At 47.3% G+C, this 69,111-nt stretch overlaps 6 protein-coding genes across 8 annotated transcripts; 3 read left to right on the forward strand and 3 right to left on the reverse strand.

The window, feature by feature from the left end:
* The first annotated feature begins 3,855 nt into the window (after nucleotides 1–3,855).
* On the forward strand, nucleotides 3,856–8,888 carry LOC119195390 (homeobox protein OTX2-like). Of its 2 annotated transcripts, none has more exons than XM_037450293.2 (4): nucleotides 3,856–3,976; nucleotides 6,138–6,371; nucleotides 6,585–6,736; nucleotides 7,061–8,888. In XM_037450293.2, exons 2-4 carry the CDS (start codon nucleotides 6,275–6,277, stop codon nucleotides 7,688–7,690), a joined length of 879 nt encoding a protein of 292 aa, XP_037306190.2. In that variant the 5' UTR covers nucleotides 3,856–3,976; nucleotides 6,138–6,274; the 3' UTR covers nucleotides 7,691–8,888. The 2 variants fall into 2 exon arrangements, with proteins under 2 accessions (XP_037306190.2, XP_037306191.2); XM_037450294.2 differs by lacking the exon at nucleotides 3,856–3,976 and adding an exon at nucleotides 5,936–6,049.
* A 17,363-nt stretch (nucleotides 8,889–26,251) lies between these two features.
* On the reverse strand, nucleotides 26,252–36,141 carry LOC119195194 (E3 ubiquitin-protein ligase pellino homolog 2). The gene is made up of 7 exons (XM_037449937.2): nucleotides 35,493–36,141; nucleotides 31,860–31,989; nucleotides 31,499–31,600; nucleotides 30,885–31,082; nucleotides 30,629–30,814; nucleotides 30,338–30,543; nucleotides 26,252–30,229 (listed from the first exon to the last, which is right to left on the reverse strand). The coding sequence occupies exons 1-7, from the start codon at nucleotides 35,570–35,572 to the stop codon at nucleotides 29,845–29,847; spliced, it is 1,287 nt and encodes a 428-aa protein (XP_037305834.1). The 5' UTR covers nucleotides 35,573–36,141; the 3' UTR covers nucleotides 26,252–29,844.
* A 6,936-nt stretch (nucleotides 36,142–43,077) lies between these two features.
* Nucleotides 43,078–44,915, reverse strand: arf6a (ADP-ribosylation factor 6a). The gene is made up of 2 exons (XM_037448994.2): nucleotides 44,759–44,915; nucleotides 43,078–44,587 (listed from the first exon to the last, which is right to left on the reverse strand). The coding sequence occupies exon 2, from the start codon at nucleotides 43,993–43,995 to the stop codon at nucleotides 43,468–43,470; it is 528 nt and encodes a 175-aa protein (XP_037304891.1). The 5' UTR covers nucleotides 43,996–44,587; nucleotides 44,759–44,915; the 3' UTR covers nucleotides 43,078–43,467.
* A 1,312-nt stretch (nucleotides 44,916–46,227) lies between these two features.
* prpf39 (PRP39 pre-mRNA processing factor 39 homolog (yeast)) lies at nucleotides 46,228–53,156 on the forward strand. Of its 2 annotated transcripts, none has more exons than XM_037448992.2 (15): nucleotides 46,228–46,371; nucleotides 47,195–47,638; nucleotides 47,946–48,127; nucleotides 48,239–48,364; nucleotides 48,480–48,598; nucleotides 48,713–48,880; nucleotides 49,149–49,329; nucleotides 49,761–49,868; nucleotides 49,961–50,125; nucleotides 50,558–50,684; nucleotides 50,821–51,089; nucleotides 51,406–51,590; nucleotides 51,678–51,761; nucleotides 52,252–52,363; nucleotides 52,517–53,156. In XM_037448992.2, the coding sequence occupies exons 1-15, from the start codon at nucleotides 46,359–46,361 to the stop codon at nucleotides 52,604–52,606; spliced, it is 2,373 nt and encodes a 790-aa protein (XP_037304889.2). In that variant the 5' UTR covers nucleotides 46,228–46,358; the 3' UTR covers nucleotides 52,607–53,156. The 2 variants fall into 2 exon arrangements, with proteins under 2 accessions (XP_037304889.2, XP_037304890.2); XM_037448993.2 differs by having other exon boundaries at nucleotides 52,520–53,156.
* A 307-nt stretch (nucleotides 53,157–53,463) lies between these two features.
* Nucleotides 53,464–55,116, forward strand: faua (FAU ubiquitin like and ribosomal protein S30 fusion a). Its single transcript, XM_037450238.2, has 5 exons — nucleotides 53,464–53,609; nucleotides 54,068–54,149; nucleotides 54,524–54,668; nucleotides 54,756–54,811; nucleotides 54,897–55,116. Exons 2-5 carry the CDS (start codon nucleotides 54,075–54,077, stop codon nucleotides 55,020–55,022), a joined length of 402 nt encoding a protein of 133 aa, XP_037306135.1. The 5' UTR covers nucleotides 53,464–53,609; nucleotides 54,068–54,074; the 3' UTR covers nucleotides 55,023–55,116.
* A 206-nt stretch (nucleotides 55,117–55,322) lies between these two features.
* Nucleotides 55,323–57,181, reverse strand: fkbp3 (FKBP prolyl isomerase 3). The gene is made up of 7 exons (XM_037449408.2): nucleotides 57,026–57,181; nucleotides 56,568–56,669; nucleotides 56,352–56,453; nucleotides 56,122–56,257; nucleotides 55,952–56,019; nucleotides 55,770–55,867; nucleotides 55,323–55,661 (listed from the first exon to the last, which is right to left on the reverse strand). The coding sequence occupies exons 1-7, from the start codon at nucleotides 57,128–57,130 to the stop codon at nucleotides 55,607–55,609; spliced, it is 666 nt and encodes a 221-aa protein (XP_037305305.1). The 5' UTR covers nucleotides 57,131–57,181; the 3' UTR covers nucleotides 55,323–55,606.
* Nucleotides 57,182–69,111: the final 11,930 nt, after the last annotated feature.

A 69,111-nucleotide genomic window follows, 5' to 3' on the forward strand; every position in this document is an offset into this window, starting at 1 on the left:
GTGAGAAAACAGACGAAAAACACCTCGTGCACCAAAGAGAAATGAGTGTTTCACGACAAAGTTAAAGTTATAAAATCATAAAAAGGCCCAAAAAACAAAATAAGTTTAAAGAGGCACTGATTTGGCGTCTCTGACACTTAGCAGGTGCAGCCTTTTCTTCTATGACTCTTTCTGTCAAAGTCCCTCCTTTGTTACCTTTTAGCCCCCCCCCCCCCCCTACACACACACTTCAGATGTTAGCAGGTTATTTTAGTAACTTTTCTCCTTTCAGAGTCACCTGCCGTTTGACCTCGGCCTGGTCCCGGGACCAGACCAAAGCTTCTTGAGAACCATGGCGGACATTGGAATGCTCTTTCAGACACTTTCTCTTTGCAGTGGTCCCCCGAGCGCTTTGTCCAAAAGGTTGGAAGAGACGGAGGAGAAGGGAGAGAGAGCCTGATGGGAGATGTGGAGTGTTCGGGCAGCGCAGCGATTGGGGTGGGGGGGGGGGGGAGGGGGGGCGTGAGGGGGGTCCAGGTCGGCTCTTCAAAGGCTGGCTTTTTGCATTGTTGGTCAGTCGGGGATTAAGGTCCTCTGTGCAGCAGAATAGCCCCTCTAATTAAAAAGGATAAGAAGGCAGAAAAATAGCGAGAGGCACGGGAGGAAGCAAAGGGAGAGGGGAGAGGGGAGAGCAAATTTGCAGAGAAAAGAAAGAAAAGAAAAACTGTTTTCAGTGTCACTCCTGCAGCCGGGCCCACGGATTCAGGCCGGATTAACTTTACACTCCTCCTCCCTCATTCTCTCCGTCTCTCTCCCCCAATCTCCGTCCTCCATTCTTTCTAAAGTGCAATTCCCAAACTTTGTGCTCCACAGGCTCCTTGTTAACTCGAAAGTACAGTTGAACAATATATTCAAAGCATTCGCGCGGGTCCCAAAAAGCTACATGCACCAATGTATGTTGTCTCCGGTGATCTCTTCACAGAAGACTTCAGGATTCGCCAAAGTCGGTTTGCAAGAAGTGAATTAGTGCGCTGTATGAAAATGCAGGCCACCCTTTCCCCCACGTGTGTGTCTGCGTGTGTTCCTCACTATTTGCCGGCATCACAATGTGAATAGAGCGGCTGTGTGCTGTGCCCCAGATGCCGGCTGACGGTAGGTGGGCTGTTTGCTGTGGGGGAGCCAGGTTGTGTTTTTGTTTGGCCCTCCACTGTCCCCGCCTGCCTCCCTCCCCTCGCCCGGCGGGGAGGGGGGGGGGGTTCCAGGGCTCCCCGGGGGGGGGAGGGCTGGTCCCCACTGACCAATACCCAGGTATGAGGCCCCTCGGTTTGGCTAACACTTGCCGCAGGCCGTGGGAGGTTAACGAGGTACCAGCAGGGACAAGACATTCAACCCTCCCCTGGGCAAACCACAAGTGGTGGATGCATCTCACGCAATGAAGGGCGTGAGATGACGTATAGGCCATGATGCAGAAGTGGGTGAAGACGTGGGGTTAGAAACAAACAAATTCTGCAGAAATCGTACGCCTTTTAAATAAAAAGATGCAGCGTGCTAGCGTGTTCCCAGTTAGCGCGTTAGCTCACCATGTAGCAAGTCGTCTAGACGCAATGATTAATTTCCAACAGCGTCCATGAGCAAAAATCATCAATACGTGTATCGCTTCCTCCGCCAAGCCTATCAATAAATCTATTGATGAGTTCATCCGTGAGTTCTACAGTGCAGATGGTAAAAGATTTTAAAAAAGCAAGCAGTTATGAAGTCCAATATAGTTTACTGTGTTTGTCAGTAACAGATGGGGTTGGTTTGTCGTTGATTTGACCTTGAGACGGACCAACCAAAAAGGTTGTGGATCCATGAGATTATAGTTCCTGATGTAAAATGTGTGTCCCACAAGTAACTAAACTTAAATCACTGGAATAGTATATCTTAAATGAGATTGTATAGCAATAAACGAGAGCATTCAGAGCAGCACACACTGAAAAAATGAGACCAATATAACAAATATGACTTTAGAAGACGATTTAAGGGATAAAAACGCCACAGAAAGGATTCCCCTGCCTCGCGTCGTGTAACCATATGAAACCACCGTCCCCGTCCCCCCGTCCCCCCGTCCCCGTCCCCGTCCCCCCCCCCTACAAGCAAACAAAGAGCCGCTGGAGGAGAGAGGAGGCAGCGCGCTCTCCTCCGCATTATCCGGCGCACCGAGAGCGCGGCATCTCAGTCCCACGATTCTTAGCCTTCGATTCGTCTCCCTGACAGCAGGAGGAACCGTGACTCCTCCAATTGGCCCGCAGACAGGGGGAGGGCGCATTGCCACAGACATTAACAAGCGACTTCACCTTTTTTTTTTTTTTTTTTTTTTTACAACCACGGCCCCGTTTAGCTGAAACGCTCCCCAGGGCTATTAGATATTTTCCGATGAATTATATATCAGAGCTGAAGATGAAAGGGCTGTGCGTGGAGTGAGCCAAGAACACCGCCGTGGGACAACAAGGGGGGGGGGGGGACCAGATATAGAGGCCGCTTGTTTTATCGCTGGGGGGGCAATGGGGAAAACTCCACTTAAGAGAAGCCCAAAACGATTTCAGTCCACTAATGACCAGACATAATAATAATAATAACACGCGACTTTATCTTTCGTTTGAATCCGTATCGATGACACTGCCTTTGTGTAATTGTTATAAAACAATAGGCTACGGCCAGTGGGTCGCTAAACAATAGAGACCATATAAGTCTTAAAAGGGTCGTATTGATTTCGGTGTGGTCTAGAAAAAAGTCATCTGCCTCACAGTCATCTGCTATGAAGACTCCTAATTAGTTCTGTGACCTGCTGCTTGTTCGGGAGCGTCCGTCAGAACCGTCGGTCGGAGCCAACGAAACGAAACCAGTAAATAGTAATAAATAAAGGAGGGAAAAAAAATCTATTTTCAAAACCCAACGAGTCCCTGTGGACACACATTTAAGGGGTGTAATTGGGGAGGAGTGGTTTGAATAAGCATCGCATGAGGTCGCCTGAAGGCAACGACATTGATTTCCATGCGTCGGTCAAGTTTGAGATTTTAGGCTATTTTTGCATTTATGACATTACACTTTTCTAAAAATACCGGTAGGCTTTCTCATTTTCTCAAGTTAGCATTAAATAATGCCTGCTCTAAAAAAAATGGCATATATGTTTTTAATGACTCGCAAGGAGAAATATCATAATACCCCACATACCTGCATGTTTACGATTGTTGAGCATGTATTTATCAGAAAACTATGAATAAAAATTGCAATAAAATGCAATCAACTTGGGACCTTCAGTGGTTAATATCTTGGCCAAAGGGTGGTGGTGTACATTTTCTCCCCCTTAAATCTCCTTTACAGGGTTACACGGAATCAAACCGTGACCGATCCTCGAGGAGTTTTCACCTCTTGCTGCAAAAAAAGAAGAAAAAAAAAACAGTGTTTCCGTTTTGCTGGATCAGCTTATTTTGACAATCAAACTGCAGCTGAACTCTTGATTCCCCCCGTGCACGCGGGTTATACGGGCCGTGCACTATTTGTTGGTCACCGAGCCCCACGCAGGTGCTCGGCTCTCATTGGCTGCTCTTGATCAACGCGCCTATATCGTCCAGGTTGTAAATACGTGGGTCTCCCGTTGAAAATTAAAGTGTAGCGTGCTGAGCAAGGTGAGTGTGGTATTCTTTGTAAATGATAAAAGAAACGGGAGGAGGGCCACCGGTGCTTTTTGGAGCTGATGTTGCCACCACTTTACTCCAAACTGCCGCATCCTTTCACACCTGCCATCACATTTCCTCTCATTTTCATTGGCTGCCAAAAAAAAATAAATCCTAGCAGTCTCTCTCTCTCTCTCTCTCTCTCTCTCTCTCAATAAATGGTGAGAATCTCTTCGTTTTATCCGCATCCAACACGCTTAGTCGGGAGGGAATAATCAGAGAGGCTTGATGTGCACTCTGCTCTGCCGAAGGAGGCGTTTAAAAAAAGACAACAACAACACGTGAGTGACGTATTTACCTTTCCGCCGGTAGAGCAGGTTTGCTGTGTTTTGTATTTTTTTTTTTTTTGAATGTATTTAAAAGTGAGAAGTTGTTGTGTGGGTTAATGGGCGAAAGCCTACAGGGACATAATTGGATAGGCGTGTTTTCAAAGGGAACTTTTCGGCCTCTTCGGGGCTGCGGGCTCGGAGCAAAGAGGCCATTCAACCGAGTAATGGCGACTCCGGATAATGGACTCCAACGTGACCGGCGGTTTGACTGGGGACTCCGGGTGTATTCAGGCATGCAGCATGGATGGAGGGGTGCACACAGAAATAAATACATTAAATATTACATCGTATACTGTCCTAAATTAATTGTGAATGGTTTTGCTGATTAAAAATATTAATATTGACATTCAATAAATAAATAAAATAGTGGATTTGAAGGTCCAAATGAACGTGCATGTGTCCGTTTGGGAAAGTGAGTTGTAGGGTTGGTTGTGCTGGGGTTGGCGGCGGGGGGGGGCAAAGGGGAGTGGGGGGGGGGTTGCGGGGGTCGGTTGTCTGGCAGTCAGCTGGTCTGATAAATACAATGCCAGTCTTTGTTCTATTTTCGTGACGCAGAAAATTAAGGAGGCCTGAATGCGGAGTCGTGGCTGGCGTCCTGTAATCAGGCCAGCGCGTGCCGTTCGGATTATCTCGTTAATTTCTTACAGAAAGAAAAATCTCTCGGAGCCAATAATAATTAATGGCCGGGCGGGGTATTTATTATTGAACGGGTGTGGAGCAAGTGACAGATTGAGCATATACGAGTGGCCGTTATTGGCTCTATGAAGCGAGGGGTCCGGCTAGCAAGGAGAGGCCCCCCCGGGGTCCCTGGGAACTTTATTCTACAGGTAGGAATTCATGGAAACTCTACGGCAGCCATTCGGAATTTATTAATAGAGCAATTAGCTAAACTAAAAAAAATATATATAGTCTATTTTTGCTGTTTTATTTATTTAAATAGCCTATAATGTATTTAATAGAGTTGTATAATTCAAAAGTATTATCTGTAATATCTCATACACGTTTTCGTTATAGATATTTAATCACACATTGTTCATCTACTAAACCGTGAATTTGTCTCGCAAATTATTAATTGGTGAGCCAACTATAGTACACATTTGAATCATTGGTGAAAATCCTCACCAATATTATTTTAAAAATGTATAATAATTTCAAAGAATTGTTCTCTGGTATTTAATTTGGTGTTGATGTACCTTTTGTATTTCCAATAATACAAAATCGTTCTGAACGTTTTTACTGTAAGACGGTTTTTATTTTTTATGCTCGATACCTGGAGACAAATTTAGTGCGCGACCTCCTTGTGTTTTTTTTAGATTAAGTGGTCCTCTCTAATCAACACTTGAAGATAGTGTCACCTTCCAAATCTAATTACCGGGAGCGATTCATTAGGAAAGGGGTCGAATGGCCGCCAGGAGTGTCAATAATATGTCAGAATTCACTTCGGGGAATTCCTCCATGTTTCTGATTATTTGCGAAAGTTTAACATTTTACATTTTAATGTCGTTGTATTTGAATGTACAAAGGCTTTTAGTGCGAACCTGTGTGTAGAAACGAAGATACTCGGTTGTATTTGAATGAGCGCTCAGTTTGCAGTATTGGCCCCTTTGTTTGCGCCCTTAAAGTCTTTTGTTATCAGCATTACTTATCGGTCAACAGCGGGCTTTGTTTCTGCAAATGGCCCCCCAATCAGCTGTCTATTTAGCTTCGCCTAACCTGTGGGTATATGCTAATTGAGAGCCTGGTTGGGGCCCTGAGAGTGTGCGCATTTTAACGACAATGTTTTGTTTTGGTGGTTATAGGAGAAGGAGGAGAGGAGTGTGTTTGGGGGAGGGGGGCGGGGTTATAGTAGCAGTTATGTGTGTGTGGTGGTTGGGAAGGGAGAGGGTGGGAGGGGTGGGGGGTTGTGGCGTAAACGCCTGTCAGCCAGACAGAGCATCCTCAGTCCAGCAGGGACAGCTGGGGGTCTCCACTCGCCTTTAAGAGCCCTGCGACTTCGAGGACGCCCACTTCTGTAAAGCCTCCGCGGTGCGTAAAGGGCTGCGCGTAAAAACTCCTCCGCGGACCTTCCAACGAAAATCAACAACCTCCAAACCCATCCTGTGTCCTGCTCCAGGTTGATCTTCTGGACGAGCTGAACGGCGAAAAGGAGACAAGAGAGGATTAAAAAACAGCAACAGCAACAACAACAACAACAACATCCAAACACTTTTCTGTCCGATTTGTTCCTCGTTTCTTCGTCCGGCCGCCAGCATGATGTCGTATCTGAAGCAGCCGCCGTACACGGTGAACGGACTGAGCTTATCTAACTCGGGAGTGGACCTGCTGCATCCCTCCGTGGGCTACCACGGTAATATACACCAGGCTGCCACCGCTTGATGAAAAAAATACGTTTCATAAAAATACCATCCAAATTGCGTGATTCGCACACATTGACAATGATCATCAGCTATATTATTTACCTTGATAACTGGCTGATGAACGACTGTTTCTAATTCAAAGTCGTGTTTATAATTGAAATTCAAGTAATGAAAGCGTTTTTTTTTTTATTATTTTCCTTCAGGAACCCCTCGCAAACAGAGGAGAGAGAGGACGACCTTCACCCGGGCCCAGCTCGACCTGCTGGAGAGTCTGTTCAACAAGACGCGGTACCCGGACATCTTCATGAGAGAGGAGATGGCCCTGAAGATCAACCTGCCTGAATCCAGAGTCCAGGTGAGACCTATACGGCGCAAACCAATCGGTCCCCGAGAAGCGCAACCAGGAGAAATGAAACCAGGCTCTCCCCGAGGCGATGCTTTGTACTTGGCTGTGCTTTAATCGTATTAGTCGGAGATGAGTTCGACACTCACTTTATGAATATCGTATAAAGCCATAAAATATTAATATAATATAACGGATAAAATTGAGCAATTATGTAATTACGCGATAGATTTTACTTGTAGATATGTGGCTTTTTTTAAAGTATCTCTACAGCAGGAAACAGTAATGGGGCAGAACATGAATTTAAACGCATATATATATATGTTTTTCCACCAGGTGTGGTTCAAGAACCGACGGGCCAAACACCGCCAGCAGGCCCAGCAAACCCAAAGCGGCGCGCAGAACAAGGCGGTCAGCAAGCCGGTGAAAAAGAAGAGCTCTCCGGCCAGAGAGGTCAGCTCGGAGAGCGGAGCCAGCGGGCAGTTCACGCCGCCCCCGAGCACCGCGCTCCCGGCGGCCGCGAGCAGCAGCGCGGCACCGGTGTCCATCTGGAGCCCGGCCTCCATCTCCCCGCTCTCCGACCCGCTGTCTACCTCCTCCTCCTGCATGCAGCGCTCTTATCCCATGACCTACAGCCAGGCGTCGGGCTACAACCAGGGCTACACGGGCTCCTCGTCCTACTTCACCGGGATGGACTGCGGCTCCTACCTTTCGCCTATGCACCACCAGCTCTCCGCCGCGGGCTCCGCCATGAGCCCCATGGGGGGCAACGGGGTCTCCGGCCACCTGAGCAACGCGTCGTCCCTCTCCTCCTCGTCGGCGTACGGCGCGGCGGGGCTGGGCTTCAGCAGCGCCGCGGAGTGCCTGGACTACAAGGACCAAACGGCCTCCTCGTGGAAGCTCAATTTCAACGCGGACTGTTTGGATTACAAAGACCAGGCGGCGTGGAAGTTCCAAGTGTTGTGAGGGGAGAGAAATGGAAATTGGAAACAACAACAAAAATAAATAAAAAATAATGGACAACCTACCTACCCCCCCTCCACCACCACCCCCCCCCCCTCTCCGTCCCCCCAAGCTGCGGGCAAATAAATAAAAAAAACACAAGTTTGGGGAGCAGCAAGTGCGGCGTTTTCTCCCTCCTCCCCCCCCCGCCTCCTCCGCCTCCCCTTCCCTCCCCCAACACTTCGGGCCCCATCTTCTACCTCGGGCAGAGCGGAGCAGGACTGCCAGCCGGTTGTCTCACTTGTTGGGTTTAACTTATTGAACATTCAGACTGACTTCTTCCCAACTTTGATCAAGGACACGGAACAAATGTGTTGACCAAAAGGAGGGGAAAAAAGGATCAAAAGAGCGAACGATCCATTAAGCCTAACTTGGTTGAGTGTGAGGAATAGGTCAGGGTTTTTTTTTTTTCTAAGCTCCTTAAAGACTCCCTACTCTTGTCTTTTTATTTTGTTGGCACGCTGAAGGGCCCCTTTGATCAAAGTGTTGCGCATGAGTGTGTGTGTGTGTGTGTGTGTGTGTGTGAGAGAGAGAGAGAGAGAGAGTGAGAGAGAGAGAGCAGCTCTGACATGAACCTGGATGCACTATTAATTTATGATAAATGTTTAAAACTAGTTATAAGAGACAATCAGTCTGTCGGCGTGTGAGCATAAAAGGTCACTTGAGTGTTTTTTTTAATTATTCCCCCCCCCCCATGTGTTAGATATGTTTTTTTTTTTTTTAAAGTGTGATTCTTTGTACCACATGTATGCAATTCTTTGCTTCTTCGCACCACAAACCCGAGGATTTGGATAGATCTATTTTCCTGTTCTCGAGTGCTGAAACTGATAACTTATTATGAGGACATGTTAGTTGAATGAAAGAAGGCAGAGTGAATCAAGCCAGCGGCGAGCGAGGCCCACTTGAGCTGTAAAGGCCCCAAACACACTAAATAACAATAAAGATCACATGACCTGACCCGACACTGTGGCTGCATGTGTAAATCCATCTAAATCTCCTGTTTTTCTTCATGTGTTCACCCCTTGTTTCTGCACCACACACACGGAAACGAGGAAGGATGGGATCCATCCACACGTTTACCAAGTTCTACTCTTCTTTATTTGCCATAAATCTTAAACGTTTAGAGTATTGTTAAATTGAATCCCAATGATCACCAACGTGAATGCCAATTAAAAAATGTCAACTCAGTACGGGAAGGAATGTGAATTATGTGAGACATGTTAATCCCACCTCAGAAAGAGGATAATCCCACATTTTTATTGACGGTTCACACGGAGGGACGTGGAATGTGAGTCCAGAGCAAACTGAAACGTAAAGTCACACAGCAAAAAGAGCAACTGCACAAATACTTGAAACGAAGGTTATTTTAGACCAAGTTGCACCATTGATCATCACATATAAATGACTATGATCCGAATGTTAAAGCGTTGCTCCGCATGCTTTGGTCAAAATGAGCTCGGTCAAAACCAACGTCAACCCGCAAACCAGACATCTGTTGGAGGGATTTTGATTAGTCCCGCACAGCACACGTGCGTGATTTGAGTGGACGTAAAGCCAAGCGGCCTCTTCGGGGTTTTTTTAGGGTGCAGCATGTGAGCCCGAGCAGGTCCGTGGGCTCGTGAGCGTGGATTAAGGGAGGAGGAGGAGGAGAAGAAAGGCTCGTGCTATCGGTCTAATTAGGACGTGACAGGAGACGTCAGAGAGGCTTCTAATAACTCTGGCGTGACTTTTTTTTGCTGCCGTTGAAGTGCTTTGTTGTCCATTTGACCCCCAATTAGCACCAAATGACACCAGCAATTACAGAGCGACGGTCTGTGGAATATCACTGTCAATTTAACCTGATTGGTTTCATGTATTCTATATTGAAAATATATTTTTTAATCAAGGATATGGTGCTGGCACTATAGCTTTAAATTACGGAAACGTAATAAAGACGAGATGAATTAACTAGTAAATTAAAATAAACACAAAAATGAAACAGCTGCAAATATGAGGAATAACACAATTATATTAAAATATATAATCGGGTCAAATGCATAAAGATTAGTGATCTTCATCAGTCATATATGTACACACACACGACCACAACGATGAATGCTCTTCATAATAGTCATATTTCTATGTGTGCATACAAATAATATATAAACAAATATATATATATATATATATATATGTTGATCACAGTCACGTGTAAAGCTTCAACAGGTTGAATAAATGTCAGCAGAGAGCAGTAAGTCAGTCTTACAGGAGGAGGACCAGGGGCCCCCGAGGATCCATTCGGTTTTAATTAAGCACAATCGGCCCTGAAGGGACATATGGGTCCGGCAGACGCGCTCCATTAATCCTCTCATCGCATTTGAGGATGTTAAACAATAAAAAAAGAGACCCTCGGAAGCCTCTTCTTGGCTCAAGCGACCGCACATTTCGCCCCCCCCCCCCCCCCACCAAGGCCGGACTTTGGACTTCGCCCCCCCGTGCCACCGCTTCACCGGGGATCTCCAGGGTCCCCCCGGCCGCCGGAGGGCCTCGATACTGCTCCGGTTCCACGGTGACGGAAATGCAGCCCGGGCGGGTAAATATTGAGAAAACAGAGGATTTGAAGAAAAAGTTTAAAAAAAAAGAAGAAGAAAAAGAATATACGCACTACTGAGAAGTAATTTAGGATGGGAGGTAAAAATCAGTTAAAGCGTAGAGCTGTAGGCCCAAATAGCCATACAGTGTGTTTTACCCTTTTTTTAAAATCTCATTGTAAAATATTCAAATATCTTTATTACATTGCATTGGAGCCTCTTTGAGACACAGGGGCTTTAATGGCAGCCGAACATTGACTGATCATTACTATTCTGTGGAAATACGCTATTAGTTCAGTCTTTTGACATATTCAATGATTTATATTAAGCTATGTATTATTTTCCATAATACCGATTGAACAGTGGCATAAAGAAGGAACATGATTTCAAAAATGTACTTTGTAAAGGAGAAATATATGCAATATAGACATACAGGCTATTAACTCATTGCAATGATAATAGCTAAATGATCATTATTGTCTGGCACATTTCGTGATTTGGTTCCTATCATTTCAAAGGCAGTACGAGTTTTAACAAAGCAATACTGCACATTTTCCTTATAGCCTCGTTGTTTCAACAGAGAACGCTCTTATAACACTTATATCACGACATGTCTGAATCCAAGTAAATCAAAGCCTGATTTTCACTTGAAAAGATGCTTTATGGAAGCACACGACGCGTCCTGAAGCTCTTTGTAGTCACTTCATGGACGGATTGTTTTTTTGTTGTTGAGTGAGGCCGATATAACGAGCCGATTGAGAAGAAATCAACACGCCAATTAGTGTCTGGAGAGAGGGCATTTATGATGATTTATGATATAAAGAAGCCTTTCAGAGTTCATTTAAATAGACTCCGCGAATTGTCACTGACAGCCATATGACTTTGTCTTTTCTCCCCCCCCCCCTCCCCCTCCCCACGAAGAAAGAATCAGTGAAAGTGCCGCGGCAACGATCCGCCACATTTGAATACAGTAACCGCCCTTCGGTGACGGACCCGCTTTCAGCAGCTGCGTAAAACAAGCGGAACGTCGTCTGAACGCCGTGTCTCTCACGAGGGGGAAAAACGGCGCGGGAGACAAACGGACAGTTTGTTGGGTGAGAGAGTACAGCCAAAGACTATTGTTATGCATAAGTATGTGTCCTACATTCCCCGAGAGACGAGTCGATTATTACATATCAACACATACATAATTCATCCGCGACACCGTCCCGTTTGAATGGGCGGAGACAATAGTGTGTTCCTGTGTGCGCGCGCGCGCGCCCGAGTGGCGGTTGAGGAATATGGTAAAATGGTCAAAAGTGCTAAACTCTCCACGACCAGCTCCGTCTGTGTTGCGCACACGCGACGTGATTTCCTCTCGTGGATGACACAATTTGACGCGATTCAAACCCGAGTCTCTTGCTTATCAGATGCGCGCGCGCCGCCGTGACGTCGCCCCGTGTGACGTTTTAACGGGACTCAAAGTGGCGCGTAATGTTCGTTTAATTGGGAGTCGGGAATGCCGCGGGTGGGGGGGGGGGGGGGGGTCGCCTCGAATGTGAGAACAAGCGGTTTCTCATTCAAGTAAATTGTTTCTTGAGAAAAATGGAGGAGCGGAGTTGACAAAGTGAAGCTTGCAGGGGGAAGCGTTTGTTTTAAACGTTGCTGTGGCCCGATGGAGCTCAGCAGGGGGGGGGGGGAGATCCCGTGGTTCTGTTAAATCACGATGCAACAACGCTGAATTAGTTCCTGCGGTCATCATTCTTGCTTAAGTTTCACCAGAGTGAAGTGCATTAAAAAAAAGTAAAGCAGGTGGAAGCACATGTTCTGCTGCAGTGACACGAGTCCAGATCTGGGCCGGGTCTAGGCAGGGGCAAGAGGGGGCCTGGCCCCCTCAAATAAATGTTGTGCCCCCTCAAACTAAAGAGTTTGGTAAAAGGTGCTGGAGCACAATGCCCTCTCAAGATTTGTGGCTGCCCCCTCAAACATGCTGGTCTAGACCCGGCCCTGATCCAGATTGGTGTCATAATGTGACAACATGTCGTTAACGTGTCGAACCAAAATCTCGTTCTATAGTCTCGCGTCGCAGCCACATCCTCGTTATGGGGATGAATATTTTAGATGAAACTTTAAGATGATTTCTGTACTCCGACCCGATGAAAAACTACAAAACTTTATTCTGACCTTTCTGCTGCAGTGCCATGTGACATGGGGTCAGTTTTTATAAATTATAACCTGGAAAAAAAACCTGTAAATTGAACTCTCAGATACAGTACTGGAGTAAGATGGCTGAAATATACACTATGAATGTACTTAATACCACTGAGAGACAATGTTGTACTTTGATTATGTGACGTATGTGTACATGACACGACTACTATTGACTGTCTGCTGTTGTGAATAAAAAAAGAGGACGTTTCTTAGGCTCTTTTCCAACTAACATTTTTGGAAGTTGCAGCAGAAAATGCTCTGAACCGCTTCTCCGATAAGAAGTAGTCGCTCGAGCCTTCTGCTGCTGCTGCTTTCGTTTTGCGGGCATGGCGGGCCGCGTGCATGCGCCTCCTCTTTTCATGCAGGGAGAGGGACCCTCTGGCAAAAGCAGCAGCATTTGTTGACGAGATGAAATGATGGCGAATTAAGACGCTTTTGGCCTCATGCAGAAAATGCCTGCAATCCTAATTTTCTTAAGTCCTTTTAAATTCAATTAAGGGTTGCTTAGATTCTCTGATCTTGACAACAACAAAAAAAGAAGGAAATTGCCAATTTTTTATTAGATTGAACGATGAGCAGGATCCTGCTCTAAAAACACTTTATCTCATTTGTAACATAATCTGTACATTAATCTCACCAAATAAGAACTGACTTCGTGTAGAATTAGACTTGAGCCTGTTACGAATGGAAACGAACCTCTTACAAAGGAAACATTAGGGAAATGTTAAACTGAATGACTTTGGAGCTGGGCGTCCCCACCATATGGGCTGGAGTTTAACACATGAGCCAAAATATAAATAACGCCGAGACTCATTTGAGGAAAGAAAGCACACGCTGTAAAAAAAAACCACACGCATGCAGTATGTTTCACACTAACACACACTCACACACACACGCAGGCATAAAGCTGAAAGCTGATTACAGGTTTAGAGAAAATCCCAGCATATGTAAAAAAAAAATGATTCCCATCATAGAATTAATGCTTCACATAAAGTTAATGCCTAGTTAATGTTCCCGTCTCTTTATTTTTGACCCAAAGAATCCTTTTAGCTTTCAGGACCTTATGACCCTGGATTATGGGGACAGACGACCTCCAGCCAACAAAGCACTCCTGCCCTCAGTAGAACAGACCATTAGCAGGAGAGGGAGGGAAAAAATCATAAATCTCCTTATAAGAGCAAAAGGGAGATGTTATAATAACAGATTACATGAATTTGCTGTAATGGACAAATGTAAGCTAAAAAGGCTAAAAGCATTTGACGCAAACAGATCGAGTAAAGCTTGCTTCCGCAGGCTATAGGACAGTGAGAAGAGGGGGGGGGGGGGGGGGGACAGGAAAAGGGCCGCTAACAAGTGATGAAAATCCAAAACACACCTGGCTGAGGCCGCTTTGTTGTCTGCTACTGTCACGTTAACAGGAACTAACGTACTTAGCCCTATTTTGGTTTTAAAAGAAATTAAGATTACGTTTCAGGATTGGATTAAGATGTTTTTCATGGGTATTTTCAAACTTGTTCACTTTTAACTGAAAGGATTTAGACGACCCGAGGTGGCTGTTCTCTATGAAACTAGCAACTTCTACAGAATTGAAAGATTATCCCAAGTATTTAAAGAGGAACTCAGCAAACGATAACCTGTAATTGAGCAGAAAATACTTTAAGTCCTGTCCGATTACCAGCTGTTTTTCAGATGTGATAATAGCCGCCGCTATGAGCTGCTATGCACCGCTATGCACTGCACCGCTATGCACTGCACCGCTATGCGCCGTTATGCACTGCACCGCTATGCACTGCACCGCTATGCACTGCTATGCACTGCACCGCTATGCACCCCTCTCACATGGTTACTCTACAGCTGACAAAGCTCCCTCCATACGGTTCCCTCTCAGGAAAGCAATGTCAACTTAGCACCATTAGCATTGTTAGCATCGCTATCAACATTAGCCACCGTGCTTAAATATTCCCAACATTTAACAACTGTAAATAATGTCAATTCATTTTCACTATTGTTCACCCCCCCAAAAATTGAAACAGCATCACAGAAAGAAATTGAGTATATTTCTCTATATATTGAAATGTACAGTATGTCATGAATACATTTGTAAAAAATATAATAGAATTCCTCAAAATAAAGCAAAAAAATCAGGGCCTACGGTAAACTCAACGCCACCTCAACTGCCTCTCCTCTCTTAACTGCCGTTACAATACAGAGCTCAAGGGGCCTCCCGATGAAAATCTCACCAAACAGCAATCAGCTCCATTCATGTCCATCTTTCCAGCAAGTTACAGGCGAGTGGAACCCGGATTTCTGACAGATAAATCTAGCAAACAACCGTGAGCCACACGGCGATTGCGGCCTTGTCATTTGACTGTTTACCGCGCTGAGTGCCTCCGGACGGAGAGGGGGTGCGGATGCAGAGGCAGATGCCTCTCCGTCCTCCGCCAACCTGTTAAGAGGGGGGCAGTGAGCCCCCCCTGCCCCGCGTGAGGAGGTGATCCCCCTGCGGCGACCTTCTTCCACTTACAAGTCTTGCGACGGGGTTTACAGGTTTGTGGATCAATCGTATGTGTGTGTGATTGCGTTGGTGCGAGCGTGTTGAGGAGGGCAGGAGGAGCGTGCCCTCTTTGCCCCCCCCCACCCCCCACGGCCGCCACACGCCCGGCCACCTGCTCCGGGATTATAGAGCATGCGGATTACACGCGTCACAATGGAGATACACAAACACAAATATGCCCTCGGCCAACAAAGGACACACACACACACCGGGCAGCATCTTCGCTAATCGCTTTTAGCATCTTCAATATTTTGATAGTTTGTGAAACAATGACTCGGGACGCCGGGCAGATTAGTATTTATGTTCATGTGGACTAAGAGGCCTTCAGATGCAGGAGGGGAGAAGTTGAACTGTGGACCTTTATTATTGTACGTGTTCATTGAGGATTATCGTTGCTTATCGCACCATTCTGTGGGCTTGTTGTGTCAGTGGGAGTTTTATCATGTGAGTCTTTTTTCGTGTGTGTGTGTGTGTGTGTGTGTTTGACCCACAACAGATCTGCTGTCCTACTTTTCAACCGTAAAAACAAGAAAGGTCCTCAAAACACAACGTAACGGTAACAACAACAACAGCATGGACAATGCAAAACACAAACAATAATTGTTATTCACAACTAGGGCTCCTAACAATACCGATTACTGGCTTGGTTCCTTGATTATAGTAATATTAATAATCGGTTAGTATTGGTTGTATTCAAAACAATAAAAAGTAAATAACTGACATTTGTTCATTTATTGACACAAATAAACTTTCTTGAGAAGCAACACAAGAACTTCCAAGGCTAAACAATTAGCTTAGCGATTAGCTTTCATTTAGCCGCCTCTTCTGATCAAACTCTGTGACGCATCGCTAACGCCAGCAGCCGTGGGGTCGGATCGCTTTCATTCCGATCAACCGAAATGCACAACAGAAGAGTCCCAGGGAGAACGTGGGCAGCCTGTAAAACGCCTCCACAGCATCTACTCTGGCTTTCAGGAACTCAACCGCTGGGCAGCACGAGGGCCGAGCTCCTTCATAGATCCGTCTCAGGAGCTTCATGAGATCAATGAAAACAAAATCCACACAAACAGCACCGTGGAAATAAAGTAAGAACATACATGTAACATGCTCATTTTAATGTTAAACCACAGACCTTTGAAAGAAAAGAAAACATTCGAATGGCTAATTAATCCTATGAAACTATGAAATATGTCTGTAATTTACGCCTTCAGTGTCGTCTAAAATGTATGTATTGAATGATGTATTGTAAATGTATGTATTGAATGATGTATTGAAGGATATATTGAATGATGTATTGTAAATGTATGTATTGATTGAGGGACGGAAACCCGATGACCGGCACATGGCCCACCAACCACGGACCTTCAAACTAACATTCAACCGCTCACACTTGTTGTGGAAGAGGCCTTTGGGCCTCCGCATGAGTGTTTGGTGGGATGTCGGGGGAGGGGAAGGGAGGAGGGAGGAAGGGGGGGGGGACTCCTGCCACCGTCTTCCCCCTCTTCTTCACCCTGCTTTTGCCCCACGGGGTCGGCGGGTTTGTTTTGCTAATGACCCCATCCCGTTATGACCTCATTGAGATTGCGCTCAGTAATTGGTGGCACACTGACACACTGCAGTGTTGGGGGGGGGGGGGCTCACACGCCCAGGGGTGGCGATCCCATTGTCAACATTCCTCCCTGACAAATAAGGTATTGTTATTGATGATTAACGGCAACGAGGGGTCCCCCCCGTGTGTGTGTGTGTGTGTGTGTGTTTGTGCTCGGGAGGGAAATGGATAATGAGGAGGAGGATGATGACAAGTGAGGTGTTACCGATTAGCCTGGAGGGGAGTGGCAGTGATGAAGATAACCGATGCTGACAGTGAACTATTTGTCAGTGTTCACGGTGACACCCTCCACATCTTCAGCCGCTGAAGTGCCACTGTGCACAGGCACCGGCTGCTTTAGGGGGGGCGGGGGCTCCCTTGTGATTGGCAGGTAGCTGCCACAGTGTTAAAACACTGTGTTTTAAGTCATCGACATGAACCATTTTAAAGTCATACCTGACTCCTCCAGTTTCTCGTACCTGCCGGGCCGCCAAAATCCAAGATGGCAACGGGCGAAAAAGCCAAACCCGAGGCTTTAAAACAGCTGACCAGGAATGCGTGGAATGGTCGTGACGGAGGAGAGGAGGCCGCCGTGGCGCCCTTTAAGGGAATGTTTGATGTGGGGTTGCCGTTGGGAGCTTTGTGGTGGGAGACATTTGTGTTTGTGAGGCTCAGTGGGCATAGACATACAAGAGTATCGTAGCGTCCAATAAACATAAAAGGACACAAATGAAATTTGTGCGCTTCTACTTCAGAGAAATTTGTGATTTAACATTTCTGCGTGACAAATTTGTAACATATAACGACACCAGCACTGCAGAACGGGCAAATCTAAATGTGGCGCAGTGACACGGTGGAGTTATTATCCGTGACGGGGAGTGGATTCATTCCTCTCTGATCTTTCACCCCTTTCCCCAAAACTTTAATTTGACTAACGGATGGGAGCCTCTCTTGCATTGAAGTGGGGTTAACTAATAGACTCGTAATATGGCAAAAAATTATATCTTCAAGGTCTGTGTGTGTGTGTGTGTGTTTAGGCGTTAAGTGGTTGCATATCTTCTGCGAGGAATGCCTGAGGTCATTTCTGGGTTTTTCTAATGCGTCTGTCTACATTATTAAATGAATTTGAGAGGAAGTGTGTAATCACAGTGTGTGTGTGTGTGTGTGTGTGCACTAATACATTCCTCAGAGGAAACGCACCATCGATTGTAAATCAAAAAAAGTCACAGGATAGCCATCTGTGTTAATAATCATCTACGATGTGTAATTACACAGACATTACTACCGTTAATTACAGAGCGTCCATAAACGAATTAGCATGTATTAAGCCTCCCTTTGGTGTGTCTCTTTTTTGCGTGAGCTCTCTCCCGCGACGGATTTGGCAGGTGAACAAAATGTTCTGCTGCTGTGTCGTGCAGGTGAGCGCGGCAGGGAACCCGCCAAACCCAACAACAGAGAACAACGAAACCCGGGATGAAAAAAAGCTCCCGCTTGTGTCTGGTTCATACGAGGAGAGAGAAACAAACAAAACCAAACAAAAACACGCGCCCACAAAACGCACACAGGCTCTATCTTGCTTTTTATTCGCTTCTTTTTACTTTTAGCGGGTGGCTGCAAAAGTCAGCCCTGCAAGCCCATCCCCCCCCCCCCCCCCCCCCCCCTCCTCATCCCACTATCACATCGGACAGGGTCTACTTATAGTACCACGCCAGGGAGCGGAGAATGGGGAGAGAAAGGGTATTATGACAGCGAGGGGAGAGAAGAGAGGGAGCGAGAGAAAAGAAGGGCAGACAGGGTATTATGAGAGAGAGAGAGGGAGAGAGGGAGAGAGGGAGAGAGGGAGAGGGGGATGAGAGCAGTGAAGGCATTTGGAGTCTTTATTCGCCTTCCTAAGCCACGGGCTGCGCTCCCAATCCGATTGGTCGATACGGCCAGCCATGTAAATGAAATGCAAAGCAGAGAGACCCTGACTTCCCTTTGCCAATTTGTGGGGCCCTTTCTCTCTTCCTCCTGTGATGGCTTCCTTCTTTTATCAGTCTGTCTTCCTCTCAACGTGACGTCCTTTTCTTCCCCGGGAATCACATCCCGCCGCCTTCAACCCCCTCGATTCTCCCTCTCCGGAAGATAATGATTTGCCTCTTCTTCTTTTTCTTTTCTTCCCCTCCTATAAGAGCTGAACTCTGCACTTCTCTAATGTTCAGCCTCGAAGGATTTAATCCACGCTCTTGCCTGGGAAACTCCAGTGGTGATTAAGCACATGCTCTCTTGCATTTGTGCTCCCCCCGTTTGTGCAGAAGCATTTCAAAACGTGTCCTTTGAGGCCGTTCGGGAGGTTGTTTGCTCTCTTCCCTTAAACAGCCTTCCTCGGCTTCTTCGCCTGACCCCGACGGGAACATCTGCACGTCACTCGCTAATGTGCTCCCCCTGTACTTTACACATTTAATTTAACGTCCAGGGTGGAGACCGTCCTCCACTGTTGACACTAAACTCGTCCCCAGGGGGTCAGAGGACCCAGTAATGGGGGCTCTGGCCGCGTTAAAGCCCCGGCTCGGAGATTTAGGTTACCGATTTTTATTTATTTATTTTAAAGAGTCTAATCAGCTCCAGCAGTGTTTCGTGTTTCTCCTAACGGGATGGCACGGGGGGGGGGGGGGGGGGGGGGGTGGGTGTGCATTAAAGGGGCGGGGGTGAAGGGGGGTGACGGAGCGATAGATGGGGGGCAGGACTGGTGGCAGCTTTAAATGCAGAAAATGCCACAGTCTGTCCCAGATTAAAAATGGCCCACTACTGCTGTAATCCCTGTCGCGCTGCCAAATTGGTATTTCCTTCCTGTCCCTGAGCTGAGCAGCACCGAGTGAGCGGAGAGCGGGACGGGAGGAGAGCGAGCGTCCAGCAAAACTCCTCGGCCCAGTGGTTGGTTGCTTGCAGCGGACCGGGTTCCTCTTGAAATGTCTTCCCCGCAGAAGCTTTAGAGTTTATTCCGACAATTGTTACCAGGAATCAGTCTCAGCAGCGTCTCAGCGCTCAAGTTTGAGATCTGCAGAGGAAATGATGTGCAGAGAGAGAGAGAGAGAGAGAGAGAGAGACTGGAAATGATTGTAAGAAGTCAATAAATGACATGATGATAGAGAGGTGCAATACAGTGAAGGGACAGAGCGGCTCTTCTCTGAAGAGGGTTTATAATGCAAACACTGCCACCTGCAGGCTGCTCGTGTGAAAAGGGCTTCATAACAAAAACAGATCACACACAAATCCTGAGAGAAAATTCTGTTTGTCTGCATAAGAGTCTGTATATATAAATACTGTATATATATATATATATATATATATATATATATATATAGTAATAGTTATTTCAAATGCATCAATAGCCTCCAAACTAACGCAATAACGGTTGATAATTGAAACAGCATATAATGTAGAATGCACAGCATGAGGCATACAATGTGACCCATTGATACATTTTGTCGTAATGTTGCATCGGAATTTCAGGGGGGGAGGAATTATTGCTATGAAAATGTAAATTAACATAAAAATGTAATAACAAAGCACAAAAACAATATAATCCACACGTAATCCACGCTGAAGCTTGTGATTACTCCGCTAGAGGTTCTGTTCCAACCCGGAAGATGAAAACAGGACAGAGGGAGTCACTAAATTCCCACCTATTGTGTCACTAGAGGTGAGAAACGGTCCCGATGGAGACATGAGCATCAGCCTTCTCGTGATGTTTTGGCAGCAATGTAAATGGATGAGAATAAGAATAAAAGAAATGCTACTCCATTTCAACTCTAAAATGTTCCTTTCAAGCCTAATGGATCTGTTAATATTTAAGAAAAAGAAAAAACACAATTGAATATTGTTAGTGGAATTCAAAACATATTTCCAGCAACATTATAATTCTGTAAGTTGATTCTTAAATGGAACTAGTGTTTATATCTCACAACAAGGACATCTCAAACAAAAACTGCATTTCTACTAAGAAATAAATGAGAAAATACATAATCTTTGGGGGGAGGCGGAGACTGGCCCTTTAACTAATGGCAAGTGAGCCTGTACTGTACACACACCCAGGAGAGTGTGTGTGTGTGTGTGTCTGAGTGCACGCGCAGGTTTGCACCGTGATGGACGGCGTGTGAGGAGCTCCTCCACGACTTCCTGACAAGAGGGAGGAGGTCTCCCATCTCACACGTCAAGACACACACAAAAACACACACACTTGCACCCCTTCCTCCTCCTCCTCCTCCTCCTCATCAGCCTCTCATTCCTCGTCCTACCATCAGACCTCCCTCAGCACCCCCCCCCCCCCCCCTTCACACTCCCTCCCGAAACAGTCCTGCCAAGCTGACAGCTCCAAGCTCCGTGGAAAATGAGTCTCGCTCGCATTACAATCGCGCGGGACAGATTCCATTAGCGCTATCTGAAATTGAGCGCGGGGAGCAGAGAGCGGCGCGTGGCCTTATCAGAGGGAGAGGGGGAGAGTTCCGCTGACGTCACTAATCCACCGGGCGGGATGGAGCGCACGAGAGGCGACTCGGGGAGAAAGAAGAAGCGGAATGCGCGCGCGCGCGCACGCACACACACACACACACACACACACGCGCACACACACGCTCTTATATGCCTTAAGACCACGGGGACGGACAGAAAGTGAAATGAAAGGCTCGAAAAACAAACACACAACGCTCCCGTTCTACAAATGTGGTAGATTTGCATTCAGCTAAAAGACTAAATGATGAAACTGGTGGCAAACCGGCAACAGCTCAACTGTCACACAACCTCACACAGTGAGTGAGTGTGTGTGTGTGTGTGTGTGCGCGTGCGTGCCGAGCTGGCAGGTCTGTTCAGTGCGGCTGCGGGCGGGATTTGTAACACGTCAGTCCGTCGGTGTGAGATGAAACTGAGCGCCTCTCCCTGGCTGTGTGATCTCCCCCCCCCCCTGCATGTGGGCTCTCGGGGCCTCTCTGCCTTCACGGGGGATTTTCGACTGCGATTTTCCTCCATGTTTTGGCCTCTCGTTCACAGCAACCGTTACATCATTCGAAGTGCTACTTTTTTTTTTTTTAAATGGCTACTTTGCATCTGATACATTGTATCGTTTTGGGACACAGACTTGGGACCCCCAGGGACTCCCCCAGGGGCCCCGAGAAGTCCAACTACTTCCTACGGCTACGTGTTCCTTGGGCTTTCATCGTGACGCTAAGTCCGCGCAGACGAGTAAACGTCACATTCAAACAGTCCGACGCGTAGAAATGATGAGATCAGAATCCTTCCGTCGTTGACGCAGCATTTATCGCCCCCTACTGGCCCAGCGAGCGCCCGCTCTCCTTTTTTTGGACACTAAAATGTAAAATGGAGGCCCGGGAGTTCGTGCATTCATTTATATGCATTCTGCAGGATGCCCCCCCCAAAAAACTGTCCTCATCCTCATAGTTATTAACCCCTGACACATAAATCCAAGGGTGTGTGTGTGTGATATTAGCCGTGTGTGAGTGGGAGGGAGGACGGGGTTAATCTTTATGTAGTGGGGATCTTTCACAGAAGATCACTCAATTTAAATAGAGCGTGAACGCTTTGATGTCCTCGGCCCCTCCCTCCTTTTTTTTCCGCCCTCCGTCTCTCATTCACTCCTCTAATTTGCTTCATGTCGCCCCCCCTCTGTGCCCCAGTGATAAGGTGTAATGAGAAATGTTTTTTAAAATGGCTCTCACCTACCATGCGGTGCTAATTGGGCGGGTGCCTGATACGGGGAGTGCTCATCCTCGAGTGTCGGGAGGTGCTGAGGAGAGAGTGGGGAGAAGAGGAGAAGAGGAGAACTCGCTTTTCCACGAGTGGATGGCAGAAAATAAAATAAACACCACCCCCCCTGCCCCCCCTCCCCGCTCTCTCAAAGACACAAAGTAATGAGGGGAAATAGCATCTTCATTAGTTGTCGTTTACGGGGAATTACGGCGCTGCCTCCTCGGGGCTGTTATTGGTCACGCTCAGAGCGAGAAGGAAGGGAAGTTTTTCGGGGAGACGTGTGAACAAGAGGAGGGTTTGGCCTACATTCCATTACAGAGCAGCGCGACCATTTTAGGTTCAGCTGTCAACGCGTTTATTTAAAAAATGAACTCGCAGGTAACTAAACGCGCTCGGTATATTACAGTGTTTTTAACAAGAAAGCTGTGTGTCACGCAGGGGGCTGAATGGGGAACATAAAAGACGAATTAAAGGCAAAATAAATCAAACAGGAACAGAAACTGAAAGACAAATGAGCGAGTGTTTTGGACATTATTCATAAAACAGACTGAAGGTGAAATCAGAGGTGCAGACTGAGGGAAACACAAAGGTGAGTCAGGTCGTGCGGAAACCTAAAAAGGCCCCATTTCTCAGCTCCAAACCCCAGAAGCATCAGACTAAAAGCCTCATGAGCGCCGACGCCAACACGGGAAGCACATAAGACGTGTTCTGCCCACAGAGGCAAAGAGTCACGGAGATATTCTCCACACTGAGCGCTAAGCTAAGCATCGAGTAGCTAACATACGAGGTCACTCGCTGCAGAGGCAACGCCAGCTCAAGTGTCTGGAGAGGAGAGATATACGAAGTTATATCTAAATATTACAGAACTACGCTCACGTGTTTATCTGAAAAAGCAACAAAAAAAACCCCACTGGTTTCATAGCTAGGAACTTACCTCACTTTATTAAACAGTCGGGATTTTCGGTCAGTCATACGTCATTACGGTCATTGCGTCCATTTTGTGAACTCTCCGAGGGGGGCGGGGCTTCCCGCTGGCGTTTGACCGCGCGCGTTTTCACCAGCGTTGCTATGACAACTACCACCGGCATGCGTGACCGTCTCCAAGGGCATTTAAAAAATCTATTATACTATTATGCTGTAGGAGGTTTAACACATTTTAAAGAGCTTCATCTGATGTAAAGCGTAATTCTGGGACGCAGTTTACGACATTTAAATGGACTTTTAATACTATGTTACATATTTTGCATTTATTTGTGATATAACGTAGGCCTTTTTTTTAAAATCGCAGATCTTATAACGCCCCATCGTAGTTTCTTTTTCAATGTTGGATTATATATATATATATATATATATACTTTGCTTTAATCCTGTAAGTGAAATTTGAACCAAAATGGAACAATGCAAGCTGTATAAAAGTGTGTGGATGACACTGGAGTAGGTGGAGGTGGAAAGTACCGCATCCTGAGCTCTGGGACGGGGAGCCCGGTCCGTGGCATGTGGCAATCAGCCCCCCCCCCCGGCGGCAGGGTGGGCGACCACTTGATGAGACACACTCTGGATTACCGACCCGCCGCCACAACATCGCCTCCCTAACAGGATAACGCAGCATAATACACTCCATAAAATAATCAAACTTATTACAACTCTTAACCCCGGTTTAATGCATTCTGCTCAGCTTACGTGTGCCGGCATTCACTGCCAGTCGAGGCACAAAAGAGAATAGTGCTATAAGTCTGGAGAACACAGGACAGCAGCTTGTGATGCCTTAATATTGGCTTTAATTGGATTTGTAAATGATGTGGCTAAATTAACACTTTCTTTGGCTCACTGACTTAGTGAAATGTGTAGAAGGGAAGAAAAAGAAGTGAAAGTCTTAAAGTTAATTAATCGTCTGTGGCCCCTAGCTTAATTAAAGTTTCCCAGTGTTTGTAGTTAATGGGTGGATTGATGAAACAATGGAACAAACGCCGCCGTTACCTCCAGAGTGAGTCCTAAGAGAGGAAGATATCCGAGTGGTTGATTATTAATCACACACACGACTCAGATGCCTTCACAAGCTCTTTTTCACTGTGTCTGTATGCATGCGCGCACACACACACACACACACACACACACACACACACATTCCCCTTCAGACTTCCCAGCCACTGATACCTCCCCTTTGAGGGTTTCACATTAATTAGCTGGGATCAAAACCTACAAATCCCTCCGCGGAGAATTGAACTGCATTGCTAAACCCGGCCTCCATCATCTATGCTAGGTCCCATGACACACACACACACACACACACACACACAGCACGATTTGCAAGGGAGCCTCTGGGTAGGTAAAAGCTGCTGGGCCTCCATTAACCCCGGATCCCTCTCTTCTCTGTGCAGCATTTACTAATATGATTAAAACCAAATTAATTTAGCAGCATATTGCGTTTAAAACAAATACACAATTTCAATACAAAGTTTTTATTTATTTATTTGGACTGTTGCCTCCTCAAGAGAAGGATTCAAGTAAAAAAAAACACTGAAAACAAACTGCTGTTTGGGCCTGAAAGCTGAAACGCTGTAAGGAGTCATTCTTTCTAATGGCCACCAGGGGGCGGCTTTCCAAATAAGTTACAGCTTTAAATCTGTGTGTGAATGTTTTGGTTTGCTCACAATTGTGTTATTTTACACCCACTTGAGTCACTTCTGTGACAGGGAAAAATCACTGAGAAAAGGTCCTCTTCCTCACACAATAAAGATTGTTTGGCGAGTTAATGACATGTAAATGTAAATGTAATGAGTAGGATATTTTTTAACCTTTGGGCGTTTCCCTGTTTGCCTTCATTAAAAAACATTGTAATTCATATCAAAGCATTTCAGCCACTTTTGTAACAATCATCACGTTAGTTTACTAACAAGTAATGACGTGTGTCCCTTTTTACATGAAAATCACGTACTATCAGAATAGAATTGACTTCTGTTCAAACGTTCAACAGATTTAGATTTTCTCCCACCTGTGTTTGGAATAAATGAGCCGAACTGTAACAACGACACAAGCGTGAAAAGGGTTTTGTAATCTTTGAAGGAAAAGGAGAAAAGGCCTTTTTCCCATGGTTCATCAGGTGAATCATTTCGGAAGAAACCTCAGAGTAACGCCTCTCCGAGCGGGTCTCCGGGAGCCTTTCTGTAAAACCCTGAATACTTTTTCAAAGAAAACAAACTTAAATCTTTTCATATGCTGCTTCGAATCAGCCGCTGTGTGATTCTGAAGCGTCTCATCACATTTGCGTGACTGCCAAAACTGCTCATTTAAACGCTTGATTATTTTAAAGAGGTGATGCAATTCAAAGCAACTTTATCATCCCCTGTGTGTGTGTGTGTGTGTGTGTGTGTGTGTGTGTGTGTGTGTGTGGGCCCCTGCTGTCGCATTCAGTGCTTGTGGAGGTCGCCCTCTGCTGGCCGCGGCACACACGACATCCACTCCTTTATTCGGTCACCTCGTGAATGCAAATCGACACATGAGGACGGACAGAAGGACAGAGACAGTCCTGCTTTTTAACAGGTTTATTGACATGTGTATAGCGATTGTCTGTGCACCGGGCGATTACAGAATATGATATAAAATAATACAAAATGGCTGTACATGACGTAGATGTATTAAAAAAGGAATGCATTATCCACTGTGAGGCTTTGCGCTGTATACGTGTCAGCTACTCACTCACCTATAGAAGGATGAGTTAACTAGTTGAGGAGGTTGAGGTTTTTCCATCTGAAGTGAAGCTCAAATGAAACATTTAAGGAAAAAAAAAAAAAAAAGTTAGAAAGACTGCTAACAGTGTTACTAGTGGTTTTAAAAACAACCCAAAATACTGTATCTGAAGAATTCACCAATATTTAAATAAAAAAAAAAAAAAACCCGAGTGAAACTTGCATAAAGACACCTGTAACCCAAAGAGGGTTGGAACAAGAATAAAATAAAGGAAAAGGGAAGGAGAATAAATATGTCCGCCTGTAAACTAGAAGCCACTGAGGGTGCCACATGCCAAACGGTGTTACGGTAACTGATGCACGCGTTGGACTGGATTTGGCGTGCAGCTGATCCAGATGTTTTGCTTGTGCCCTGCGTGTGGCTGACCGGAGGCCACACACCCAACCGCGCTCCTCTCACATTGGGCATTCACATCGGGACGAGGCTCTCGCACAGAGTTGTGTGTCCAAAGCGCTTCACAAGCGCTTTGGACACACAACTCTGTGCGAGAGCCCCCGGGAGCCTGTAGCTGTGAACTCAACATCTGTAAATCCTGAGCCACAGCAATTCCCAAACACTACAGACTGTGGGATACACACACACACACACACACACACACACCTAAAGGATTATTAGGAAGACCTGTTCAATTTCTCATTAATGCAACCCATCACATGGCAGTTGCTTCAATGCATTTAGGGGTGTGGTCCTGGTGAAGACAATCTCCTGAACTCCAAACTGAATGTCACAATGGGAAAGAAAGGCGATTTAAGCAATTTGGAGCGTGGCCTGGTTGTTGGCGTCTGAGTATTTCACCATCTGCTCAGTTACTGGGATTTTCACGCTCGCAACCGTTTCTAGGGTTTACAAGGAACGGTGTGAAAAGGGAAAAACATCCAGTCCTGCTGCAGTCGTGTGGGCGAAAACGCCTTGTTGATGCTAGAGGTCAGAGGAGAACGGGCCGACTGATTCAAGCTGATAGAAGAGCAACTTTGACTGAAATAACCACTCGTTACAACCGAGGTGAGCAGCAAAGCGTTTGTGAAGCCACAACACGCAAAACCTTGAGGCAGAAGACCCCACCGGTACCGGTACCACTCATCTCCACTACAAATAGGAAAAAGAGGCTACAATTTGCAAGAGGTCACCAAAATTGGACAGTTGAAGACTGGAAAAATGTTGCCTGGTCTGATGAGTCTGGATTTGTGTTGAGACGTTCAGATGGTAGTCAGAATGAGAACATGGATCCCTCACGCCTTGTCACCACTGTGCAGGCTGCTGGTGGTGGTGTCATGGTGTGGGGGATGTTTTCTTGGCCCACTTTAGGCCCCTTAGTGCCAATTGGGCATCGTTTAAATGCCACAGCCTACCTGAGCAGTGTTTCTGACCATGTTCATCCCTTTATGGCCACCATATACCCATCTTCTGATGGCTACTTCCAGCAGGATAAAGCGCCAGGTCACAAAGCTCCAATCATTTCTAATTGGTTTCTTGAACATGACAATGAGTTCGCTGTACTAAAATGGCCCCCACAGTCCCCAGATCTCCACCCAATAGAGCGGATTTGGGATGTGGTGGAACGGGAGCTTCGTGCCCTGGATGTGCATCCCACAGATCTCCATCAACTGCAGGATGCTGTCCATCAATATGGGCCAACATTTCTACAGAATGCTTTCAGCACCTTGTTGAATCAATGCCACATAGAATTAAGGCAGTTCTGAAGGCGAAAGGGGGTCAAACACAGTATTAGTGTGGTGTTCCTAATAATCCTTTAGGTGAGTGAATGTATATACGTATATATTGTATATATATGTTTCTTTTAGCGAGGTCTTCTAAAACTAAAAACGAAACTGAAATGCTGCCGTTTCACCGGCCGAGGGCTGGGAAGACGTCTCGGCCTGCGGCGGACGCCCTCGGCGCAGGCAGCAGGTCGGCGATGGGCCGTGCAAAGTCTTTGAGTGAGTGTACGGAGAGGTGGACATGCCGGACGTGTACGTTCAGCACATGCAAGCTACACGCTATTTCCATGCGAGGGTGCGATACCAATTATACGTCTTCCACACTCCAGGCTACTATTGAAAGTGATCAGACTCTCTCTTTTTTTTTTTTTCTTCCTTCCCCCCCAAGCAAGTTCACCAAGCAACACCATGATATTCAGTTACAAAAATAGTATCACAATATAGACCATTCAATATGAGCACCAGGGAGGCTAAATATAGCCTGAGTATTTGGCTACATTCATTGTCTGGGCAATGTTTTCACGGTAGCAGTGTGTCAAGTGTGTGTTTGTCGTACACAGTGTTGGCGACGTTTTGTCACTCACACGCCCTCCGAAGATCTACCACGCCAGAACAAACATACGGAACCTGCTTACACAGAGTCAAACTTATCAGTTAGAAAAATAGTTTTTTTTTTTTTTTTTTATAACACTGAACATCTAAAAGAATTCCTCCCCGTTTCCTAACAAAATAGTTTTCTTTGAAACAACAACAACAACAAAAAAGGTTATCTTTTGAGGTTATTCTAACACGGACCCTGTTTAGCATAATTCAGCAACCAGAAGTGTGTCCAAAGTAGCAGAAGCGACGTGATTGGTTCGTCTGACGTGTTCTTCTGCGTGTTGAGGCTATAAATGCGTCTGAAGCGAGCATTTAAATAAATGTCGGGGGTTTCAGTTGCTCGTCTTTAAATTCTAGTGTGCTTTGGTTAAATGTCTCTCTCACGCACACGCACACACACACACACACACCACCACATCTGGAAATAAAACAAATGGTGACATTGAACACGCCTCTGGTCGAGCCCTTTACCTGGAAACCATTTGGGCAGATCTACACAACGTCGAGCTTATCTATGGGACTGCTATTATTGCTGCAGAGTTATGAAGTGCATTTCACCCGGTTTTCATCCTCCGCCGGCTTCACGATCCGGGTAAGAATGGGCCGTGGGGTTTGGGGGGGGGCGGCTCCCTCTAGCGATCAACTAAGAGTCTGCTGGTTTTTTATTCCAACCTTCATACGGCACGAGGAGCCTCAGCGTTTGTGTGTGGTAATGTGCGAACGCAGAGTGGTGGTGACCACACAGCTCTGCGGATGCACCAGCCGGGTCGGTCGGGAAGGTCTTCAGAGAGAGAGAGAGACCACGTGTGAAAGGTGTTTTGTGTTTTTGTTGCATAATCTGGAGGCCAGATGGGTAAATACTGTTGGATGAGCGGCTCGCTGTAAGATGCGGTCGGACGTCGGGCCGAGAAGTGCAAGAGGCGGCGTTTCACCGGGTTAAGGACACGCGGGCGCTGCGGGCCAGTGAGGCGTCGCAGATGAACCGAGTAAAAAGGCCATTCCTTTCTTTTTGTGCAAACAGCTACTTGTCATTTCAGACATGGCTTCCGAGACGGAGAAATTAAAGTAAAATTAGCTTGATGGGGTGAAAATAATTGTTTTTCGTTTTAAGCTTCTGTGTGTAAATTGGTTTTACCTGTGAGGCCCCTTTCCCGTTAAGCCCACCTTAAGTTGGAATAAAAAAACAGCGGAATCTTCCAGTTACACTAAATACAGTCGTGACAGTAAGTGACAGCTGAGCTTGTCTTTTTTTTATACCAGCCAACAAGCACTGAGGGACGAACGGGGGGCGGGGACTAAGCGGCGGGCTACATCCAGGAACGGCGATGGACGCTGTTTGACGAACAACGTGACAGCGCTGCGAGGTGGACGCGGCCCCGGGCATCCTGCCGTCGCCTGGGGACGGCGGGCTAGTCGATGGGGCCCTGGAAGATGAGCCGCGTCCAGCCGGGGCTGCTGAGGGCGGCGGAGCAGAAGGGGCAGACGGCCCTGAAGGCGTGCGTCCCGTGCGGGAGCGGCGTCTCCGCCCAGTACCTGGCTGTCCTCTCCGAGCAGACGTGGCCGCACGGCACAAAGGCGTGAGTGGGAGCCCCGGCGTCCACGTACACGGCCGGCTCGCAGCCCAGCCACAGGGGCACGTAGGGCCCCACGCTGCGGCACAGGGGGCATTCTCGGCGGGCGGTCGAGCCCTCGCCCTCTCGCGGCTGCGCCACGCCCTCCGACCTCTGGCCCCAGTCGTGGCGCCCGTGGACATGGCCGCAGGTGAGGTAGACCCAGGGCTGGCGCTCCTCGAGGCTGAGGGGACACATCGACAGCGGGCGTTGCAGGAAGCGTCTTCTCCAGCGGCGCCGTTTGTTGTTGTAAGTGAACAAAAGAAAAGAAGGCGGTACATTCGGAACTGACCTGTGGCTGCGGGGCAGGCTGGGGAAGGCCAGCGTGCTCAGGCCCACCGGACACTGGGGCCGGGACGCGTTGAGCTCCTGGCGGAGTGCTTCCAGGTGACGCAGGGTGGGGGAGCGCATGAGGCCCTCGCCCGTGCGCCACAGCAGGGTGGCGCCGCACAGGTCCACCAGGGAACCGTCGCGCAGCGCGCTGCTCTCCCCCTCCGCCTGTCACGGCGCCGACACACACGGATAAACGTTACGCTGCAAACTGGCGGCCTCGGTCGGGCTCGGGCGGACGGCGGCGACTCACCAGTGTTCCCCGGGTGGGGCCGGAGCGCGTCTCGCGCAGGGCGTAGACGTCGCCGCAGACGGAGATCTCCCTCCACAGACCCTGCTTGGGGTCCTCTGGGAACCCCTCCGGGTGCATCACCAGCACGCCGTTGGTGGTCAGCCCGTCCATGTGCCCGTCGGGGTTCTTCCATTTGGTTGCTTTCTCCTGAGACACGAGGTTTTTATGATGAGCGTCACGGATCGGGCGGATTCACGCAACTCATCGCTCCACTCACCCCTAGGAAGATGTTTTTGGAGGAGTCAAAGCCAGCGGCGTAGATCCGCGCGGTGTAAGGCGGGCTGCGTTCGCACACCACCCGGCAGGCAAAACGCGAGATGGTGCTCGGAGCGATGGAGGGGTCCTCCCCCTCCTTCCCCCCCCCGGAGGTGTCCGTCACCACAAAGTCAATGGGGCTCTCTGTGGAGCGTCCGATCTGCAGGGAGCGGCACAGACAGGGGTGTTTCATCAGAACAAATGTCCTTCACAATGATTTGTGTTGGTATAAGTACACCCTTAATCATAGTTCACTTTAAGTGGGTTTTCTACAGCCTTAAAGAATATTGTTTCTCCCCTTGATTGTGGGTGAGAGATGCGTCATCATTTGCAGGCAACTAAAGAAATATGTGATGCTAATAAAAGACCAGAACTTGGTGTATAAAAATAGACCTCCTTGGAGAGTCTTTTCATCTTAATGTTCAATGGTCACCACCAAACCAAAATAATCAAGTACTGTAGCGACGTCCCTTTTTTAATGCCATTACGTATCGGCGTATTTTTGGGAACGAGCTTGCATGTGATCCCAAATCTGGGATATATTGATCCTGTTTTCTTGATGTCCTCGGTGGTTACCTGGAACATGTCTGTGCTGTTGTCATGGCAGTACTCCACCACCACCGTCTGGTTGCGAGACAGAGTGAAAGAGATGCTGTGCTGCCCCCTGCTGTGCACCGCCTGCAACGACACCGCCAAAAAGAACTGTTCATGCACGTGAGATGATGACACGCTACTCAAATATCCAGCGCTACATGTGACAATAACCCGACTTAAAATACTGACTTTTATCTTACTTGATCACCACGTGTCAGTTAATCACACACATGTCATGCTAAGTGATTCTTCCTCTAGCTCATTAATAAAGGACAACAAGGAATCGGGGGAAGGAAACCAGTGCCACACACGGATAAACAAGGACACACACACACACACGTACCTTGCCGTCCTGCGGCGTGTTGAGGATGTGCACGGCGCTGGGTTTGACCCCGTTGGCCTTGGCCCGTCGGTACAGAGCGAAGCGGCTCTTCCTGCGCCCGCGATCTCCGCTGGGTAGAGAGCCATTGTACCTGGAGAGGAGGAGGAGGGGGGGGGGGGGGGGGGAAACGTGATCAGGACATCTCGACGAGAATACAATGGACAATAGACGAGCGAGGAGCTCCCGCGTGAGCATGCCCGTTCATGTAGCGCCGTCTGCAGAGCCGGATGGTGTTGTTTGCAAACTGTATTTACTGTTACTCCTGGGGAGACTGGCCGTGAATTTTTAAAAAAGCCACTGGTGGCTTTGTGCGTCGTTGGGGGCGACGTCCTCGCGACATTCCTCCAGAGAAGCAGCACACTGGTGAACTGCTACTTGATCTCACCCACTCAGCTTCTACTTGATGCTCATACGCACCGACGCAGAGCTCGCTCATCATCTCCTTTCAACATAATAAGCATTTTCAGGGGGGGGCGGAATAGTTTTCATGAAACTAAAAGACCCAAAATGCTTCGCACTCGCTAATAGAAACAGACATTACAATTCAGATTATTCGAGTAAGAACTAACTGAAACCATGAGAATTTAAAGATTAAACATCAAACGATTCATTTCCCATTCCACGTTTTGATGAAAATAACAGAGACGCAGCGTTACAATCGTTCTGGTGTCCGTGCCGACGAGCAGACGTTAAAGCATCACTTTCACGGTTTGAGTTCACACAGAAGGTGGTGTGGTGGCTTCAGTCTGTTCGCTCATCTCAGCTTATTAAAAACTATTCCGAGACTCACCAGCGGGCAAGAAGCCTTTGAGGGACAAAAGCGGACTTTAGTGGCCTTCATGTAGTTGTTATTGCATGACGTGGAAATGCCTACATGCTGCTCATCAATGCTTTTCATGAAATGCATGAAATGTCCTCCGGTTTTACCTTATTAGAGATTGAATACTTTCTTCACCTCAAACACTGAAATAAATTATCTTATTTTCTGACACCAAAGTGGACAGATGATTCTAGGTGATTGAAATAATCCTTCGCTGCAACCACCGAATTAATCATCTGAACTAGAGCTGAAGCAATCAGTCAAACAATCGATCAGCGGAACATTATTTGTCAACACTTCTGAAGCCATTTTTATCTGCTTCCTTCCTTATCTGGTGCTGTTCGGAATTTCCCTCGTTCCCAACATGGTAAAAAATTATGTGTTTACACAACAAATACCAGTGACTCAATATTGTTGACCTTTTGGAGTTGAAAACTCCAATGTTGGTTAGGTTTGTGTGCGTCTGTGTGTGTGTAAGGGAGATTTGTTGACATTATGCATCGTTAATGAGCTACACTTCAATGAATCACAGGAGCAAAAATGTTTTTTCTGCATGGAACAACCCTGAGGTCAGATCAGATCAAACCCGAGCCTGCGTGGCGGTTTATACCGGACCCCCGGCTGAGCAGAGACGCGCCGGTATGAAGCGTGACCGCGGATGAGAGGGCACGGGAGGGACAGTCGGCTCACAAAAGGAGAAACGTTGATCCAGCAGAGGAGTCTGAAGACGAAAAGCTAAACGAAGGACAGGATGCAGAGCGACGAGAGGGCAAAGGCCAGAGGAGGAGCAGCAGCACGAGATCTGCCCGGGCGCCTCTGGCCTCCATCACGCACGTGCGCACGTCACGAAGCGCAGTATGAAATATTCACTCCTTCTGCCCCTCGACACAGAGTTTATTTTCGCTGAGGGCAAGTCACCGAGGGAGGTCCGCTCCTGTGAAAGTCAGCACTCAGCGAAACGCTGCGAGCGCTGCTGGGGAAGGGACTGGGCGACCGACGCAGGAATGCGACAGAGACGTCGTAAAGAGGGGTTACGGGGTGAGATAAAAAGGCGTGTTGGGGGGAGGGCGGGTGGAGGGTGTCTGCATAGCGACGGGAGAGAGTTACCAGTGAGTCGATGGGGGGCAGCGGCTGCACACGGCGTCCGGGCCGAGTAAGGGAATGAGCGGTGGCAGGCGGCCAGTGAAAAGATCACGCGGCCTGCAGCGGAGCCGGCATTGACCACACAGGGGGGGGGGGAGAGGGGGTGCACGGGATCATCGGGGGCCGGGCGGATGCAAAGTCAGGACCGCGCTCGCACAGCGCAGGCTGGGAAAATATGATATGTGACAGGAAGCAGTAGAGAGAACAGCCTGTTCTGACTGTGGGTCTGAACCCAGACACACCCCACTGCTCTGTGCATGGGATCACTTACATAACACCAATATTGACATTATCCATGGATCACTATGATGACAGCGTGACATTCTTCACATACTAGCAGCAATATCTATTTATCTATTTTCCCCTCCGGCCTTGTTTATAAACCACACAGAGGTCACTTATCACAGCCTGCCAGCTTGTGGCCATCACAACACCATAGCTCAATCGCTTCACTTAAATATATAAAAAATAAAAACACAAGTGCTTTTTTAAACGGGTAAAAACGCCGCCGCACCCACCGCAGAGCGCGCCTCGCGTTTACGTCGCACGCCCCGAAGAAAACCTGGTTAAAAGGACGTGAATTGATCAACTCCCTCCTCCGGGGAGGATGCAGAGGGGCTGCTCTGTTCTAACGGTCACATGGCGGCGGGGATCGACTCATCAGTATTCTGATGCAGGCGGGACGGGGCCTCCTCGCTCCTCCCGTGTTCAGCCGGAGAGGGGGGGGTGGGGGGGAAAGAGACAGGCCATCGGGTCAGTTATCTTTGGCGTACACAGAAAGCTCTGCGGGTGCAAGAGGGAGGCCTGTGTACGCCTGGATATGACCCTGTGTGTGTGTGTGTGTGTGTGTGTGTGTGTGTGTGGTGGCATTTCAGACCCCTGCACTGTGGAGGAGCTCCACGCTGTGGAAGCTGGCGGCTGTCATCAGCACATCCTGCTGGAGGGGGCTTTTCCTCCCCTCCTCCTCCTCCTCCTCCTCCTCCTTTCCACTGCACGGGTGGTCATCTGGCAGCGAGCTTTATTATTATTTTTTATTCCTTCGTTAGCGATTTAAAGAAGAAAGAAAAGAGACTGAATAATATGAGTGAGAACCTCATGTATTTTTCAGACGATGATGAGCCTCGCCAGTCCTACTTTTAGATCCAGCATAGTATGACATCATTGGGATTTTCAGCCTGAACAGTCTACCCCCCCCCACACACACACACACACACACACACACACACTACAACCATTGATAAAAAAAAGCGGCGCGGCTACACATTTATTTAGGCACCTTTAACCCTCGGACACACGTTGGCGTGGAAACGCAGTGTGTCGGGAGGACGCGCGGCCATTTGTGGCACAAAGTTAACGGTAGTTTGTGACATTACTACACAGTCACAGACGGGCAGTGAACGACGGTATTGTGCAATAAATAGATTTAAAAAAAAAATCAATGTGTTGCACGGATTTGAGAGGGGGGACGTTGGGTAAAGGATCGAACGAGAACGCGCACGTCATCGGTTTGGTTTATCGTGTCAAATTAACGTTAGACGTTAATTTGTCGCTCGAGCGTTTCTCCGTGCCCCACATGTGTAGTGTAGGCTTAAGCTTTTTAAAAAATAAAAGAGAGAGAGAGAGAGACTCACCCTAAAATGACCAATTCGCCGTATTTCACCGGGTCCTTAACGGGCACATCGTCATCTGCGTCTTTTTTCGGAGAATTCATCAGACTGGACCGCTCCGGGGGGAAGAAAAAAAAAAAAAACCCGCGTCCAACGGGAATAGTGTTGAGGTGAAACAATGCTAACACGCTCGAAACTGACGGGAAGTGACTCGGGTTGGAGTCTACCAAAGTTTGGGCACTGTTGGGCAAAGTTTTTCCAGACTTCCTGTTGTTTGTTTTATTGTTTTAATCCCGTGCAGGCTCATCTTTTCGTGGCTTTAATGCCGCCGTGTAGCTAGTTGGTATCCCAACATATCTGTTCACTAGCATTGGATACAACAACGGCTAACGGCAGGGAGTGGGGCGTACCATGTTTTCTAAGAAGGGGGGGGGGTCAAAATGTATTTTTTTTTTAAAAGTACATGACCAAATAACCAATGCAAATACAAATGTTTGGAAACGTCAGAAAATTCTGAACTGTCAATTAGGAGAATACGTGTTATTCATAATTCAATTCAGCAAAATTCACTCCAGCACGGACCTCCCTATGGAAGAAGAAATGGACGCGGCCCTGACGAGAATCTGCCTCCCGCTGATAGAATAAAATAGAGGCATTTCAAAAATCCGGAGGAAGTGCCCACTTACACCTCCCGGCATGTAGAGGAGTACTGGCACATTTAAAGTTTAACCACAGGCCGTGGCGCCTACAGCTTTGACCGGGTGGGTCGTTATGGAATCTGACGTAATGAGATGACTTGGAGGGAGGGGGTGGTGGTGGTGGTTGTACGTTGTAGCGCGGATGTGGGTCACCATTGCGCCCCAGACGAGATGCCTTCTTTTCTCCCTCATCTGCGTCGCACGTGGGAGTAGGAAGTCAGATATAGACTTACACTTCTTTCTCTCTCCCTCCTTCTCTCACACACACACACAAACAGAAGAGTGTTGTCTGTGAACTTATTCATAAAACTGTGACCACACGGGGGCAGTGCACCTCAGTTGCAAAGTGAAACTTTCTTGTCAATGAAGTTTGTCAACTTGTAACTATTTTAGCTGTGTGTCTAAACATCAGTGCTACCTGTTCTGGTATCCATTAACACCCGCTGTATTTTAGTTATTGTCATTGTTATTTAATGAGACAGCAAGCCAAGCCTTCGCTTGCGGGTCCTCAGTTCTGTCTCCATGGTGGCGCGGCTGCCTTTCCCAGGAACAGTGGCCTACCTTGTGATCTTGGCGGGCGGACTAACGTGTAGCGGCTTGCACGCAAGGTAAAGCACAGAGGTGCCCCGCTGCATCCTGCATGACTTTGCTATGTGGTATGTCTTTGTCATTGGAAACATTTGCCTCAGACGTTTACCTGTGCCATGTGAGATGAGACTCTAAAGGGAAATGCTGGAGGGGCCCCTCACCCGTTGCTGCAACTGCAGAGAGACACTGTTATTGACACCGGACGGGGGCCATGACTCATGAATGATCTTCAACAACACCTTTGATTTAGAAATGACTAGTCCACCAAGTAACAATTAACCAACTGGCAGGCCTCTGACTCACCTCATCGGGATATAGAATGCCAGTTTCTCTGTGTGGAGCAGACATTCAACCTCTCACATACTTTCCCTCCGAAATACAAAGTAGAAACTGGAAGGACCAGATGTGTGGTTCACTCAGTGAGTTTCTTTCCCACTCTGGGATCACGGTCACACCCTCCTCTCTCACTCGCTTTCTCCCGCATGTTCTCTGGCTCCGTCCTCTGCTCTCTCTTTTCTCCGCGGCATGGCCCTGTCCATGTTTGGCATCATTTTACCATTAACGTTGAAAATATTTGGCCTCCATCATGCAGGGGGAACCTTTGCTGCACTCCTCCATTTGTGTTTACCCTGTCTAACCAGGAATTTACCATGTTAAAAATGCTTTGAATGATTAAACTCCAGTTAGCTCTTGTAATGGATTCCTTGGCCAGCTGAAGGGTATTCAGCAGGGGAGAGTTTTGTGATTACAGGTTGGACGTTTTGTTCATAAACTGTCTCTCACGCTCACCTCACTGCTATAAATAGGCCAGGAAACTGTTTATACAGAGTGTCTGTCAATGACGTCATCAGCTCTGTCATCAATATCCCGTTGCAGCAGAGGCGATGAAGAGAAGCAGATGTCATTAATAAAAAATGAATTGGACATGGCAGTTCTGATTGACAGCCCCTTTAGTTTTAAATGACGGCCTCATCAGCCAGACAAACTGTCATGAGCGGATCCCAGTGTGGGGTCTCTGCCGGCTTTCACCTGCTGCCACTGTACTTATTTACATTCTCAATACACACAATACTGCTGGCATGAATAAAATGCTGCACCGTAGTTCACTCAAGTCCGTTTAAATGCGGGTTGATGGCATGTGTGGTCCCCTTTGTACGCCGCAGTTGTAGAAGCAAACGGCCGCGGCATCACCCCCGAGTCATGTAGGAGCCATATTTGGTGAGCAAATCACAGAACCGACGGTAATTGTGAACATTACTTCTGCTATCATTAGGCCGGGTGCATTTCAGGTCAAGCCAAACCTTTGGAGTGGTAGCTGCTCATCATTGGTGCACGCTAGGTGCACGCTCGTGCAGAACGTGCACCAATAATGACCATTCTGAAGAGACTCTCCTCTCGAACCAAGTAAAGCTGTGTGTTCCCAACAACAACTCAATCTGGATTTAGCTGGTGCCGCTTTAAAAGGTTGGAAACTGATATTTGAGGTGCAACAAGTAAGGGGACGGCAGTCAAGACGGACCGCTTAGATGTGCCCCAGACATCTGCCGCTGAGTCTTTGTCAATGTTGCCGTAGAGACGAGAGCAAACAAAGAAAAGGTATTTCTGTCATTTGGCTGCCCGGTCTCCCCCTGTTTGTACTTGGTGAAGCAGGACTAAGACTCCTTGACACCAAGCACACGCAGGAGTGCACAAATGTCTGCTTTGTGTGTGTGTGTGTGTGTGTGTGTGTGTGACACCACACTCCCGCTGGTTGGGGAGGCGGCAGACGCAGGCGCGATACTGCAGACGGCTCTCAGGATATTCCCATTCCTGCCCCACATGGGCTAGTCTAATTGCATACACAAGCACGTTTGTTGCGAAACATTTGAATTGAATGACAGTATAAACCCGACTGCGTACGCGGTAGCTCGAGGGGGGAACCCGTGCGTTTTGAGGCCCGTTGACTGCACGTCGCGATGTTGTTTAAAAAGAAGAGGGAAGATCATGTGAGATCATGTGAGGAGCAGGAGACAACGACGTCATTCGCCGGCCCTCGTGGAAACAGCTATATGGAGCCCAATCGCAGTCAGAAGTGTGAAAGATTAACAGCTGTAGCCGAGCAGTAGACTTTATGCACTTCAATTCGAATGAATCATTGATGGCGTCCCATCCTTCGGTAACCTTCGCAGGAACAAGAATACTAAAGTGTTCTTAAACAGCGAGACGGGACGTTCTTCTCTGGTGGCTTTCGGCCAATCACAGAGCCCCACGGAGCACCTGCACAGGCAGCCTGCCGCACGCGCTACATGAAAGCCCGAGCTCTCGGGGTGGGGGGGCCTTTACGCCCGAGGCAGATGGCTCCTCCGACGGGTCACTAATGAGACCGGGCGTTATTCGGGGATTTCGTGTTGTGTGTTATTTAGGGATGAGAGTTGTGCAGCGGACTCTATTCCTGTGTTGGAAGGTGGCCAGCAGGCACCAGAGAGAGAGAGAGAGAGAGAAAGAGACATTTAGAATAATTGGCTCCCTGTTCGGTCTGACAATAATTCCTGGGCAGACCTATTAATAATTACACAACGTGTGAAGGGCAGCTTTTGACCTGGGCTCAACAGCTCGGGCTCATTACAGCCGCTTTTAAAGAATCTGTAGCGGCGCTGGGGACACTTGTTGATCTACAAGTCACAGAGATAAAAAAATAAATAACATTCCTCTCACTCTTCATGGCCAAATTCAAGTCAAAAACAGTCAGGCTTTCTACATCAAGCCTGTGTCATTTCTCTGGCCCAGTTAATTATGGTGCCGTGTTACAGACACATGATTCACCTTCTCTTCATTCAGACAGGCCTTTCGTGCTGTGCCGCTAATCTCTTTTCTCTATCCATCTGTCGCTGTGGTGGGCCATGTGTTACACAGGAAGGTGGCAGCATATGTCACTTCCTGCCGTCAATGAAAAGCACAGCTCAGAATACACCCATTCGTTGGGGTTCTCGGAGAATCGTTTTTTTGTAATTTGAAATCCGGGTACGGCTTCCTGTTGTCGACGCTGCCGCTCAAAGTCGTCCCCCACGCGACACGTGTTACATTCAGACGAGAGACTCGCCGAATAAGTTTTAATCATCTTTCGTGCTGTTAGGCTGCAGGAAGGCCTCTTTTTAAAATGACATGCAATTTAGTATGAAGGGGTGAGTCAAATTCTGGAGAGTAATCTGTAGCGTCAAAGCATCGGCATGTGTGCAGATTTCAAAAGGCAGGTTCCTGTTTCGAGATGCGGGGGGCGCGGGGGGGGGTATCAACAGGTGTGTTGGTTAAGCAAAGCTATTATTAAAAAGTCAATCGAAACAGCAGGTTAGTGTAGATTAAGCTTTAATGGAATATATCATTGGTAGGGGGGGTTTATCATTCGATTCTTCTTCTTTTGGGGGCCAAAATCAAAGTTTCAGTATCAGGGATCAGTTATATCTGCTAAAGTAAGATTGATTGGAGAGCTTGCTTCCTGTTCTTGATAGTTTTCTCATTGTGTGTGAAAACCGACTGATCACACCCAAACAATGACATTCAAATGATATATCGAATATATTGTGAACAAAACATCTGATGTTTTGTGTTAAATATCTGTAAACACTACCCTCAAGTTGCCTCCACCTGCTCTTCTTTAACACACACACACACACACACACACACACAAAAAGGCCTCCATTGATTCCATCTGTGAGAGTGACGCCTTACTGCTGCACACGTCCCTCCCACTGCACGACTTCTCCACCAAACGCAAACACAGGCCTCGGGCTGCCTGTAATTATCGGCACATTGTCCGAGGCGGAGGGAACCGCTCTGCGGGGCCCGAACGTCACTCTGCTCGTTTTTTAAAAACGGGCTCGGTGACGACCGGGGACCCTTTCTGAGCCGCGGCTCCGGGCCAATCCAGTCGGTCCCAAAGGGCCTTTGTGTGCGCGTGTGTGTCAATGGTGGAAGTTGTTAGACAGGAAATGCCTGTGACAATAACCATTGAGTCAAAAGACAGAGAAAAGCGATAATGAAACGATGGAACCCGTTGCTGGTGTCATGGCCTGGAGCCTTTGCATCGGTTGCATTCCATTTCCACAGCGAATCGGGGTCAAAATGACGTGGAGGGATAAACGATCTCGTTAATCCGAAATCATTAAATAGCTGACACAATGCTCAGTGCTGTATCCCGACACCGCGTTGGTCCGACCAACCACAGGCTGCAGGCCTCGCTGCGTGACGGTTGGTGGAGGCGTGGTTGCAGTTTCTAAAAAACACAATCAGTGTATTGCTTCATCGAGTAGACCAAGCAGAGAGGGGACTACTTGTCGGGCAGTTTGAGTTCAGGTCTTTAAAAACACAACCTCTTCTGTGCCCCCCCCCCCCCCACCCCCCCGCCGTCGGGATGTACGTTGTGTGGACAGTTTCCTGGTCAGCTCTGTGAACAACATCAACATTTAATCAAAATCAAAGAGGAACGCCTGAGTAAACACATGACGGAGGATCGCCCCCCCCCCATTACCTCCGGAGCAACACACAATGGCTAAAAGCTGGACACCAAAGAAAAGTCTGCTCGGGCTTTCATTCGAATCCAACGCTTCCGTAGTCAGCAGAGACCTGTGATCCCCCCCCCGCCCCACCCACAACAGGCATGTGACCACAGAGCCCGGTCCCCTGACTGAGGGCCACAGGTGAGTGGAACTGCCCCCCCCGCCCCCCCTCATTTCCCCGAGAGAAGAATCAGGCATCGGTACATTTCACTTGGGAATGTCCACGTCCTGAAGCGAGGTGTAAGAGCGAGCGGTTTCAGGAGAGATAAACGCCCCCCCCCCCCTCTCCTCCCCCCTCTCCTCGCCCCTGTCCTTCATGGGTTAAACTTCACATCCAGCGGCGACAGAACAAACACGGCGTGAGCAAACACCGAGCTGGAGGCCTGGCGTTCCTGCGCTGGGACTCTGCAGGACGTCTCTCGGGGGGACACATTAGGGCGTTAGGGCATATTATCAAAGACTGCACTGGAGAGAGTACTTTACACTTTACACTCAGTACCTTATGTTGACACTTGATGCACAAATGAACCTAAAACGCAAACCCAGCCGAATAAACGCTCGCCTTTGCAACGTTCCCTGACCCCCGGCGGCGTCTCCTCCAGGGCTCCGGGACACCCGCAACTCTGCAGCGCTACGTAGTAGGTTGGTTACGACTAATTAAACATGAATGGCTTCAACAACAACAACAAAAATCCCCACCTGATCTCAAGTCTGCCGCCTCAGCGACGAGTCCCCGAACCCCCAAAAAAAGCTCGTCACTGACCCAGATTTACTCTTCTAAGGAAAAATATGTTGAGCACAACGTCCGATTCTTATCGTGACGAGGACACCAGTCGTTGTGAGTCATTTCCATTAAACTTTTAACTGCGCCCTTGTTTGAACACACCTGGGAGTTTTCCCACTAGCGGCGTCCTTCTGTTCCCTACTTTTTTTCCAAGTTTAAGCTCGTTGACGTTGACTCTTCTTTCTTCGGCACCGAGCTCCTCGCTAACCCGCTTGAAATTCACCTGTGGCGACACCTGACATAGTTTACCCGACGATCAGCCCTCTGGAACCAGAGACGTCATCATTTATTCACAGCGACTCGCGCTCGAGGCCCGAGGATCGGCTCTGACCGGTCGCCCCCCCCCCCCCTCCTCCTCTTTTTCACTTCCCAAACTCTCGCTTCCTTCTTTTTGGCGAGCGAAGCGAAAAGCATCGCCTCTCTTACTGCTTATTGAAAAAGGCGCTACTTCCGTTCTGATCTGGATATATGTTTTTTTTTTTATTATTTCATCAGCATAGCAAAAAGAAAAAGGGAACAAAAAGAAAGCAACAGAGCAGTGTCAGTGAACTGTGAACAGGCTTGATGTGAGTCTGCAGGACCTTAACATGGCAGGTGATGATGATGATGAAGGGACGAAGAAGAGCAGAGTATAACTGAACCGGGGGAGGGGGGGGGGGGGCAGGTTGGGTATTTCGTAAACATTCTCTGAGGTCCAAAAGTCAGTCACAGACAAGCTACAATGTGCACAACCAGCTAGTTGGCCACTGCCCCCACTTCTTCCAAAGTGCAAACTCAGCAGTTGAGAATACCTCCGTGGTGCAGATAGGTGCCCTGATTTTGGGAGCACCTGTAACCCCCCCCCCCCCCCCCGAGGAGGCAGCTGAATCACGTGCCTGCGAGTCCCAGCGACGGTTTGAGCCGTGAAAGCGATATGCCGAGGAGTTTCCCGTCCTTTTGAATATGCGGCTGAGTCATGGGAAGAAGGGGGGGGGGCCCAAACGTATTAATCCCAAAGTCCCCTGAAAGGAATTACAAAAAAAAAGAAGAGCTCCAAAGCGAGCGGATTGCGTATTTAAACAGTAGCCTACTGATTATACAGAATGTGAACCAAAGCAAAGGAAAGCCAGCCAAAAAAAGAAAGATAAATGTCCTCTTGTTTAAATGAAATCTGGGGTTATATTGAACTCATTGTTATCAAAAAAAAAAGGAAAATAAAACAAGATATAATTGCTCCTCTCTTTGACGTACACTCGGCAGAGAGGTTGTGGTAATTAAATTGCTTCAGATTGCATTTTTTTTCTTCTCTTCTTCCTCAAACTCTTGTTTTCGTGCTCAGCGGCGATCTCGCTTTTTTTTTTTTTTTTTCTCTTTCTCTCGCCTCCAAGTGTCCAGGCCGGTGAAGGGACCAATCAGCATTAAGATTTGTAATTGGAGGTGAGCCAGGTCAGGCCCTCGTACAGTCCGTCCCCCGTGGTGGCGCACGAGGGCTGGACGTACCAATTCCTGTCCCTGATCCGGGTCAGGCCGAGCTTCTCCTGGATCTCGTGGGGTTTCATGGCGTCCGGGAGGTCCTGTTTGTTGGCGAAGATCAGGATGATGGCGTCCCTCATCTCCCGGTCGTTGATGATCCGGTGGAGCTCCTGCTTGGCCTCGTCGATGCGGTCCCGGTCGGCGCAGTCCACCACGAAAATGAGGCCCTGGGTGCCCGTGTAGTAATGTCTCCAGAGCGGGCGGATCTTGTCCTGTCCCCCGACGTCCCACACGTTGAACTTCACGTTCTTGTAGGTGACGGTCTCCACGTTGAAGCCCACCGTGGGGATGGTGGTGACCGACTGTCCCAGTTTCAGCTTGTACAGGACGGTGGTTTTACCCGCGGCATCAAGTCCAAGCATCAATATTCTCATCTCCTTGTTGCCAAAGATCTTTGAGATCATTTTCCCCATCTTGTTTGCTGTGCATAAATACTTTTGTGGGAGCGGAAGAAGAAAAAAGAAAAGAAAACAACAACAAAAAAAATGTTCTTCGATGCAACCTGACGTCCTTCCACGTGACGTCACCACATTTGAAAAAGGCGGTGAGAGGCGCAATCAGCAGGTGTGACCTGAGCGGGTGACTTCTCACTGGGAAATATGACACTCCCCCCCCCCCCCCCACACCTCTCGTTTCAAACTAGGCTTCCTTTAAAATCCACATTTCAACTCTCCTGTAAACAACAAAAAAAGCTGGACTTGATACGGAGCAGATTTGTATTGTTATTGTTTTTTTCTTCTTAAAACACTATAAAATAATCCGGCCCAGTCCCACCAAACCCGGGGTTCCCACACTTGCCCTTTAGCCAATCGCAGTCGGTAGAATCCAAAACCACGGGTTTTTTTTTTTTTTTGGGGGGGGGGGGGGGGTCCTTCTTTTCTTTTCTTTTCTTTTTTTAAAAATCCACCCGGATATTAGCTCCCTGGTCTGGTCCGTCCAGCCGGGTGAAGGGGGTGTTCGATCAGAAGGTCATTGATTCATCCGAGTTTTTCTTCTCCACCCCCCCTGTGACACACGAGCGGCAGAGAGAAGGGAGGGGTGTTAGTGAGGCACAGAGGACAACTTCGGATCCGAGTAAAAAAAAAAAAGAAAAAAGAAGAAAAAAAAAAGCTTCTCTCTGCAGAGGCTAAAAATAAGAGGAATAAACACCACGGACCCGGAGAGCGCGGTACGTACCAACGTCTGCGGCAATCATCACCCAGTCCCCCGGCCGTTTCTCCCCTCTCTTGCCGCTCTCTCGCTTCCCCGGCTGTTCAGTCACGGCGGCGGAGGGTGCTGTGTTACCGGAAAAGGTGCGGACCCAGATCAGCCGCCACTTCCTCTACGCCTGCTCGCGCACGCGCACACGTGCACGCGCTCCGCCGCTGCTGCGTTCAGGGACTCCTCGTGAGCTCCGAGATCGGACGACCCAAAAAGTGTATATAATATTACTCTTATCTTTGTTGGCAGATAGCATTGCGGTTTTATATTGTACGTAATATTACTGTGATTATAGTAAGCTACAGTATAATGCATATACCACTATATTATTAATCACATGAATTAGTGTATTACTATTACTACTAGTACGTGCCACCATAAGTGGTAATAAAAGGCTACCTAGACCTAGAACATTATTTAGAAAAAGAGGATACCCTGTTCTGTGCAAAATCAGCAACTAAAAATATTTTAATTGAAATCTGATGACACTTTGGGGGTGGTTTAGTTATATTTACAGTTAACTGGAATAAAACTGTATCAAAACTCACTTGAGCAAACATACAAGATCACTGTGAAAAGTTAAACAAATGGCATAAACAAAAATTAATATGTACCACCTAAAAATAAAAAGCGATCAGAATTGATCAAACTGCATCAGCAGTAATACTGACATAGGATAATCTCTGACATAGCTCTGATTTAGCTTTTACACATTTACACACATTCATCATTCAAATGCCATTCGTTCAATACATATATAATAACGTTATCAATTTACAATAACTAAACACAGTAAAGAGTTTCAGGATTTACGACTGTACATAAAAGCACCATACGCCATTTCGCATGCGTGCTTCACAGCAACCGATCTGCACACCATTTGAGCTTTCATCATGAATTAAATCGCCTCTAATATTGCGTCTGCCACATTATTTGTATGCATAGCTGTGCATATGTAACAGATGTTTGGATTTAGTGAGCCTACTGATTTCAAGAGACTGGGGGTGGGGGGGGGTTACAGCCGGGTATCTCCGACATGTCCGACCATTCATTCCAAAAAGGATCCAGTATGATTACGTGGATGTTGGGAGGAAGTAACGTCCGAGTGTTACACGCTGTATTTCAGGGGTGCTTAATAAAAAATATGCTGTCCATCATCTCTGTACAAAATAACCAGTTGTTTTAATTCATGTATAACTATTACCACTTGGAAAATGCAACATTGTATGTGCAGGTTTGCCTTCATCTAGTAAATTAATCAACACATCCCTCTCAATCATTGACCGGACACGTCATTCTCACGAGCAGGGTACATCGTCTGCCTTAGAAAACGGTTAAATGAGTCTACCGTCCCTATTGCTTAGTTAACCCTCATTCTTCTGCATTTATAGTCATTTGAAAACTTTATTTCAAACGTCGTCACCACACTGGTGGGCGGGCTTTTTGACGCGCATGCGCATCTCGCTACGTCCCTCCTTTAAGATAAGTATGGTGGGCGAAGCGCGCCGGGCTATTGTAGGTTAAATTTAGTGACTTCGAGAGCTGCACACAAGTTTACAAGGTCGACCAACATTTCATGGAAGACGCGGGTAAGATTCTAAAACGTATTAATGGTTAATAAATCGGTGAGCTTGTATCTTGGCAAGCTAAGGCATAGCCGTCAGAGGTAACGTCAGCTACGGAAATTGCTAGCTTACTAGCTAGCGTGGAAAAGCTGTTGGTGCCGACTAAGACCTGGAAGCGGACGCAAATGCGTAGCACGTTGTAGGTGATCCAGTTGGCTTGAGCTGAGCGCAATTGTGATGCAATCGACCACCGTTGGGTAAACTTTGTTAATACCGAAACATATAATCCTGGTGAGATAAAATTAGTAAGGTTCTTACATTGGTTTACTAAATTATCGCAATGGAGTTCAACCTGCTCGGGAAATAGATGGTGCTCAGGGCCCAACTTCGGACTGAACTTTGACTGGGAAACATGGCCTCAAACAACAACCACGGCTAAAGCTAACGTTCGATTTCGACGAAACGCGTGACGTTGCTTTTGGGTTTAGGGTGAACGTAGTGTTATTTTACGAAGAAGGACGCGCACGGGATAACGTCCCCTTAGATTATTAACGTTAATCTGTTCGCCGACGTCGGGGTCTAAAGAAGAACCGTTTAATGTTTGAACAAGGAAGTGCGCTATAGCAACAGCGGCCAGTTTCAGTGACTCGTTTTTTTCACGTGCAAAGCTAGTCAACAGGGTTACATAGCGTTGCATTAAGTTAAAATGAATTGGACTTACGTTTTATTTCCACAATTAGCGGTCATATTTACACGTTATCCAAGCTAATTATCAACATTTCTGCTGATATATTTGTTTTTTTATGAATTAATTTTGAAGCTAATGGTCCATCCGACTTTTCAACAGAACTACAACTTTCAGACGCCCCCATCACTGAAATGCTGGACACTGAGTCCCCTGCCATGGAGAGCAATGGGGATGCCTTTCTTCCTGACCTTCCTGTTATAGGCCAAACTGCTGACTGGTCCCCTGACCAGGTTGCTCCAGAACCACTCACGAATATCTTACCCGAGGACTCTGATGCGTCCCAGGATGCTCCACTACAACTACAACAACAACAACAACAATCCCCAAACGAGCAAATGAGTTCCCCGGAGCTGGGATCTGTGGAGAAGGCCGTGGAACAGTTTCAGATTGCCAGTGCCCAGCTCTTCCAAGTTGAACAGCCACCACCTCCACCACTGCCCGCGGAAGAGGAAGAGCCGCCGCAGCCGCCAGCAGAACACGTACCGGAGCCTGTAGAACCTGAGCCAGAAGGCCAGGAGATGACCGTTGCGCCAGAACCAACAGGTCAGGATAGCAGTCATGGCAGTAAAAATAGTCGTTTAGTTTTTGCTTTGTATACCTGCAGAAGAGGGACATTTTAAGTGGAAAATGTAACGATGTTTTAGAATAACATAGTTTACCGAAGTTATTTCATCCGTTCAATCACCTGAAGTGGTTGATATAATTCCAATCATTGTGTGTCAGTCAGAGCGGTTCACTCATTATTTGGTCTCTTTCCAGCAATAGGCGTGCCATTGATTTGATATTAAGAAAAACACAAGCTAGCCCAATGTGGCTCTTCCACGTCATGATTTCTTTCCAACATCTCCAGATGGCACTGAGGTTCAGCAGATGACAGAGGATGGGATGGAACTCGAAGAACCAGCCAGGGAGGCAACAGAAGAAGCTGTTGCTTTGGAGCCAAGTGAGTTTGAAAAACTCTTCAAACAATGTGAGGATAACCCAGAAGACTTCAATGGCTGGGTCTACTTGCTGCAGTTTGTGGAGCAAGAGGTAAGAAAGACATGCAGATCATTCAGATACTTTTGTATGTTACTATGATTAAAGAGGAAAAGATGGATCATTATACTGAACTTGAATATTTTTGTTTTCTTTCCCTTGCAGAATTATCTTCCAGCTGTGAGAAGCGCATTTGATGCTTTCTTCCTACATTATCCGTATTGCTATGGCTACTGGAAGAAGTACGCTGACATTGAGAAAAAGCATGAGAATATACAGGTTGCGGAAGAGGTAAATATAAATGCCATATCGACATGCATGCTTTTCTATCTTTCTAAACTTTTAATGGATAGAGAAAAACCTCACAGTCCAGCTGTTGACAGGCTTGTTTGTGTTTCGTCTCAAGGTATACAGAAGAGGCTTACAGGCTATCCCTCTCAGTGTGGATCTGTGGCTGCATTACCTGACCTACATCAAAGAGAACTCTGACCTGAGTGACCCAGAGACCGAGGGGCGCATCAGAGCGTAAGTAAAAATATTCTTATTTAATTGACACCCCCCTCCTTGTTTCCTTGAATTATATTAGATAATCAGATTAAAAGTTGCTCAAGATTGACACTTTCATGTTTTTTTCCCCAGTGCCCATGAACATGCAGTGCTCGCAGCAGGCACAGACTTTCGCTCAGACCGTCTTTGGGAGTCCTACATCAGCTGGGAGACGGAGCAGGAGAAGCTGGCTAATGTTACCGCCATCTATGACCGCGTCCTGGGCATCCCAACCCAGCTGTATTCCCAGCACTTCCAGAGGTAGAGAAAAAACTCGTTTTTAGGATTCAGAGACTCGTGTCCTCTGTAGTTAGAAAGCAGAGACTAGTATTTGCAGGGGTTTCTCATCAACGCTTCTGATTTTACTCTTATTCACCATTAAAATCCTATGACTGTAATCCAAATACATTGTACTTTTGTACAGATTACAAAGATTTTTGTAAATAACAAAAAAGCAATTTAGGTACAGGATTTAGCAGTTCAACTATTTTAATTTCTTCAAATCTTATTTTATTTTTTTAATTTGCAGATTCAAAGATCACGTGCAGAACAACAACCCCAAGCACTTCCTGTCAGAAGAGGAGTTTGTGCAGCTGCGGCTCGAGCTCTCCAAAGCCAGCCTATTGGCGATGATTGGCGAGGTTGAGGAGACGCCCATTGCCTCTGAGGACTTGCCGCCGGGCATGGATGATCTCGTGGATCCTGCAAAGGTATGCATCTACTTGCCTCCTGCATGGCAGACGTTTCCAAAGGCACATCTTGCAGGGATTAGCAGGAGCTTGCCTGTTCTCCATTAGCCGGAAAGCTTTGTTCAGGTGTGAAGAGGTGTCTTTATGTCAGCAGCCAAGCCAATAAATGCCAATGGGGGATTCAAGTTGGCATCCACTCAGGGAATCGCCCTAAAACTAAACGGATCAACTGAGGCCCCGGCACCTGCACCCAGTGGCTGATATGCAGGGTGCATACATTCCTCTTCCCCCCTCCCCCCCCCCTCCCAGGCTTCTTATCTCTGGCAAGCTCATGGTGATGTAAATCCTTGGCTGCGGGACTAGCAGTTTCTACATCAAGTGGAGAAAAGTCGTCTGTGTAAATTACGCTTGGGTGTTGACCACGTCTTTTTTTTGTGTGTGTCTTCATGTAGAGAGTGACTGAGATCGAGAACATGCGCCACAAGGTGATCGAGGTTCGGCAGGAAGTGTTCAACCACAACGAACACGAAGTCAGCAAGCGCTGGGCCTTTGAAGAGGGGGTATGTGTCTCGTTTACTCATCAGTGCCAATTGTTCAAAATCCCTTCTCATTCACTGACGATGCTAATCATTTTGTCTTTTCCTTTTTATAGATAAAAAGACCATACTTCCACGTGAAATCCTTGGAGAAGACCCAGCTGAACAACTGGAAGGAGTACTTGGACTTTGAAATTGAAAACGGGATCCCTGAGCGCGTGGTCGTTCTCTTTGAACGATGCCTCATCGCTTGTGCTCTCTACGAGGAGTTCTGGACAAAGGTAACGTGGCCCTCGACCTCCCTCTCACTCCCGCTACCTCCCTGCAAATCCCCCACCATCGATGATATCACGTCGACACAGTAAATCGTCCTGCACTCTCTTTGCGTGTAACGTTGATATTTGACTGTATCTGTTGTATTAGGGGATGGCCTGCTTGCCACACAAGATTTGACTGCAGCATTTGCCAACTACTACGTTGCATCTTCTTCGTCTCCCACTACCTTACAGAAACTTATCTAATTGGTTCCATGAAGGTGCTGATGGGTTTACACAGAAAATTTCTAAAAACGATCTTGTCAATGAAGAAATTCCGTTTGCTGACTGAAATTTTAGGTTTAAAATGTGTCGTCTTCTTTGCCCCCCTTCTGTTTCTTCTCCTCTGTTCTTTTTCTCCTACATCTCTTCAAACTATCTCTGTTTTTCACTCTAAAGTATGCAAAATATCTAGAAGGCTACAGCATTGATGGTGTTCGACATGTCTACAAGAAGGCCTGCTCCACCCATTTGCCCAGGAAGCCAGCCATCCATCTGCTGTGGGCCGCTTTCGAGGAGCAGCAAGGTGAGTTTTCTCTTTCAAACCAGCATGCAAATTGAACCCAGTCAAATTACCAAGGAGACTTGGAGGTGTCTCTGGTTATCACAGTTTCCTCTGATGGTGCACGTTACCTGACAGTATCCTGGTTTCCTCTGCCCAGGTAATGTGGAGGAGGCCCGTGGCATCCTGAAGTCGCTGGAGGAAGTGGTCCCGGGTCTGGCCATGGTTCGTCTTCGGAGGGTCAGTCTTGAGCGTCGTCATGGGAACTTGGAGGGGGCGGAGGCCCTGTTGAGGGAGGCCATGGAGTCCGCGAAGAACGTCACGGAGACATCGTTCTATGCTGTGAAGCTGGCCAGGCAGATGATGAAGGTGCAGAGAAGTCTGAGCAAGGCCCGGAAAGTGCTGCTGGATGCCATCGAGAGAGACCAGGTGAGGACGGATGGATCCCAGAATGGTTGACAGAGAATATGGTCCGCAAAGACCATTAACTTCTCATCTGGTGCCATTTAGCCCAGTGTTCTGACCGGGGGGGGACCTGTGTAATAAGGAAGTTGCATACTAAAGGCTCTATTCATTCATTTATACACTCATGGGTGGTGGTGAAATGTTCAACAGTGTTTACAGACTGACCCACTAACAATCGTTTATCACCCCCTCTCTCAGTAACAGGTGTTGGTTTGTACCGCTCCACTGGCTGCGTTACACTAGTTATGGGATGAACACTAATAGTTTTGTGGCTTCACAGACAAGTCCGAAGCTCTTTCTTAACCTGCTTGAGCTGGAGTACAGTGGGGATGTGACGCAGAACGAGGCGGAGATCTTGGCCTGTTTCGACCGAGCCTTGCAGAGCCAGATGCCCCTTGAGTCGCGCCTCCTCTTCTGCCAGCGCAAGGTTGAGTTCCTCGAGGACTTTGGCAGTGACATCAATGTGTGAGTGTTGTGACTTTTTGGGACATAGTAGTGATAGAAGTTGATCTTTTTTACAGAGTAATTTGTATTAATTTTACGTCTTTTCAGGCTTGTGGCTGCATACGAGGAAAACGAAAAGCTACAGAAAGAAAGCGAATCCTCAAAGAGGAAGGCCGAGAACGGGTATGACAGGTACATAAGGGAACAGGGCTGGGCACACATCAACACACTTATTGTTCAGTACTTTTTTATAAAATACGCCTGTGGTTTTAACATATTCAGACATTTCACAATTTGTTTTTATCACCCCCGAGTTATTTGTTTTACCCCCGAACCATTTTGAAGAAGGTTTTAGTAAATTTTCTTTTAAACACCGCCAATACGAACATTCCCAGTCAAAGCCCTTGTTTAATAAAATTGCCTCTTGCGTCCACATTGCCTCATAGTCAACGCGGCACTCCTTTGGATCATCAGCAATACACAGGGAAGTTAATCTGATGGAGCTATGATGAGATACGTGAATGATTGACAGACTTACAGATTGTAAGTCTTTGAGTAACTCCAATCAAGCCTTAAGGTTATTAGCGGTTTTACTGCAGCGACTGGCACTAAACTCAGGGGTGCAAACAATTTCTCCATAAACAGCGTAACGTTTTAATAACTTGAAACCATTGGTCTGCAGCTCCCAGGAGCCTGATGCCAAGAGGCTGCGTATGGAGGACGGTACTATGGGAGACGTCTCCGCGGCGACGGACCCAAACGCGAGCAACTCTGCATACAACAGCTGGTACCAGGTGGGTTGGTTGATTGAGCAGCAGAAAAATGTTCCGCATCAAGTTTGCGTCAAACCAATCAAGTGGAGCCACATATGGTTGTATTTTCTACCATTTTTATTTGGTTGATAAATTTCTCACTTTTTTTTTTTTCCCTCCCTCGCTCCTTTTCAGCAGCAATATGGCGGTTGGGGACAAAACTCCTGGGGACAGTACAACCAGTATGCCCAGTACAACCAGTACTACCCTCCTCCCCCAACATGATGAATGAAATCCGGACATTAAGATGGAGACTCGGAGGAAGACATCCTTTCTGACCTGCCTAAAATGTCTAAACAGGGCTACTTAATATGTTGTCATGGAGATTTTCAACCAATGAAGCTGTTAGTTTCTTCTTTCTGGTTTAAAGTGTGCAGCCCATTGGTTGAAATAATAACACACACAGGGCTCCGTGACAGTCATCTTGATTGGTCATGTTTAATAAAAAAAAAAAACAATGAATTGCTACATTCATCTCCAACACAGGCTACTTTCTTTGGTTCTTTAATGCATGTTATTTGTGAAGGCAGATATTTTTTTTTTCTTGTGATTAAAGCATTTTAATTCTTAGATTGTTTGACTTGGTCTCTTTCTTTGCGCTTTTAAGATTTAAACTTGTAAAGGAAGCAAACTGTGATGTCCCTCTGAGTCTCGCTCACCCTACCAACCTGAAAGATTTTTAATGTTATGCTTAATGTTTCCATAGAGAAAATGAAGAGTTCCCTTTTTTTTTTATTTTGTCTTGATTTCATAATAAAGAGATTAATTTCCCGAACTGTTGGTGTTGGTTTGTCATGCTTCAATTCCTTACTGATTCAAATTATTTAAATCAATAAAACAATTCTTTCAGGTATTTAGTTCAAGCATGTTTTTCTTTTGTGTTCAGTGCAAACATATTGCATCTGTTAGTAACGAGCTGACAGCAAAGTATAAATCAATTATAAATATATAATAAAATATCCCAATGAACCTTGCTCATAATCAAATGATTGTGTCACAACTTTATGGTGTACGGCGCTCCGTGACGTTTTATTGCATCAATCCAGTTGTCGATTAAGGAAGCTGCAAATAAAACAATAACTGATACGTAGGGGATCGAAACAGCGTCCGGTGCGTGATGGGCGTGGCTATTGCTTCCGCCTCTTCTTACGTAAATCTACACATGCGCAGTGACAGCCCTCAGCGAGCCCTTTCTAAGCCTAGCGTTGAACGACTAGCATCAAACGAGGTAAGGCCTGTGCGATTTGAGAGAAAAACGCTCCTTATAGGAAACACAGGTATGAGTTAGAATACAAATGTATCACCGATATGATTATTAATCCCGCGTTGTACTTTATTCGAACACTTAACTCACATTTCATGTGGTTTTTGACGGACTTCATGAAACGCGTGCCCCATGCGGCTAGTTAAGCTAACGTAGCATTAGCGGTGGCTAACGAGAGAGAGAGACATGTCTGCTGCGGCTCCCGGCGCGTTGCTTTCCAATGTTCTTGAGCTACCTGCCCGTTCTGTGAGCTTAGCTAAAACGTCCTCCACGTGTTCCCACTTTAAAGCTGGTTAACCGTATCCAATCCTCAACGCGCGGTGATCGGTGGCCAGTGTTTGCTCTCACATGAAAGTCCCGACGGCACAAGCTGATTTCCGCAACATGTGGAATGATAATGATGGACGTGTCTTTGCTTCCAGCATCAAGATGCAGCTCTTCTTGCGTGCCCAGAACACTCACACCCTTGAGGTGACCGGACAGGAGACTGTTGGACAGATCAAGGTAACGTGTCCACAAGCTGGATTAAGGAGTCAGAAAAACCGCCTTTAAATGACAACAATGGTCCATTATAACTTTTAACGTATATTTACTCTCTCCGCAAGTAAGCTACACTTTAGATGTACTTAGTTATTTTGCAGATTGATGGGGTCAGCCATTAAAAGATAATGCAGTACATTTTAATAGCTGACCTAATGTATGTTGCATTTTATTTGTCACACCTTCAGCCATTTCTTTCTCTCCCATAGTAAAATGAACATTTTACTATTATTTCGCAACATGAGGCGTGTAAGAGTCGAGCATCTACAGTCACTGTAGGGTGAAGACCCATCAAACCTACCTACACGTGATGATGACTCTTGTTCTTTGTCTCTCAGGCCCATGTCCAGGGTCTGGAGGGTCTCCTGGTAGAGGACCAGGTGCTGCTGCTCGCTGGGTGCCCGCTGGAGGATGATTCCACACTCGCATCCTGTGGCGTCTCGGAGCTGTGCACCCTGGACGTGGCCGGCAGGCTGCTGGGAGGTCGGTACACGGACGCCACGCGGAGGCTTTAGTTCGGCCGTAAACACAAATCACAATCCCATTTAACTTTCCCTTTCCCACCTCAAGGCAAGGTCCACGGCTCTCTGGCCCGTGCTGGAAAAGTGAGGGGACAGACACCCAAGGTACGGTTTTACCCCTTTGTGTGTACAGCTGGTCAGCATATATGATGGTTTTAGAGAAATAAGCATTGTCCCTTGTCTTGTCCAGGTTGAAAAGCAGGAGAAGAAGAAAAAGAAGACTGGCCGAGCCAAGCGTCGCATCCAGTACAACAGGCGCTTTGTGAATGTGGTGCCCACCTTCGGAAAGAAGAAGGGACCCAACGCCAACTCCTAAAGTGCCCCCAAGGAGAAACATGATCACCATCCATGTGTTTTTACCAGGTTAAATGTTATCCTGCTGTACAGAATAAAATTTGGCTTGAAGAAAATGGCTGTTTGTGGTGTATCATTCAATTAATGATTGTAATTCTAATGGCGTTTTAATGTATAAATGGCACATTTGCCTAATATTGGTAGTCAATAGCAAAGTCTCCTGTTGGTTAAGCTAAAAGCTTTCCTCAAAACTATGAGCTTGCATTTTTGCAAAGAAAGCAGGTTTTTTAAAGGGTTAAAAATCATGAAGCAAAGCACTTAGTCTCTGAAACCAGTTTATTAATCATTTACATTTCAGATGCAAAAGAAATTACAGAGAAAAAGGTTTCAGGGTGTTTCATATGTACATTATTGACAAGCCATCCCCTGTTGGCCAAAACACAAAACGCTGTGATAACTGCCCGTTTCTTGTAACACGGTGAAGGACAAAGTAGGAACAGAACGGTACAATTAAAAAAACAAAACATCCATGTCAACGTCAAACTTTACAGCAAGGCAATTCAATATTTTCTTCTTTCAAACTGCGGTGCATGTGGGTCGGGGCGGTTAGTCCACAGCCACCAGCTCCACCTCGAAGATCAGCTTGGCGTTGGGGGGGATTCTGGAAGGAGTCGAGGTGAAGGAGAAGTAACAGTCGATGCAAAACGAAAACGGGAGAACAATTAAAGAATTATTTTAAAAAATGTGCGCAGCCCGGAGGAAAGGATACTTGGAGTCGGGGAGGCCCTTCCTTCCGTAGGCCCACTCCGGCTCGATCTCCAACCGGGCCGTCTCGCCCTTGCTCATGGTCAGGATGCCCTCGTCCCACTGTGGGAAGTAAAAGAGCAACGATGAGGTCGAGCTCCATGCCAGTTTTTTTAATTTATTTTTTAGTAGACGTGCATCCCTCACCCCTCGGATGACCCGGCCCAGGCCCACTTTGAAGGTCAGCGGTTTGGTCTGCTTCTTCTTTCTCGCCGCTGCAGAGAGGAAACACGTTTAAAGCGGAGGACAGAAGATTACATGAGGCGGGGGGGGCAAAACGACCCGTGCACGATGCTTCGGGTCCGGTTCTGTCGTACTTGTGGGGATGTTGGTGTCGAAGACGGTTCCGTCCTCCAAGGAGCCGGTGTACCAGCAGCTCACATTGTCCCCTTTCTTTGGGAAGTTCTCCTTGTCTCCTTTCTTCAGCACAGACTTGAAGAACTTTGGTGGACCCTGAGAAACAGATGCAGGAGTGGTTATTAAAAATAAAAAGTTATTGGAGCAAACCAAATAAATCTGAAAATATTCCCCCCCCCTCCCTCAGTACCTCATCCACTATCTCCGCGGGGGCGTCTTTGGGCTTTTCGTCAAGCTTCACGGATCTAACCTGCTCGGTCACTTCCTCAATCGGTTCTGTACCTAAAAACCTCTGCAAATGATGCACGCGCGCGCGCGCACGCACGCACGCAGGGTTTATTAGCGAACACGTGGAGTGACACCGCATCTGCGGGGCGGATGTGAAGGCTCATTAATAATCACTTACTTTGCTCTCAAAGAGCTGATTGTAGGCAACGATCAAATGTTCCTTCTTCGCGGTTTTGGCGACGTTTTTGATGTTTCCGAGCAGCTTCTGCTCGTTGAGGAACTGAAAAAAAAGAAAGAAAATGCAATGAACAAAAAAGGAGAAAGTTAGCGCGTGCAAAGAGTCACCAACGTGCAAACCAAACATTATTTAAAAAATATTTTCTTTCAAGTAAACGCGGTGCGAGGCTCCGTGTGATAACAAAACCAAGCGGAGCCTCTCCATCCTAAAACACGAGCCCGCGGTGTCGCGCACGATGCAGCAGCAGCAGCAGCAGCAGCAGCAGCCTGCGTCGCGATGTGGCTACGCGGGGGCTAACCACGCAGCGTGCCGCAGCGCGACGGGCGCCAACACGCCTCGACCCGCGCGAGCTGGACCCGGCGCGAGGCAACGGAACCGAGGGGCGCGCGCGCGCGTACCGAGTGGGCTGCATTGTCCTGAATGAACTTTATGATGTCTTTTTTGGGGAAGTCGTCACTTTTGAGCTGCTGTTCGCTCCACTCCCGTGTTGGTTCGTCCGCCATTTTGAGAGACGAACTGCTTAAATTTGTCCCTCCTGGCGCATCTTAAAAGCTGCGCTCCAAACCGGAAGTGTTTAAAAAAAAATTATACAGGATCTGTGGCGGTATTTAGTTTCAGAATAAAATGTAAACTAGGTCACAGAACGGGAGGTAATGTTTGAAGAAACGCGGCGTGTGTGAGTTGGAGAGAAAACAACGTAAGTGAGCGAGCCTGTGGCCCTTAGAATATTTAGGATTTAAATCAGAATTTGAGTAGGATTCTTTCCTCCAAATTGCGTGGCTGCCACCTAGTGGACATTTAAATATATGCACAAATACACCTTTCAATAAACGGAAAGATGTCCACGTTGAAAGTAAAATAAGTGGACAATTGCTATTATTATTTAGAATTGTCATAAGCTACCCGTGACGAGCGATACATACTATTTAGTATTTCTGTCAAATCCAAATGAAAAATCAGAAATGTATATTCTATGACTACATATTTCCATGCATTCTCGATCCACTGCACCCTTACATATTTTAAAAAGTAAGCACAGACAATGCAAACAATGTAATTCTCACATAGTCTTTGCAGAACGTTGTCCTACACGATGTTCAAGCCTATTTAAGCCCGTGCACTCGGTCAGATACACATGCAGTGTGTGTGAGTAACCGTTATCTCTCAGTCAAGACATATAGAGTATATGTAGGACATCATGAAACAAAAAGTTGGCTTTTTCATTAAAAGAGTTGGTGCTACTGTCACAAATAAGCCCAAAGGTACTCATAATCTCCGTCTTTATTGAGCTATGAATTAGAGAGCCCTCTAATTGACATCTTGTGTTGTTGTGCGCATGGCAAATAAGGAGGAATTTATTTGCTGTCCAAAAAAACAGAAACATCTTCAGTACGACGAGGAAAGTCTACTTCACCTCTAAACCTCCTTAAATAGTTAAGTGGTTAATCATTTGTACATATTTTCCATAACTACTAATTTCACATCATATGTAAATCCTGTTGACAGAAAAAATAATGCATGGGGGTATTTAATGATGTGTAGCGTTGAATCCCCATATTAACAGAAATATATTGTGTTAATGTTTCCACCAGATAGTTATATATTTCTATAGGTCACTTTATAGTCACTACCAGTCAACTCTGCCTGCAGTTACAGACTTTGACCTCAAGAGGGTAGTATGCACACGCTGTTAATTCGAGTGAAGCCGTTTCTGTTCCACATTGACAAAATATGAATATTTCCACACTATGATTTTGACAGTAAGGCTCGCAGGAGGGAACATCGCCATGATTCACTCTGTTGAAGAGAACAACAATCGTAAATAGCATGAACAGTGTGAATAAATAACATGTGCGTGGTGAGGGGAACAGAAAGCCTTCAGTTTTGCTGGACGGTGACACGTTAGTGTGCACGGTTAAAAACACAGTGCATCTGTTTTATGCATGTGCAGAGAGAACGACAGTAAGAGTCACTCCATGTCTGCAGCCATACATGTTGTTTACCAGCGATATAAATATAGAAGGACATTCAACCAAGATTTTTTAATCCATTCAAGGGTTGATTGGAAGGGAAAAGTGAAAGAGGATCATTGGTCAAATGTGTTACCAAAGTCGACCGGGCCTTGAAGATATCATTCACCGATATTTAGCCACCTCACCAGTGGAATTAAAGGCTTTCGTGATGTAAATCGTCCCTCTGTGGTCCGCTGTGGATAATGTGTTTTCTGCTCGGAGGCCTTATGAGATGCCCCCGAGCCACATGGCGAGCTGAGCCCACCTGCCTGCACGCCTTTAGCTTCACGAGGGACACGATTCCACGACATCCGGCAGCGAGGAAGTTGGTCACCGTCACCCGGGCACCATGAAACCTCCACCTAGGACCAGGTCTCCTGGGAGGAGGGCGGCGGCGGGTCGGAGGAAAGAGCCATGCGGCAGGTGGTGGCTGCAGCAGTCCCCCCCCCCCCTTCTGGTATCGTCGTGCAGCGAGGAGCTCTCCGCCCAACAAGCTGCACCGGGGGGGGGGGGGGTTTGGAAAACTTCCAATCCGGAGCTTAGCCCGCAGATCTGTAGTCTCAGAACTGGCCCGCGCCTGCCCTGTCAGATCTTATCTCTTGGCTGCATGCCGTGAAATGGGGCTTATTAAGAGTTTAACTGAGATCAGCCCGACCCCCCCCCCCCCGATCTGAGGCATGCAAAGGAAAAAAAAAAGAAGGGAAATCACTCACCTGAAAAATCTCAAAATCAGAAGGAGCCGGGTGGCATAAGGGGGGCTGGTATCAGTCACCGGGGGGGCTTTGCTGTACACCACTACGCGCTCTCTCCCTTCTGTCTCCGTGATGCTTCATCTGTTAGCTGCTTATTACAAACCAAAGAAGAAAGATGGATTTGAAGTTTTCATTTGGAACGGGTCCCGGTTAAGGCGCCACGCGGGGCTTAAAAGGGACAGACTTCTGAGCCACATGCTCCCCCCCAAAAACTCTTGTTCCTCGAATTATTCTCACGCTCTGTGTTTGCGTTCAAACAACACGACCCGAGGCGGCTTCTTCTTTGGCTGCAAAAAAACGCATTGGCGACTTCACGGCCCTGTCAGCGATGTCCAGGGCTCACCATTTATTTCACCTCAACAGAAACAGCGGCGGGTTATTTGTCATTTATTTCTCCAGCTTTTGTTCCACCTTCTGCGTTTCCTCTTGTGTGCGAATATGCACCGACGGACAAATGCATTGAAGACTCGCTGAAATGATGTTCGCCGACCTTGACGCGCGCGTTCACGCGTTGCCGGGCCAACGGAGTACACAGAACGTCGGCACATGGCGGCCATCTTGGTCCGGTCAGCTGGTTCTCCCATGACATTGTGTTGGTGGTGATCGGTGTACTTTTTAAATAACCATAACCTGCTTAATTTTTAAACGATTTGGTTTGTTATGAACGAACAAACATACTAGGAATAATTATGTTCTAAAAAATAGGACAATATTCTAAAATAGGTAGAAGATTTCCCTTTACAAATATACATCAAGTAATGCTGCATGTTGAGATGTATTTATGACACTGCATAATAATTATAATTATAAACAACCATTTTCATAAGAAAATAATATTAAACAGAACATTATTCATAAGTATGCAGTGTCATAACTACATGTTTATATCAAACCAAACCGTTTAAAAATCAGCTGGTTAAGTTACCATTATTTAAAGTACATGTACCACTACCAACACAATGTTATGGGTGAGCGAGCTCACCGTAGCAAGATGGCCGCCATGTGCGGACGTTCTAGACTCCGCCGTAGGACATCTAGCCTTCATATGTCTAGCCTTCATATATCTAGCCTTCATATGTCTAGCCTTCATATGTCTAGCCTTCATATGTCTAGCCTTCATATATCTAGCCTTCATATATCTAGCCTTCATATGTCTAGCCTTCATATATCTAGCCTTCATATATCTAGCCTGCATATGTCTAGCCTTCATATATCTAGCCTTCATATGTCTAGCCTTCATATGTCTAGCCTTCATATGTCTAGCCTTCATATATCTAGCCTGCATATATCTAGCCTTCATATATCTAGCCTGCATATATCTAGCCTTCATATATCTAGCCTTCATATATCTAGCCTTCATATGTCTAGCCTTCATATATCTAGCCTTCATATAGCTAGCCTTCATATATCTAGCCTTCATATGTCTAGCCTGCATATATCTAGCCTTCATATATCTAGCCTTCATATGTCTAGCCTTCATATATCTAGCCTGCATATATCTAGCCTTCATATAGCTAGCCTTCATATATCTAGCCTTCATATATCTAGCCTTCATATATCTAGCCTTCATATGTCTAGCCTTCATATATCTAGCCTGCATATATCTAGCCTTCATATATCTAGCCTGCATATATCTAGCCTTCATATATCTAGCCTTCATATGTCTAGCCTTCATATATCTAGCCTTCATATGTCTAGCCTTCATATATCTAGCCTTCATATATCTAGCCTTCATATATCTAGCCTTCATATGTCTAGCCTTCATATATCTAGCCTTCATATATCTAGCCTTCATATGTCTAGCCTTCATATATCTATCTGTCTATGCATGCAGTGTTGATTGCAGCGGTTGAGTCAGCAGCAGAACTAACTGAAGGTCCAGGCCGCGCGGTTCGGATTGGGAGCTTTTATTTTCAGCTTGATTTGATTTTTTTAAACATCACGCTGCTGATGGTGGAAAGCTGCTGTTTTTGATTTCACGAATGCGAGAGCGACGAGCCGTCGCACACGTTTACAACGTTGTTTTTGATATCAGGAGCTGAATAAATTCCACGGTGCTACGGACTGACATGTTGGCGTCCCCAGCGTGGCACTAACCTTCTGCAGCACTCGAAAACAGCCAAACATCCAAACCAAATATCTTTTTTCCATTATGGAAAAGGATGTCCTTGGCTTTTGGGGGTATCAGGCCGGTTATCTTCACTCACACCGTGAGTTGTATACTTGGGACAGTAGCAACCTTCTGTCCCATTTGCTCAAAGATTGGATTGCCTTAAAGAACAATCCCTTTCTTTTAAGAGAACACGGACGAGCACAGGCGTGTCCTCCGTTTTTTTTTTTGTGTAATTGAAAATGGGTTTGTGTTTTCGGGAGATGGAATTCCATCTCCTTTCCTTCCGTTCCATCTCCGGGGTGGAGCGAGTTTCACCGCGAAGCCGGGCCGTTTAAAATACATCACGACCGCGGAGAGGGGACACGTTTCTTATTACGAGGGGGATTTCAACGGCATATATATATATTCACCCCTCAGGGCGACACACCTGCTGCCAGGACCACAGGACATTAAAAGCACCAACAGCCAGAAAGACAACCGGTCTCTCTTTTACATTTTGATCTTTTATGCTCCGTCCTCTGAGCCACTCGGCCTCCTAGTTTGATCATCACGTGGAGCCCGGGCGAGGAACATGAAAGGCCCGACAAACGCCCCGACACACACACTTATTCACTCGCGCCTCTCCACACACACCTATTCTTTTATGAGGCTGCCTCAGAAACACAACCAACAATCAGAAGTCCCCCCCCCCCCTGTCAGCTGCTCCACACTTCTCATTCGCACCCACAATGCCATTCATCTCAATAATAGAGAAGAGAAAAGTGCCGGCCCCAGATTGTCTCTGGCACTTCTACCACCTCGCATTCGTCTGTCTGACAAAACTCATGAAGGTTCTGCTTTTAAAGAGGAGGAGGAGGAGGGAGAGGAGGAAGAAAGGTCGTGTTTGAATAATGAATCGACGCTGCCCCGGTGTGTGTGTGTGTGTGTGTGTGTGTCTGAGCTTCTCTGTGACCGCAGGTTCAACGCCCTGTTAGAGACACTCGAGGGGGAGACGGGTATAAACGCTCCAACTGAGAGAATAAATCGCTCAAACAAGTAACAAGGGAGCGAGTCTGAATGGATAAACACACGCGTCGCTCGTGTGAAAAAAAAAAAAACCTGCATTATTAACGCCTTGTCAAGGACTACATACGTGCTGGACAAAAAAAAACATAAAACAGAGAGTAGAGAGAGAATTGAAGGTGATGGCAGTGATAACGAGGAGGATAATGAGGAGGATGACTGCGATGTTGTGCCATTGTTCACTGGTATTAGCACACACACACACACACACACAGACACACACACACACAAAGGCCTTATGTGAGGCGGTCCATCGGGGCTCGGGGCTCATCAGTGAGGAGGCCGGAGGGGCTGCAGGCGACGGATGCACTGGGCAGGTCGAGGTGTCCCCAGGTGGCAAACACAAGCGATCCAGGGCCAAATGGGTGCCATTAAGAGTGAGCACAGCTAGACGGCATCTTAAGAGCCGATTGTTCCCCTGCAGTGGTTTGACAAAAGAAAAAAAAAAAAAATCTAATTATTACTACTAAAAGTTACGGGAATGCACAGCTGCATATGTCCCCTTCTCTGAGATATGGTTAGAGGGACAGAGAAAATAAACCTAAATATGTGCGGTGGAACAAAAAAAAAACCCCATTAACGTCATAAAAGCTTTTGTGAATTGGAGGATAATTTGCTTTTTGGGGTTTGTCACAAAGTCTTTTTTTTTAAACATTGTTAATGTGGAGAAATGGGGGGGCGAGTGCAGCTTTTAAAGTCACTCCGTCACTCGCTGAAGATGCAGATTTTTTTCATTCTCCATGAGTCGCGGAGGTCCCGCGATGCGTCTCACTTACCGATTCATCATATGTTGGAGCTTAATAGATACACTCGAGGAGCCCGAGTATGAAAGCGCTCTAATCGGCGGTCCACAGGATGGAGTGGTGGCCTCCAGTGGACGAGAGCATCTGCTGAGGAGTGAAGCATTAGCTACGTGAAAATGAAGGAGAAGATAAACAGACGAGTGGGAGGGTGTGGGGGGGGGGGGGGGGGCGGGGGCGTATGTGGTGACTGCCTTCAGGTGTGATTTACACACTGACAGGAGCTACACATCGTGTGCATCAACCATGGCTTTGATCACACTGAGGCAGGTAAAAAAACCCCCAAAAAACAGCTCACAACGTGCTGCACAAGTTTCCAGAAAGTAGCAGGTGAAATCATCAGCTCTTTTGACTTTAACTGCTTGTCTTTGCATGATCCCGTGCAGAAGAAGCAGAGTAATAAAGTGGAATGATGCAATTTGATGTGCAAGCCTCCCCTGAAGGAATATAAAGTGAAGGCTGGATGGAGTTCTGCTTTTAAGGCTCGAACCTGCTCCCCGGTGATCCTGCATTCGGCAAAGACAAGACTACAGCTCATCCTAATTATTTCTAACTGATGGGCCGATCCATCAAGGGAGACAGTCTGAAGGAGAGAGGGGGGGGGAGGAGGAGGAGTAGGTGGAGGGAAAGGAAGGAAGGAAGGATGGAAGGGAGGGAGGGAGGGAGGACGGTTAGACCTCACGCTGAGGCTCAAAGCGCTCGTCCTCCTCAGCATTTCCCCTCTCTCGTCTTTTTAATCCTCTGGTTCATATTTTTATATATATATATATATACAGTATATGTATATATATGTATATACGGGCGGGCGAGGGGTCGATAACACGAGCACGCCGGGTAGCCGTCGCCCTGGTTTATGACGCACAGGCGTGCGCGAGTTCCTTCGCGTGAGGATTCCATGACAAATGCCCACAGTCAACGCATATTGGGTCATTAAATTTAGATCCACAAGATTGATGTCAATACTTATCAAAACACTAACGCCCTCTTAACGCCGTCAAAGGCCGTAGGCGCGTTTTGTCCCCCCTTCGCAGAGAGAGAGAGAGAGAGAGAGGAATGGAGAACGGGGCGAGAGAGACGGAGGGAGACAAAATGTCCTCGGCTAAGTGCGTTTCGCCATCGCGGCCTCAGCTGATAACAATGGAAAGGGATTAATCAGTATTCGGCGCATAGCTCGGGGCTGCACTGGTCCTTTAATCACAGCAGCGACTCCAGAGGTAAGGTTAAAATTGAGATTACGCTTTGTTCCCGCTCACCTCCTCTAATGAACCTTATCTCACACCCCCCCCCCCCCCCCCCCCCTCGCCTACCACGCCTCTTCATTCGGTTTGGCTCACGCCGAATAGCACACCTCCTGCCCCAACCCCCCCCGCTTTCTCCTCCCGGGAGGAAGTACAGAGAAAAGCGCTTTGTTTTTCTTCCGTGTCTCTCTCTAAGTGCAAAGGGCCAGTCGGCCTGTGGTCGCCTTCATTTCCGCCTTCAGTCATTCGCATTGAAGCTTTAACACTCGTCCACTGCTCGGAGGCATTGCCGTCCACTACGAACTGCGTGTGAACACCCCCCCCCCCCCCCTTGGCCCCCCCACCACGAACCCTTAGGAATTACTTACTGCTTTCATCCAAAAAGCAAAAAGTTAAATGAATTTCCGCAAAACAAGTCCAGACACGGACGTTGTAACCGGACTCATTTGAACACGCTGCGACTTCATTGCAAAGCAACAAACCAATTTGTGTGCTAAATTACTGCGGATATTATTTAAAATGACACAGAAGACACACTTCAAAGTAAAAACATATTGGCTCATACTTTGAGGGGCCGCCAATTAAAGCTGAAACATTCCTCTTTCTCAGGCAGTCGCGTCAACCTGTTTAAAATGTGGCGTTTGTAGATTTAGGCATTAAACTAAAAGCGAATGCCACTGCAGAAATACGTTGTTATAAAATGTCGACAGCTCACGCCTGCTAGCGCTACGTTAGCTAGCTAGCATCGCAGCCGTCGAATAGATACGTCCCACGTTTGGTTTTAAACTGCTTTCTCATAAGGACGGAGGCTCTCAGGCGTCAAACAGGCTTCAGTTTTCCTGCATTCAAATTTGTGCGTGTGGCAATTTCCCCCCAAATTTCTATCATCTGGGCCCAACGGTTAAGAAACGTTTCCTCGCCTTTTGGCAGGCTTTTGTGCGGCCTTCTCATTTTCTCCAAAGTGGTGAGCGCCGCCGAGGGGGCCGACTAAGTGAATGATGAGCCACTTAGGGCACAATTTGAGCTTTTACCTGTCTGGCTCTTCAAAAAGGCGACGGTTCCGCTTCCAAGAGTCCCGTCCCCTTGTATTCATCGTGTCTCCATTCAGCGGAGGAATTCCCCTCATCGGTCTTCATGCCACAATCGCGTCGGCTCCTCGGCGAACGCGGCGGCTGCTGATGGGGGGGAATAACGGCGCGGGGGGGTCATGCATCAGAGGCGGCGACGCGTGTGACAGGAAATGCGAACGTTGAAGCTAAAAAAAAAAAAAAAGAGGAGAAAGAAACTGTGAGGGAGGAAGTTTTTGTTTCTGTTTATGGACAGAAACCGTCTCTGAATCCTTGTAGAGGAGAAGAGCCTTGAGGGATTCTTGCCACATCACACACATTGTCCTCTGAGCCATTGTTCTGAGAAGGGAGCTTCTTTAAAATTCCAATTTGACCGTTCATGGAGGCCTTCGTGGCTCCAGAGGGAGCCGAGCGATGGTCGGACGAGTTGCCTTCCGGGGGGGGGGTCAAATGGCGCAACTTGAGGCAGAGTCGGCGGGAGATGACGACCACGACCCATCTCCACTTGGAACACGATGGTTCAAGGGTTCAAGTATTTTCCTCCAGCTCCTTTCGTTGGGTTCTTGCAGCCAGACTCATCGTCAATGAGCGTCACCTGATCCTATTTCAATTCCTAACCCTTCCTGTTTTGTCTGACTTCACAGGGTATCAACCCAGTTCCCCTTTGTTCTTTTTTTGCGGCTGAGATGTAGATCTCAGGATCCTATTTGCATAAAGAAAAAAAAAAGAAAAGAAAAAGGTGCCATTTTCGGCTTCGAGGGACGTGTCTTCGGTGCCACGCGCTGCTGCTCCCAGCGAATCTCTGCAAAAAACCCGCCGGCGTCATTTTCTCTGCCCGTGGTCGGCCTCTCTAAACCCAACCGGCGTCGGATGAATTCCAGATCACTTCCCCCCCGCACGCTTCCTCCTCTCAGACCACTCGGATCCAGAGCTGGCATGCTAAATCTGTATGCACATCTGCCAAACCGACCCCCCCCCCCCCACACCCGCCATCCTGCATCTCTCAGGCCCAGGCTCATTTGATTTGGGGTGTGTAATTGCGGGTGCACATCTGTGGCGGCAGGGTGTGGAGAGGAGCGATTGCCGCGCACCGCTGAGTGCCGGGGACGAGATGGAGGAGGACGCAGCCCGGGGAGGCTCCGTGATGCGGTTACCGAGACTCGCAGCGAGCTCCAAGCGCACTGCGGTGCCAACGGGAAGCCGAGGTCGGCATGGCCGCTTTTCGAGTCTCTCCCTCTCCCTCCCTCACTTGACTCCCTCCCTTGTGCTAGTTTCTTCTTCTTCTTCTTTTTTTTTTTTTTCTCCATGCCCGGCTCTCATTTTTCGCTCTCCCTGCTTTTTGCTTCTCTTCATCTATCATATAGATCCCATAAAACACGATATCTCTCTCCTCCACCACTCCGTCCACAAGCGGGCCTTTTTTCAATTCGTCGTGGACTCAGTTCCCTGCAGATTTATCCTTGCTAGGCTCGAGTTACCAATTACCGCGCCAGGTGCCCCCCCCCTCCCCCCCGCATATTTTCGATTTTCACAACCACTTGGCTCGAGTAAGTAAACCCGAATATGTGCGAATGCACACTGCAGGGAGGAGTGACGCCGCGCAGGAGGCCTTCGCGCGACCTCCGAACACTGGAAGCACTCCGTGGGCGCGCTCGCAGAGAAGCTGACTTGCTTTTTTTCGGACGGACCAGCTGCGCAGCGTCTCCCTTATAGACACGCCATGTGGTTTGTTTGTGTGTGTGTGTGTGTGTTATGCTGTTTCATTTGACTACAGTGGGCCTCAAAGCAATCTCTGCAGTGCAAGCCAGCAATCTCGTCCCTCGGACTGAATAATTACACCAGCGGCCGGCTGTTAAAGTCCATCAGCCCCCCGTGGACCCCCCCTTCCCCCCCTCCCCCCGGTGCCGACGTGGCAAGCGGAGGTTTGGCCTTTAATTATAGCCGAGACGTACGGAGTGTGAAGCAAAGTGCTTACGGACAGAGGGAAACATTAAACCAGCTCCCCCCCCCCCTTGTGACTTCGGGGCCGCGGCCATCGGGTACACTGAAATACTTAATTACACGACTTTGACGTGCCCCCCCCCCCCATGAGAAATTGTCTGGTGCTCTGATAAATATTCCGAGTGGGATTTCGCCACGGCGAGCACTCGGAAAATCGGCTTCCTGCTCCCCGGCGAGGCCTCGGCAGGGAAAACGGTTTGTGCCGAGCAGGACACTCTTTATTCAGGAAGTGAGCGGAGCGGCAGACCACGGGACACAACCCCCCCCCCTCCCGCCTTAGGTGCATGCGACTCCGTCATTTACACCCCCCCCCCTCCATCTCCACTCCCACCTTTTATTGATTAATTTATGTGCCTGATTAGATTTTCCCCAGTTGCCAATTGTCCTTCACAACGTCTGACTCCCCCGTCGATCTGGAGCCAGTGGGGACGACAGTAGGGACGACAGTGGGGACGACAGTGGGGACGACTGTGGGGACGACAGTGGGGACGACTGTGGGGACGACAGTGGAGACGACAGTGGGGACGACAGTGGGGACGACAGTGGGGACGACAGTGGGGACGACTGTCCTCCTCCTAATGGGACACTTACTCCCTTCTTCACACACATGAAGCTGGACTGAAAATCCCTTCTCTGAATATTTTACAAATTGCGTACCATTATAATTTCTTATATTTCGTTTCTTTTTGTTTGCCCAAGTGAAAGACTATTTGAATATTGATGACATGGTAATTTATCAATAATTGTGGGCCGCTGGGCTCGCGGCCCACATCTGGGAAAAGGAGACTATCCATTAAACAGTCAGTCATTTGTGTGCATTCTTCGTTGGTTTAGGGGTGTTTTCTCCATTGGGCTGAGATGCAGCGGATTATTTATGAAGGCCTTGAAGAAGCTGCGGCAGGAAAAATAATTTAAAGGTATGCAAATGTGAGATTTGTTAAAAATGAATATGCGAGCAGCCATTTTTTTTTTTTGATACAGAACCTCGATACAGAAAGCTCAAATAAAAGCTGAGGTTTAAGACGTAAACTAGAAGCTCGCCCTCGGTACAGAGCACATTTCACTGCTGTAATGTTTAAATTAATACAACCCGCCCCCCCCCCCCACCCCCCCAGGATGCAGCCCGCAAGTGATGCCAGCAGGTTTTTCACTCGCTCGTGTTACACGCGGCCATTTTAATCACTTTAGATGAGTGCAAATGTATTTTTCTAACCACTGTTTTTCGAGGAGTCAGCAGAATAAAAGTGTGCATAATGGAACCAGCTGCCCAAAATATCATGCAGTGTGCTGGATAAGCAGGGGACGGACTCAGAGGTGCACACTTAATAACACACACACACACACACACACACACGAGGGATCGCACAATTCTCCTGGCGGAAATTTTTAGAGCTGGAGTCACCGTAATACACTTAATGAAAATGTTCAAGGTAGACTAG

The sequence above is a fragment of the Pungitius pungitius genome, chromosome 20 (genome assembly GCF_949316345.1).
Source record: "Pungitius pungitius chromosome 20, fPunPun2.1, whole genome shotgun sequence".
In the NCBI taxonomy this organism is placed as follows: Eukaryota; Metazoa; Chordata; class Actinopteri; order Perciformes; family Gasterosteidae; genus Pungitius; species Pungitius pungitius.

Bases quoted from the DNA above. Each gene is read 5' to 3' on its own strand.
- faua (XM_037450238.2), top strand. From the start codon at position 54,075: ATGCAGCTCTTCTTGCGTGCCCAGAACACTCACACCCTTGAGGTGACC. The intron at 54,669-54,755 runs GTCGGTACACGG...TCCCACCTCAAG, and splicing joins GGCCGGCAGGCTGCTGGGAG to GCAAGGTCCACGGCTCTCTG. The intron at 54,812-54,896 runs GTACGGTTTTAC...TGTCTTGTCCAG, and splicing joins TGAGGGGACAGACACCCAAG to GTTGAAAAGCAGGAGAAGAA.
- prpf39 (XM_037448992.2), top strand. The intron at 49,330-49,760 runs GTATGCATCTAC...GTCTTCATGTAG, and splicing joins ATCTCGTGGATCCTGCAAAG to AGAGTGACTGAGATCGAGAA. The intron at 51,090-51,405 runs GTGAGGACGGAT...GTGGCTTCACAG, and splicing joins ATGCCATCGAGAGAGACCAG to ACAAGTCCGAAGCTCTTTCT.
- fkbp3 (XM_037449408.2), bottom strand. From the start codon at position 57,130: ATGGCGGACGAACCAACACGGGAGTGGAGCGAACAGCAGCTCAAAAGT. The intron at 56,670-57,025 runs GTACGCGCGCGC...CTTTTTTTTCAG, and splicing joins AGGACAATGCAGCCCACTCG to TTCCTCAACGAGCAGAAGCT. The intron at 55,868-55,951 runs GTGAGGGATGCA...TACTTCCCACAG, and splicing joins TGGGCCGGGTCATCCGAGGG to TGGGACGAGGGCATCCTGAC.
- LOC119195194 (XM_037449937.2), bottom strand. From the start codon at position 35,572: ATGAATTCTCCGAAAAAAGACGCAGATGACGATGTGCCCGTTAAGGAC. The intron at 31,601-31,859 runs GTACGTGTGTGT...GTGTCGTTGCAG, and splicing joins ACACGCCGCAGGACGGCAAG to GCGGTGCACAGCAGGGGGCA. The intron at 30,230-30,337 runs GTCAGTTCCGAA...GTGTCCCCTCAG, and splicing joins AGCCTGCCCCGCAGCCACAG to CCTCGAGGAGCGCCAGCCCT.
- LOC119195390 (XM_037450293.2), top strand. From the start codon at position 6,275: ATGATGTCGTATCTGAAGCAGCCGCCGTACACGGTGAACGGACTGAGC. The intron at 6,372-6,584 runs GTAATATACACC...ATTTTCCTTCAG, and splicing joins TCCCTCCGTGGGCTACCACG to GAACCCCTCGCAAACAGAGG. The intron at 6,737-7,060 runs GTGAGACCTATA...TTTTTCCACCAG, and splicing joins TGCCTGAATCCAGAGTCCAG to GTGTGGTTCAAGAACCGACG.
- arf6a (XM_037448994.2), bottom strand. From the start codon at position 43,995: ATGGGGAAAATGATCTCAAAGATCTTTGGCAACAAGGAGATGAGAATA.